The following is a 71,174-nucleotide window of genomic DNA, read 5'->3' as shown; positions in this document are numbered from 1 at the left end:
TACCATACCAGGCCTCTGACGATGATCCTGAAATCTGGCTTGGAGAGGTGAAGCGGTGAGCTGACTTCCCTGAGCCACACTGTTTCCCACTTCTCCTTCCCGCCTTCCTTCTGCACACCTGGTGAGAACATTTTGAGGTTCAGGCCTGGGGCCAAAGGCCCGGGTAGGGAGGGAAAGCCCAGAAATGATAGCGAGACCCCACCTGGGAGGGGGCTGGCAGGAGTCCCCGGTACCTGCAAGGAAGGAGTTAGGGTGAGCCTCAGGTCGGCGTCCTGAACCTGGCTGCACTTCCTAGATTGGGCCAGGAGGGGGCGGCAGCGTCCCTGGCTGCAGGTACCCGAGGCTCTCCGAGTTTCTGGGCAGGATGCGTCTGGGAGCTTCTGAACATGTAAGCCAGGCGTGGATGAGGGCATATGTTTGCAAGTGTGGGAGAGGGTCTGAGCATGCGACTGAGTGCCCTAACTGAGAATATGTGTGTCATGAGTGCATTTATTCATTCAACTCTGTCGCTCATTCACAAGTGTTTATTAAGCGTCCACTCTTCCCCAAGCCCTGCTCAGATGCTTAGGACACAGCAGTGAGCATGACGAATGTGGTCCCTGCCCTCATGAAGCCAGGGCTAGGTAGAGGGAAGACAAAGAAAAAAGCAAGCCAACAAACCAGTGACGTCACAGGGTGGGAAAGATGACCTCAGGTGGGGGTCAGGACTCATTTAGCCCAGGTGGGCGGAGAGCACCTCTCCAAGGAGGTGACACTGAAGCTGAGTCCAGAAGGACTAGAAGGAATCAGACAAGCAAAGATGCGGCAGCTCATTCCAGACGGAGCGAGTGAAGAGGGCAAAAGGTCGATGGCGACACCTGTAGGAGCCTAGGTTTGAAGAGCTTAAATCTTATTCTAAGAAGTCCTCAGACTTTTTAAACAGGGAGTGATGTGATGTTGGTTTACAGTTTAAAAAATTCTCTGGCTGCTGAGTGGAAAATGACTGGGAACTGGGCAGGGTAGACAGTGAGGCGCTTCCTGCAAGGGTCCAGGCAAGAGCTGATGGTGGCTGCACCCCAGTGTGACCATGGAGCTGGGGGACTGATGTGGACCCCCGCACTGTGGAGGCCGCTTGACGGTGGGCGAGAGGAGGAATCAAGGGCACTCCTGGGCTCTCGGCCTGAACGGCTCAGCTTCTAAGTGGGAGCAGCTGTGTTTGAAAGGCCTGTTTCTGCCTGGGGCCTCTCTGTCTGGCTCCCTGGCCTGACCAGCTCAGACCTCCTGGGGCCGAGTCCCCACCCCCCCACCCCCGCCCCCGCCTCCTGTGCTCCGGCCCTGCCCTCCAGGCTTACCCAGGCTTCAGGGACTCAGTTTGCTTGGATCCTGTGCGGGGACCTGTCAGCTCCAGGCAGCTGCCTCTCCTCCGCCCTATGCTTTGTTACCCGCACATTCAATCCTTCCCGGGGTGGTGGGGTAGCAATGGGCTTTGGAGACAGAGAGACAGACTCTCCCGGGACTCTTCCTCTTGGAAGCGAGGCCCCATGGAGAGCCACTCAGGCCACAGCCAGCAGCTACCACCCAGCCCGGCGTGAAGAAGCCTTCGGGAGACTCGAGCCCCAGCCCCCGAGCACCAGGCTAAAGCCAACAGGAGCAGAGATGAGTGGTCTCTGCCGGCCCTGCCAGATTGCACTTTCAGGCACACGAGAAGTGCTGCTGTTTCAGGTTGTGGGGTAGTTTGTCACACAGCAATTGAGGGTGGCTTCATCTCTGGAGGGTCACACAGACAGCGAGCAGAGTTGTGGAAGCCTGGCCTGGGGCCTGTGCCACGTGTACTGCCTGGTCTGTGTCCCCTACGCTGAAGCAGTCCCTAGAGACCCAAGCTGGGCTGGCCACGGAAGGGGTGAGGTGGGGTCTGAAGAAAGCTCGGCGCCCAGAGGCTCAGTGCTTCTAGGTTCATGACCTGAGGGTGTCCACGGAGGGGACTGCCTGCCAGAGCCACCGCCCAGGTGCCACGTGGGCTCCTCCCACCCCAGGGAGTTCAGGGCCTTGACCACTTCACCTCTGGGGACCTTCCCCTCCGCCGCAGTTGCACCCTAGACCTTATATCTCCGGGACCTGGGAGGCATGAGGCCCACAAGCACCATCTCTCTCCACCTCATCTTCCTCCTCTCCCACCAAACTCACTCTGAAACCTACCCACGACCTCCAACCCCTCCACTCTGTCTCTTCAGGCCACAGTCGAGGGGGGCCGCCTGCCGACCCACCACCTGATCCTGGGTCGCACACTGGGCCAGGCTGAGTCTCAGTTTCCTCACCTGTGCAGAGGGGAGGACGATCACCATTTGCTGGTTCTCCTCAGGATTAAGGATGATAGTAACTACACAGTAGCACCTGTGTACTTCTAGGAGGGCCACAGGGAAAGGTCCTGCCTCAGGAAGCTCTCTAAGTGGGAGCAGCTGTGTCAGAGGCCACTTCGCATTTGAAAGGCCTATTTCTGCCTGGGGCCTCTCTGTCTGGCTCCCTGGCCTGTCTGACCAGCTCAGACCTCATGGGGCCAATCCCTCCATCCTCCTCTGCTCCAGCCCTGCTCTCCAGGCTTACCCAGGCTTCAGGGATGGTGGTGTGGTCTGGGCCGGTGACATGGGCCACCACTGGAACCCGTGGCCACCCACGGTGTGTGATGGTGCCTGTTGCCAGGCAACAGGCCTCAGCTCAGACCCTGTGTCCGGGGCTCAGCTGCCCACCAGCTGTCCTGTTATTTCTGGGCTGTGGGGCTGCCAGTGTCCTCCTAGATTTCCCTCCTCCATCAAGCCTGGGAGGGAGGAGGGGGCAGGCTGTGCTCTGAGGACTCCTTAATTTGCCATGCTCCTTGACAGGCAAATCCAGGTGGGGGGCTGGGGAGTCAGGAGTCCCATCATGTTTGGGGCCCAGCGAAGGGAAGGAGCTCACCAAGACACAGAGCAAGTCAGTGGTGGAGTGTGGGCTCTAGAACACAGATCTATCTCCTAAATTCCATCCCCACTGGAGAGATGATGCAGATGGTTCAGAGATGTCAAGTGACCAACCCAAGATCACACAGCAAGAGCAAAGCGAGGATTCCTGCTGCCCCTGTCTGCTCCAAGACATTATTTATGTACCTTGTGGTTTGCAGGTGGGACTGCTAGGCACCTCAGGTGTCTGCAGAAGTGTCTCGGGGCCTCAGAGGGGAGGTGACAGAGAAGCTGACTCACAAGTCGAACTCCTCTCCCACTTTCATCCATTTTATTTGGGTCTCACAGGAACACAGGAAGGCTAAAATTTTTGAAAAACTGCTGACTGATTCAGCACCTTAATCCCATCAATGTGAAAAGCAAGGCTCACAGAGGGGAAGGGGCTTGCCTGAGGAGCACAGCGAGGACCAGGAGCCAGGATTCCTGAGTCCCTAGCCAGGAGCTTCCCAGGGGCAGGGGATGGGAAACGACACGGATGGAATACAGAGAGGCTTTGTATATACCAGGCAGCAGCTAAGACGCTAAGTACTCTCTTTACACCAGCACATGAACATTTTCTTTTACCCCATCACGTTACCTAAGCAGCACCCTGTTCATTTCTTTCCCGTTCGTCTTGGTATTTGGTGTCCTCAGGAATCCTCATGTTATTTATCGAATCACTTGTTCAGTGCCAGCCTCCCCACAACCAGAAGGTGCGCCCTGGGGGGCAGGGACGAGGTCCATCTCCCTGTACAATGCTCGGTTCAGTCCCAGAAATGATGAAGCCAAGTCTTCACAACACCCCAAGCTGGGACATTTGTCATTTGGGGTCACCCAGTATCCATCCTCTCCTTCCTAGCAGAACCCCGATTTCCTTTGCGGGAATTACCTTTCCCACATTGTGTGGAATCCTCGTGATTTGACAAATCACGTAAGATAATTTCTGTAGTTCTCCCCTCCCTCTGCAGAATATAGTAAAAATAATACCAACCAGCATTTATTGAGTGCTCCCTGAATGCCAGGTTCTGTCCTAAGTGGTTTGCACATATCACTTTATTTTATGTTTGCAGTAAACCCAGAACACTGAGGCAGCTCCCAGCGCATTTACACGGGGCCAAAACAGGCTCAAAGATTAATTTGCTTGGACGCAGCAGCCTGGGATTTGAGCTCAGATAGGCTGTCTCCGAAGGTTTCACACTTTCTCATTGCCCTGTGGGTGTCTTTTCCTCAGGCCCTGCTTCTTCCCTGCTTCATGGTACAGCCGAGGTGGGACATGTGACCGTGTATAGGGCCTTTGACTTCTGAGCAGATGATGCAAGGACGAAGGCTTTGGTGGAATGGCCCCTCCCACAGGCAGGGCCCTGACAGTCTGGTAGCTACTATTCTGGTTCCTGCCTGATTCCAAGCCTGGTTTTCCAGGTTTCACTGCAATTCTGTGATCTCCAATAATCTCTCAATAAATTCCCTTTTTACCCAAGTACCAAAGAACCTAACACATACAAGACCAAGAGGTGATATATCAGTTCGCTGCTGTTGTGGAGCAAGACAGTCCCCCCAAATTTAGTGGATTAAAACAAGTATTTATTTCTCACAATCCTGTGGGTCTACTGGAGAGTTCTGATCTGAACCAGCTCCTCAGAGCTAGATGGTCTAGGATGGCCTTCATCACCTGTCTGGCCATTGACGGGTTGGTTGGTCTGGGACCTCAGCTGGGATAGCTGGGCTCTGTCTACTCCAGCAGGCTAGCTCAGGCTCTTCAACGGGTGGCCTCAGAGCCTCAAAGAGCAGCACGTGCTTTGAAACCTCTGCTTGTGTTGCATTTGCAACTGTCCCGTTGGCCATAGCAAGTCACGTGGCCATGCCCGGAGTCAGGGTGAAGGGGAACCACCAAAGAGCACGGACAGAGGGAGGGGCACCGTGTGGCCATTCTTACCATCCACTGCCGGCAGCGATTGTTAGTGGTGATGATCACCATTGTCCAGACAAGGAAACCGAGGCACAGAGAGGGAGAGTAACGCCTAGCAGCCCTGGGTAGAGGCAGAGCAAGGATTTCCCAACCGCCTGGAATCTCTCGCCTCGATCCACTGGTTAAAGCAGAGCCTGATTTTTCTCTCTGATGTGAAACAAGCTGATACGATAATCCTCCTTGCAATAAGGAAAAGCCATAGTGAAACACTTGTTGTGTAAAATTAACGGGCTTCCCTGGTGGCACAGTGATTGAGAGTCCGCCTGCCAATGCAGGGCACATGGGTTCGTGCCCCGGTCCGGGAAGATCCCACATGCCGCGGAGCGGCTGGGCCCGTGAGCCATGGCCGCTAAGCCTGCGCGTCCGGAGCCTGTGTTCTGCAACGGGAGAGGCCACAACAGTGAGAGGCCTGCATACCGCAAAAAAAAAAAAAAAAAAAAAAAATTAGCGAGTCTCATTTCCTGTGTGGAGAGCTGACCTGGGATAACTGTCTTTATGCACAGGAAAATACAAAAAGGACCTGAGAGCGCTTTCCAGGGCCCAGAAAATTCGCCTTCTTTAAAAAATCAATTACCTATTCCCACTTCAGAGAAAACACTTCACACACGCATTTTACATTCTAAGTAGAACCCAGCTCTCCCAGCTGAAACCTACCTGAAAATTCTTTTCAGGGACCGAGTGGTCAGACAGAGGCCCTCAATTATCTCAGCTATTGATGTTTCAGGTGGCGGAACGCAGTGGTCCCCTCAACAATGAACTGCTTTTACCATCCAGAAGAAAACCCCAAATTGTAAAATAAGCCTTGGATTTGGTTTCCCCTCCCCCTGCCTGGTCCGCTGCCCCCTGGGGTTTCCTGCCCCCTTCCCCCTCCCCCTCCCTCTCTGCACACTTACTGGTCTTCTGGCTCTGCATGAGCTCTGGCATCAGACAGACCCAAGTCCAATCCCTGTTCTACCTCTTTCCAATCGTTTGAAATTGGCTAATGACTTAACAGCTCTTGACCTTGGTTTCCTCATCTGTAAAATGGGCACAATAAGAGTAAATCACAGAGTCAGGGACAACAGTGTCCTAACAAGCCATTCCAGGTGGCAGTACCCTGTACAGAGGCAAGGATGAGCGAGCGATGTCTATCAAGCACTTTCTGTGGCCTCAGCCTCCCTCAGTCCTGACTGCAGCCAAGGGTAGGCTTAGGCTCTGGAGCAGGACTGCCTGGGTTCAAACCCCGGCTCTGCCACTTACCAGCTGGCTGACTTTAGGCAAGTCACTTCATTCTTTGTGCCTTGGTTTTCTCATCTGTACAGTGGGAGTGTCTGCCTCATAGAGCAGATGCACAAGGGAGCAAGTAAGCTATTACCTGGCAAGTGCTGAGGGCGACACTCTCCTCGCCCTTGGGGGTGGGAAGAAGAGGGTGGGTGAGGGAGGGCATTGCTTGTACCCTGGGCCTGTGGCTGCTGCAGCACCGGCCTCCCACTCATCCAGCCCCCCACTCGGGGCCTTGGCGCTTGCTTCCTCTCCCAAGCCACCGCCTGTCTCACCCCTCACTCCAGCCAGGCCTCTGCTCAAACAGCACCTCTTCAGGGAACCTGCCCTGCCACCCTGACCCCTCCGTCCCATTGCCCTGATTTCTCTCCTTCCCAGCACTCAACTGCCTGCTGCATACTTGTGTTTGTTTATGTATATCTGTCTCCCTGCACTGGGCTCTAAGTGCCAAGAAGGCAGAAGCGGGCGGGATGCGCTGATGATTCTGGGTCCCCAGCGGCCTGCGTGGGCCTGGCTCAGAGAGACCCCTCCGTGACCGTGACCCTCGCTCCATGACTGTGAGAGGGAGCCCGGCCCCTGACGTGCGTGCATGGTGCTGTAAGGTCAGTCACCAGTACCACTCCCTGGGGGCAGAAGAGGACGCTGAGGCTGGCAGAGCCCCTGCCCTGCCTGGGTCACGCTGTGGGCAGTGGAGGCCTGGGGCCTAGGCTGTGCCTCTCCTGGCAGTTCAGGCCATGAGTCCCAGCACAGGAAAGGTCAGGGAGCAGAAGGCAGAGTCTCAAGTGAGCACCTGCAGCCCAGGTGTGTGTGGGCAGGGGGACAGGCAGCCTCTCAGGGTCCCCACTGCCCGTTCGGGGAAAGGGCCTCGGGCAACAGCGTCCGGGACATACCAGCACCCCAGCTCCTCCCAGGCCCTGGGCATCCGTGCAGCCTCCTTTCAGGGCCAGTGGGCACGGTGAATGGGCTGTGGGGCCTGTCGGGGCGATTAGGGAGCACAAAGCTGAAGGGTTGGCAGCTCAGGATGTGGCTGGGGAAGCTTCTCTGGGCAAACACATAATAAAGGCCCTGCCTGCCCCTCTCACCCTGCCGGGTGCCAGATTATGTAATTTGTTGATGCTGCAGGTGGCACCCACCCAACCCTCTGAGAACTCTGCCTACACCCAGGAGATGGGTCTCACCACCCCTGCCCGCCTAACACACATGTACATGCATGCACATACACACACACCACTGTCCAGAGGGAAGCAGGGACTGGCTTTGGCGTCAGTCACCCCAGAAGTTTCTCTCTCTTTTTTTAAAATGCAATCTGTCTTTTCCTTTCTTTCTTTCTTTTTTGTGGTACGCGGGCCTCTCACTGTTGTGGCCTCTTCCGTTGCGGAGCACAGTCTCCGGACACGCAGGCTCAGTGGCCATGGCTCACGGGCCCAGCCGCTCCACGGCATGTGGGATATTCCCGGACCGGGGCACGGACCCGTGTCCCCTGCATCGGTAGGCGGACTCTCAACCACTGCGCCACCAGGGAAGCCCCCTTCTTTCTTTCTTTTATAAAGCTGTTATTTATTTATTTATTTTTGGCTGCGTTGGGTCTTCATTGCTGTGCACAGACTTTCTCTAGTTGTGGCGAGTGGGGGCTACTCTTCATTGCAGTGCACAGGCTTCTCATTGCGGTGGCTTCTCTTGCTGCAGAGCACGGGCCCTCAAGCGCGCGGGCTTCAGCTGTGGCTTGCGGGCTCTAGAGCACAGGCTCAGTAGTTGTGGTGCACGGGCTTAGTTGCTCCGCGGCATGTGGGATCTTCCCAGACCAGGGTTCGAACCCGTGTCCCCTACATTGTCAGGCGGATTCCCAACCACTGCGCCACCAGGGAAGTCCACTCCAGAAGTCTTTATTGAGCACCTACTATGTCGCAGGCACCCTTCTAGGTGCTGGGAATACAGCAGTGAAGGAACAGACAAGCCGACTGCCCTGGGGAAGTGGCATTCTTGTAGGACAGGAGGGCAAAATACACGACAGATGGATGGCAGGTGACATGGTGAGGTGCGCTCAGGACAAAGACAAGACAAAGCCAGCAAGGAGGAGGATGACAGGAGGGGAGGGAGGGCACTGGGAGCTGGCACAGGGGTGGGGAGGGCATTTCCAGAGAGCAACAAGTACAAAGCCCTGAGAGGGGCACAGCCCTGATGTGTGTCCTCAAAACAGCACAGACGCTGGTGGGGCTGGAGCAGCATGGGTGAGGCCAGGAGGAGAGAAGATGGGCAGGGAGGGGACAGCGGCAGACCCAGGGCCTGTGTGCCACGGTAGGACTTGAGTTGGCACACAGGATTTCTGAGGGTGAGCCGGGCTGAAGGCACACAGTTTCCTATCTACGAGCAGAGCTGGTGGCCTCTCACCACTTGAGGCTGTGGCAGGGGCTGGAGGGGACGTCCGAAGTCCCTGGGCTGCTTCTCCACACCTGCCCCCTCCCCCGAGATTTGCCCACGCTTTATTCTGAGCTCCCCCAGGGGCTCCAGGAGCAAGAGGAACTGGGCAGGAGGGGACAAGCGCCCTGCCCCCAGTGGCCCTGGCCGGACAGGCCAGGCAGGGCTGTGGCTGCTGAGAAGAGAAAGAAGCGCCCGGTACTGCCTGGTGGGCAAAGGTCTGAGTCCTAAGACAGCTTGCCAAGCAACCCCTACCCGTTCTCCTCCAACTTTTAACTCCAACTCCAACTTTGCACCAACAGAAAAGTTAAGAAACATGCAATGAACACCCATATACCCTTCAGCTAGACTCACCAATTGTTAGTATTTGTCACAATGCACTCCCTCTCTCTCTCTCTCTCCCCCTCCCGTCCTTCTCTCTCTTCCTCCTTCCCTTCCTTCTCTCTCTCCCTGGAAGGACAGAGTGAGAGAGAGAGGGAAGGGGGGGGAGAGAGAGAGAGAGAGAGAGAGAGAGAGTATGGAGGTATAAAGGTAGAGCTATCATACTTCAGCACGTACCCATGTATCGCCCAGAAACAAGGGCATTCTTCTCTACAACAAAAACACCAAACACCAAAATAACCAATATGTTTCAAATTGTTACAATACATTGTTGCAATAAAATCAGCATATAGTCTATCATCTTATAGCCCATATTCTGAATTCCCCAAATGTCTTGATAATGTCCTTTATAGCTGTTTTATTTGGACTTTATTTCAATCTCAGAGTCCATTAAGATTAGGAACATCACTTGCTTTAGTGCCTGACCTAGAATGAACCGTGTACACTGCACCACCCACACCACCTATTTTTCCTTTTATGACATCGACAGATTTAAAGAGACAGCCCCGTTGTCATGTTGAATGTCCCTCCATTTGGGCGAATCTGATTGTTTCCTCGTGATTAGATTAGATTTGGGTGGAACATTTTGGGCAATAACACTACAGAGGTGAGGTCGTGTCCTCCCCAGCACATTATATAAGGAGGGAGTCATGCCAGTTTGTCCTGTCATCAGTGATGTTAAATGTGATCATTTGATTAAAGTGGTTCCAGCAGATCTCTCCATTGTAAAGTTAATCTTTCCCTTTGTAAACAATTCATCTGTTTAATGAATGATGATATTTGAGACTGTGTGAGTATACTGTGCAAATTTTCCCCAAATTTTCACACAGTGATTTGAGCAGCTATTGATACCTTGCCTGAATCAATCATTGCATTGGTGGCTGCAATATGGGAATTTTCCTAATTCTATTACCCTTTCTACATTCTTCTGTAAAGAAAATTTTTCTCTCCCTCCCCTCCCTTTTTTTGTAAGATTACCACGCACTTATGGATTCTTTTATTATTATTACTATTCAATGTATTAAAAAGCCATTATCATCATTGTTCATTTTGATGTTCAAATTGTTCCAAGTTTGACCTGTGGGGGTCCCTTCAAGCTGACTCTTATGTCTCCCAACTTTTTAAAATAACAATTTTATTGAGGCATAGTTGACATATTTAAAGTGTGCAATTTAATAATTGTTTATGTGAATACATCCGGGAAACCATGCCCGTATTCAAGATAGTGAACACATCCATCACTCCCAAAAACCTCCTGGTGCGTTCCCATCCTCATTTCATAGTCCTCCCTCCAGCCCTTCACCATCCCCAGGCAACCACTGACCTGCTTTCAGTTACTATTGATTAGTTTGCATTTTCTAGAGCTTTATATATGAGAACTAAAACATTGCCTGCCATTTCAGTAAACAAAAGATGTTGTAGCCATCATGCCATCACATTACAGCTGCCCAGACGGTGAGCCCTGAGGGAACTCAGGATAGAGACAAACGGGGGCTGCCGACTGCCAAGCCCATCTAGCAGTCAGCCACTGCAGCCACCCTCACGTGCACCCTGAGGAAACTCAGGGTGAGAAAACACAGGAGGAATGATTTCAGTGAGCCCAGCCTCTTGCATCTTCCCATACATAGAAAATCACTAAATTCCTTAACTTGAGATGTCTGGTTTTCTTTTATTAACAGTAATCCTTTGATGTTCTGACTACCTGGTCTTTTGCTGTAAAAACTTCTGTATATCTGGCTTAACCCCCTTGCCTCTTTGGAACAGTTTTCTCAGCGTTATCTGAGATGCTGTGTCCTGGGTTTAAGTTCTCAGAAAGTCCGCCGAATAAAACATAACTCTCAACTTTCAGGTTGTGCATTTTTTTTCAGTTGACAGTATATACAGAATCACTTTTTTGTATTTTTTTTTTTTTAATGTCTGGTTGCTTTTTTTTTTTTAATAAATTAATTTTATTTATTTATTTTTGGCTGCGTTGGGTCTTCGTTGTTGCACACAGGCTTTCTCTAGTTGCGGCAAGCGGGAGCTGCTCTTCGTTGCGGTGCGCTGCCTTCTTATTGCTTCTCTCGTTGCGGAGCACGGGCTCTAGTCGCCCGGGCTTCAGTAGTTGTGGCACGTGGGCTCAGCAGTTGTGGCTCACAGGCTCTAGAGCACAGGCTTAGCAGTTGTGGCGCACAGGCTTAGTTTGCTCCGCAGCATGTGGGATCTTCCCGGACCAGGGCTCGAACCCATGATCCCTGCATTGGTAGGCAGATTCTTAACCACTGCGCCACCAGGGAAGTCCCTCTGGTTGCTTTTAAGTCTAGTTCCTTTCACTCAGCATGGTACTTTGAGATTCATCCATGTTATTGTGTGTATTGAGTTCATTCCTTTCTGTTGCTGAGTAGCACTCCATTGTATGGATATATCACAATTTGCTTATCTGTATGTTGATAAGTTGATGAACATTTGGGTTGTTTCCAGTTTGTGACTATTACAAATAAAGCTTCTATGAGCATTCATGTAAGTCTTTGTATGGACATATATATTTTTTCTTTTTTCTTTTTATAAATACATATCAGTACCACTACTCTTTTTTTAAATTTTAATTAATTAATTAATTTATTTATTTATTTATGGCTGCGTTGTGTCCTCTTTGCTGCATGTGGGCTTTCTCTAGCTGCGGCAAGCAGGGGCCACTCTTCTTTGTGGTGCACGGGCTTCTCACTGTGGTGGCTTCTCTTGTTGCAGAGCACGGGCTCTAGGCATGCAGGCTTTAGTAGTTGTTGCTCGCGTGGTCTAGAGTGCAGGCTCAGTAGTTGTGGTACGTGGGCTTCCTTGTTCCGTGGCATGTGGGATCTTCCCAGACCAGGGTTCGAACCCCTGTCCCTTACATTGGCAGGCGGATTCTTAACCACTGAGCCACCAGGAAAGTCCCTATTTATTTTTCTTTTGGGTAAGTGCCTAGGAGTGGAATAGCTTGATCATATGGGAGTCATACGTTTAAGTTTTAAGAAACTATCAAAGTGTTTTCAGTGAGGTGATACCATTTTCCATTCCTTCCAGCAGTGTATAGGAGTTCCCGTTCCTCCACATACCCACCATGATTGCCATGGTCAGTGTTTTTAATTTTAGCCATTACATTAGGTGTGTAGCGATTATCTCATTGGGGTTTAATTTAATTTTTAAATTAATGACAAGTGATCTTGAGCATCTTTTCATGTACTATTTGCCATTTGTTTATTTTCTCTTGTTACATGTCTTTTCAAATCTCTTGCCAAATTTTTATTGGATTGTTTGTTTTCTTATTGTTCAGTTTTGAGAGTTCTTTAAATATTCCAGATACAAGTCTTTTTTATTAAATATATGCTTTGTAAAGTTTTTTTCCCAGTCTGTGTCTTGTCTTCTCATTCTCTTAAGTGACTCTTGAAGTGCAGAAGTTTTATATTTTGATGTAGTTCAATCCGTTCATTTGTTCCTTTATGGACTGTGCTATTGGTGGCGTATTTAAGAGCTACTTGCCTAGCTAACACAAAGATTTTCCTATGTTTTCTTCCAGAAGTTTTATTGTTTCACATTTTACACTTAAGTCTATGATCCATTTCTTTCTTTTTTTTGGCCGCACAGCATGGCATGTGGGATCATAGTTCCTCGACCAGGGATTGCACCCGTGCCCCCTGCAGTGGAAGCGTGGATTCTTAACCGCTGGACCACCAGGGAAGTCCCTCTGTGGTCCACTTTGAGTTAAATTTTGTACACGGTTTGAGGCATAAATTGAATTTAAAAAAAAAGTTTATCCAGTTGTTCCAGTACCATTTGTTAAAAATGCTATTCTTTTTCCATGGAATTGCCTTCATAACTTTGTCAAAAATCAGTTGGCCAAATACGTGTGGGTCTATTTTTGGACTCTATTCTGTTATATTGATATACACGTCTCTCTTTATGCCAATACAATACTGTTCTGATTACTGTAGCTTCATAATAATTCTTGAAATCAGATAATGTTAGCCTTCTAACTTAGTTCTTTTTAAAATCTGTTTTGACCATTTGAGGTCCTTTATATTTCCATATGAACTTTAAAATCAGCTTGTCCGTTTCTACAGAAAATCCTGCTGAGATTTTGATTGGAATTGCATTGAATCTATAAATCAATCTGGGGAAAATTGCCATCTTAATATTGAGTTCTCTGACCCATGAACAAATACAGCTGAGTCTCTTTATTCCCAGTAGCTATTGTCTATACAATCACCATGAACACCGAATTGGTGAATACTGAGCCATCGCTCCTAGGGAAAATACAGGGTTAGTTTCCTGTGAACCTCTAATCACAGTTTTGTCAACTGATCGATAAGTAAACTTGTTTTATGTGTGTTTCTGTTTAAAGGTATCTTTTGTCATATCTACTGTTGATTTATTCACATTGAATTCACAGCCAACAGCATTATAACTCAGGCCTGAACAAAGTTTATCTAACACAGGAGTTTTTGTTAAGGCACCTCCCAGACTCCTTGCACAAAAGAGCACCAGAGAGCACTTCAGCACTATGCTTGGGGGTCATTTTAAAATCACCAACGAAAAGGACAAATGTGAAAAACATAGTGCCAAATAGACTGGGAAAAGGACACTTACTAAGAGTCTGAAACAAGAAGACAGAGAGTCGGGGACCTCCCTGGTGGTGCAGTGGTTAAGAATCTGTCTGCCAATGCAGGGGACACAGGTTCGAGCCCTGGTCCGGGAAGATCCCACATGCCGCGGAGCAACTACGCCTGTGCACCACAACTACTGAGCCTGCACTCTAGAGCCCATGCGCCACAACTACTGAAGCCCGTGCGCCTAGAGCCTGTACTCCGCAACAAGAGAAGCCACCGCAATGAGAAGCCCTCGCACCGCAACGAAGAGTAGCCCCCACTCGCCGCAACTAGAGAAAGCCCGCGCAGCAACGAAGACACAACACAGCCAATAAATAAATAAATAAATTTATTTATTTAAAAAAAAAAAGAAGACAAGAGTGTCACTTTATTGACCTCAGCTGGGAACATGCGCGTTGTGCTGCCCTGGGTAGCCTGTGAATCTGTGGCAGCATTGCCATCACTGACTTGGGGTCGCAAATGAACTCTAGAGAGTAAGTGAATTCGCGAATGCGAGATCTACAAATGAGAATCGACTTTTTATATCTCTCCATTTGTAGGTTCTCTTTAATTTCTCTCAGCAGTGTTTTATAGTTTTCACTGTAAAAGTCTTTCATATGTTTTATCCCTAAGTAGTTCATTTTTTTTGATGATATTGTAAATGGCATTATTTTTTCTAATTCAATTCCCAATTTTTCATTGCTGGCATAGGGAAATACAATTGATTGTTGTATATTGATCTTGTATCCTGGAACCTTGCTAAACTCAATTAATTCTAGTAGCTTTTTTTTAGATTCTATTGGATTTTCTATATAAATGTCATGTGCTAATCAAGAGTTTTACTTCTTTCTAATCTCATGCTTTTTCTTTCTTTAGTTTTACTTCTTGCCTCTTTGCACTGGCTAGAAACTCCAGTATAGTGTTGAATGGTAAGAGTGGACATCCTTTCTTGTTCTGATCTTAGGGGGAAAGCATTCAGTCTTTTACCATTAAGTATGATGTTAGTGGTAGTTTTTTCACAAACGCCCAAGGAAGGACAAACTTGGAAGGGGTTTAGACCTTGTTGGAAAAGGTATAGTTCAGCCGCCAGATAGCAGAGAAATTTGATGATTTAGCCAGGGTGGAGCTGGTCTGGAATTCCTGAGCAAGCAATAGGCAACCCTCCAGTGTATACGTGTGGGTACAGCAGGCCTTTAGCCAGCAGTGTCTCGGGCACTGGGAGAATGGGCATGTGCGGGGCAGGTGGACTGCAGGCTAACCGGACCACACACACAGGTTTGCAGAGGGGACACTACTGGGTCTGTGAGATGCTCCAGGCCACAGGCAACTGCGTGCAGGCCACGAAGGAGCTGCAGTTTCAAGAGGGCTCTGGAAAAGTTATCACTGGGCCAAGGCTGCAAAGTTGCAGACGGATCGCATTCTGTTGCCCATGGCTAGGGTTGGAATCCACCGCAGACCTCCCGCCCTGAGCTGGAAATTGCAGGAAGCCTTTTCCTCCTGCCATGTCCTTCCAGAGTCTTCTACTGAGAGCTTAAATTCATGTTCACTTTAAAGAAGAAATGCGTAAAGGAATTCTGTTGCTAATCATACAGCATACATTGAAGGAGCATTTAGAACTGAGAGGCAATAATTAATACCTGACATAGGTGGGCAGAGCTCACTGTTTTAACCACCCTCCAAAGCTGGCTGGGGAGGGTATGTGAGGGTCTGGAGAAAGGGTGGAGCAGAGAGAAAGTGTCAAAGAAACTGCCCTGGGAAGTGAGTCTGGGGCCCTGAGAGCAGAGAACTGGCTGGCCTCTGAGGTGAAGGCAACTGGCTCAGCTCCGCAGGCATCCACAGCTAACCATCTTTTGTTCCCAGATTACTGTCCATCTGATGACTTGGGAAAACAAAGGACGGCTTTTCTGTGCTGGAATTGGGTGACCTCGTCCCCCAGAGTCCTGTCCACAGGCCTGGCTGCCTGTCCAGAACTATGGGACACAGACATGGACAGGCTGCATCCCACCAGAGACTGGCCCCAAGTCTCTTAGCCCCTTAGATCCATCTTGCCTGGACCAACGTTCTCAGGATATGTCCTCTGTGTGCCCCTCGCCTGACCCCCCACCTCTGCCTAGCTGCCTTCAGGACTGTCAGCTTGTGATGGGGGAATCAGGTCTAGATGTATTTCATCTATGAATCTGCAGCGCCCAGCAGAGTGGGTGCTCAGTGAATGCTCAAGGCGGCAGGAAGAAAGCGAAGTAGGTGTCGAGGAGCTCCGTGAGTCCATTGAAGAGATCACAGTGCTTTTATTCAGTGTTCAAAACACTTTATTGGTATTAGTTCATTGAACTCTCAGAATAATCTTGTGATGGTGTTTATCATCTTCTCCAACTTAGAGGTGAAGACAACGAAGCCCAGAGAGGTTAAATAAGTTGCCAAGGATCACACAGGAAGTGGCAGACCTGGGACTCTAACCAGGCACTGTATTTCAGACCCCACGCTCTTAATTGCCACAAAATACTGCCTCTTCACCCATCTCTTCTCTATCCTCAGCCTTAGAAGAGTGCTGACACATAGAGGCACTCGATACATATGTATTAACTAAACACCCAGCATCGGGTGGTTCCCCCGCTCGCGCCACACAGGTGGCCACTGTCCCAGCTCTGAATAAGGCACCCTGGATCTCTTCTGGCTAATTTGGTTATTTCCTTTCTTTTTGAGCCCAGGTCTGTAGCGCTGTTATTGATAATGGTAGTACCTAACCTTTATTAGAAGGAGCCATAGGCACACTCGCTACTTGCCTACCCAACACCCAGTCTCCCCTCAACCTTAGTGAGAGATCCACTGCCCCCTTGTGTCCCAGCCTCCTTGTGACCCAGTGCTAAGGTCTAGCCAGTGAGAGGTAAGTGGAAGGGTGGTGTGGGACTTCAGCGAAGTCCCCATAAAAGGAGAGGCAAGCTCTCTTCCTCCCTCCCTCCCTCTTTGCTATCACCTGGGATAAGGAGAAAATGCCTGAAACTCCAGCCGGCTTCCTGGACCGGGAGGCAACCTTAAAGGTGGAAGCCACTTGCTGAAGATGTTGGAGCAGGAAGCCAGAAGGAGACCCCTGATGACTCCATGGAATCAGCACCAGAGCCCTGGATTGCTACCTCACACTTCTTGTATGTGAGAGAGGAACTAACTTCCCTTTTGTGTCTCCTGTTTAGGCAGCCATACCGAAGCCTCACAGACACAGGTGCAGTTATTATCTCCATTTTACATATGAGGAAACTGAGTCCTTAAAGAGGTAGAGCCAGTTGGTGTGAACCAGGCAGTCTCACAGCGGGGAGTGTGTGCGGCTCCACTAACTACAGGAGCCTCCCAGCAGAGAGCGGCTGGGCTCTGCCAGCGTGGGAACCAGGAATGCGAGGGCTTTGGCAGTGGCCTTGGTCTGCTGGCTGGGGGAACTGCTCTCTGTGTTCTCACCACATTCGAGTTGTCTGAACCGGGGCCCTACAGCACTTTGGCAGGGGACCCAGACCATGGTTATTAAATTCCTCATATTTTGGTCTGCCCTCAAGGAACCAGTTGACCCAACAGAAGCGATTATTGGAGGCTTTTGCAAGAGGGAAGTGATTCCAGCCCCATGTGAAACATGATGGACGGCTGAAGTCCCCTGACAGGGAATTAGGATCTGAGAGCTGCAAAGATGATCTGTTTAGCATCTCTCAAAGTGGGCCTCAAAGCATTTTCCCAGAACACTAGTGTCAGGAGATGTTAATAGGCATTCAATGTGGAAGAAATGATGATCCAAGAAGCTTGAGAAACAGAACTCACTACAGTACCTCTCATAACCTTTACTGTACATTGGGACGTGGAGGGGAGCTTTCCTTAACAGTATTTGAACTTTGAGCCTCCCACTCTTTTTTTGAGGAGCACCTTAAAGGATGTTTTTCCTCTGTAAAAAGGATTATCAATATCATTTATGGCCAGTTTACTGCCTGTGAGGCACTACGCTATGGAATATACATGCACTATCATTAATACTCAGAAGAATCTACGAAGTGGGGTAATGGTATTATTGCCATCTCACAGGTGAGGAAACAGGCTCAGAGAGTCACAGGTCATGGTCACAGGGCTGTCAGCATAAAGCGGTAATCCCAGCCTCTGTCTGGCCCTGAGCCCACCATCCGACCCAGAGACGAGAGACCTTGCCACAACCCGCGGCTGGTTGGAGGCAGTGCTGGATCTGGATTCAGGCTTCTTGACTCCTGTTCCAATTGTTTTCTCATACTTTTCTGCTTCTAAATTTATGAACATATGTCAGGTGGTGGGTGATGTCCATCTCCCCGCATTGTCCTTCCCTCCCCCACACCCAGAGCTGCGGCCGAAAGACCAGCTAGAGATGAAGCAGAGCCTCTGGGCCTGGTTCTCCCCCATCACCCTACATGACCTCTTATTCACCCCTGTGGACGTGACACATGACCCAGGGCCACATCCCTGAGCTGGACCCATCAGTTCCAGGCCATGCTGTCTACCACAGGCCCAGCCGTAGACTGCTCTGGATGTGTGGTTTTTACATTTTGAAATGGTTGAAGAAAAATAATATTTTGTGATACTGTGGTGCCAGTCATATGAAATCCAAACTCCAGTGTCCACAACTAAAGTCTGATGGGCTCACAGCCACACTCACCTGCTTGCCTACTGTGCGTGGCCCCTCGCGTGGGAAAACGGCAGAGCTGGGCGGCGGCAACAGGGGCCCAGGGTCCGCGAAGCCCCGGGAATTCGAATCTGAGAGCTGAAGTGCTTACTTTTTGGCCCTTGACAGAAAAAGTTGGCGGATCCCTGTTCCAGATGAAAGAAATTAAAGCCCAGTAGTATCATCATCCACATCTGGTGATTCCTTCTCAAGTAGGTGGTTTCATTCCACTTCTCAGGGTTGGCAGGAATGAAATGGACTGTGACTAAACCTCAGGAACGGAGAAGAGTTGCAGGCCAGGCCAAGAGGGTGGAGCGGGCTCAGGAGCCCGGGGCTCATGCGATGGGGCTGCTCCTGCCCTGCAGGCCCCTGAGCAAGTTCCTTCCACGGGGCCATGTTCCTGCAGATGCGATGTGCTCTCATGCATGTACTATGTAAACATGTAGTGAACGCCTCCTATGGGCCATATCGGGCACTGTTTAAGGATGGGGAGATTGTTTACATACGTCCACAGACACGCTTGTGTATGTATTATACACATGTACGTAACATAGAACTTTCTGCTAGTGGTAACTGCCCTAAGGAAAAAGAAAGCACGTTAAAGAGAGAGAGGTGATGATGAGGCGTTCCTTTAAATAAGGGGCCCAGGAGAGCCCTCTCAAGTGCATGAGCAGAGACCTAAATGAAGCAAGGAAGTAATGCCTTCCAGGCGGCAGGAACAGCAAGTGCAAAGGCCCTGAGACGGACATGTCCTGTGTGTGCTTAAAGGACAGCAGTAAGGTTGAGATGGCTAGAGGGTAGAGCCTGAGGGGCGCTGGTAGCAAGAGGGTCTGGGGAGTTAGAGGAGGAAGATGGAGAAGGGCCTATAGGCCAAGGAGAGGGTCTGGGTGATCCCCTAAGTGCAGTGGAGCCTCAGCAGGTTTGGGCCATGACCTGTTCTGATGATTTAAAAGGAAATCTGTGTGGAGGCTGGATTGAGGGGTGGGTCTCAATGCCACAGGCCCTCCTTTGGGTCCTCAGGGGGGATACGATGAGGCAAAGACCTCCTGGGAGGTGGGAAGATGCAGCAACTCTCCAAGTCAAAAGACTAACAAAGGCTGGGGTGCTGTGCCCACTGCAGTCTGTCAGGGCACTGCAGGCTGGGGGCCGCAGCACAGCCTGGAAAGGGCTGGGGGCCCGGGTCAGACAGCAGGTTGGACCAAGCGCAGGTTGGATCAAGCCTCCGGACTCACCTCGTCCAGCACGTTCCCACCACGCTCGCTCCACAGCCTGGGAAATTCCCTCTGTCTCAGGCCGCGCACACCATGGTGCACCTGTCTTCTCTGAGTCCTTCCTCCTCTGGATCTGGAGCTCCTGGCCCGCAGGGCCTACCTGGTTCACAAGCACCGAGTAGGTGGCTGGGAGCAGCTATCTACCCAATGACTGAGCCAGAGGCTGGAGTCGGAGGGACTTGTGGGAGCAGGGTCGGCGGGGACAGGCAGTGAGGGCCCGCCCGGATGTGTGACCTCTCCTTCCATGGGAGAGGAGCTCTCCAGATCCCTCCCTCCAGGGCCTGGGTGACACACTCTCTCCTCGGTAGAGCCTGGCCTTGAGAGACCCCGTGTCACAGTGATGCGTCCCACGTTCCTCATCACCACGCCCAAACCCGGCACACAGTGAGCCCCTCAGAGCCCCTCCATTTCTGATCCCGGCCCTAATTAACCCCACAGTGCCCAAGGCATGGGGAGAGAAGGAAATGCTCTGGAGTACCCACCACGTATGTGGCATGAAAACCTTCAGTCCTGCCAACCATCATATGAAGGGGATATTTACTATTTTGCAGATGAGAAAATCAAGTCAGAAAGGCGATCTGCCTCAAGGTCAAGGAGCCAACAAAACAGCAGAGATAGCGTGCGTCCTCTGAACGCATGTCCAGAACGTTCTCTGCACCCCACGCCTGCGGGAGCACTGACTGGATCTGAATCTAAAGTAGCTATCTACTATTCTCCCTTACCCGCCGTTAGCAGTATAGTGGTGAAGACATCTGTAACACCCACTAGGACGACCACAAAAGACAGTAACAAGTGTGGGCAAGGATGTGGAGAAGGTGAAACCCTAGCACATGGCTGGTGGGAATGTAAAATGGTGCACCCTCTTTGGAAAGCAATGTGGCAGCTTCTCGGAAATTATGCTTCTTTACCATATGATGTAGTCAGTCTACTGCCAAGTATGTATGTGCTGAAGAGCATTAAAAACACAGGTCCACGTAAAAAACTGTACATGAATCTTCATATTAGCATTATTTGTAATAGCCAAAAAAAATGGAAAAAATCCCAATGTCTATCAACTGGTGAGTGGATACATAAAATGTGGTATTTCCATGCAATGGAATACTATTCAGCAATAAGAAGGAACGATGCACTGGTATGTGCTAATGACGTGGATGAGCCTGAAAACTTGATGAAGTGAAAGAGGCCAGACACAAAAGGCCACACACTGTGTGATTCCATTTATATGGAATGTCCAGAACAGGCAAATCCATAGACACAAAAGGCAGATTACTGGTTGCCTACGGCTGGGGGGTGGGAGGAGCGTGCTTGGGAGGGGAGGACTGCAAATAGGCATGGGTTTCTTTTTTGAGGCGATAAAAATGTTCTGGAATTAGACAGTGGTGATGGTTGCACAACTCTGAATATGCTAAAAACCACTGTCGTGTACGCTTCAAAAGGGTGAATTACCTCAGCAGTTATTTAAAAAAAAATGTACTTGTGGGTTGTTCTCCTAGCTCCAGGCTACTGCCCAGGCTAAGCACAGAAGTATCCTTTGCCAGAAGCTTCATCCCCAGCAGCCACTGGACACCAAAGCCCGGGCCTGGAATGCAGCCTGTTCACTTTCAGATTAGGCAGGGAGCCCCGTCTTATCTTCTCCTCTAAACCTACATTCCAAAGTCCTGACTCTGTCCTCCTGCAGCTCTATTATTCCTGGGCTCACCAAGTCTCCTCCGGAAGAGCCCAGGTGGTGGGTCCCACGTCAAACACCAACCCTTTCCAGACGTTTAAGCTTTACTGAGGCAGTGCAGTGCCAGGAGTCAGGGTCTGGAGTTCAGCAGGCTCCGGGAGAATCCCAAACCTGCCTCTTTGGGAAAAGCAACTATGGAACCATTTGTTGAGAGCCTATTAAGTGCTGGGCCCAATACTAGGTTTTTATGAGCCCTCAGCTGCTCTGAAGGTAGTTATCACCCACCACCACTGTACACGGGTACGCGAGGAAAGGGACATGCAGCCAGGCTGAAGCGCCTGTCCCAGCCGGCATGTGGCACGTGGCTTTTCCTGGTGCGCCAAGCACTCAACAGTCTGGATTTCTCTGGGCTTTAGTTTTCTCCTCAGCGAAGGGGCACACACCGCACCTACCACACAGGCCAGCGAAGGTAACAGAAGTGCCCGACTTTTAATAAAAGCCAGTCCTCACTCCGTATGGAATGTGGTTTCTGCTGTCCAGGCGGAGGGAGATAGATGGGCTATGTGCTCTGCCCTGCGCCCCTCCCCCACCCCCCGGCCAATCACTGGTCCCCAGACACGGGTGCTACCCCCTCACCTACAGAGCTGTTTCGTCCAGCTCCTTTGAGAGCCTGCCTCCCAGCTGAGCTTTCCAAAAATGTCCCCTTGCCCTTGCTGCCATGGTTGGGAGACTCATCTCTACATTAAAAATCCCTGAGGGCAGAACTTGCAGAAGCACAGAGCTGGGGCTGGAAGGGCCTTTGGATGTCTGGGGGGCTGGCAATGCTGGCTGGGCCCTGGGCCCCTGGGGAGAGCAGACCAGGCCTGGTGTGGTTTCCTGTCCCAGGTGTGGATGGGGAGGACCACCCAAGGCCACCAGGCGTCTTCTCATCAAGCAGCCGAGTGTCCTCTTCTGCTGCTCACGCAACCAGGACCCAAACAAGCTCCTCCAAACAGGAGGCGACAAAACCACAAAGCACTTCTTTTCAAATCACGTATGGCTTCTTTGACCCCATCAAATAACTTTATTCACACAAACGTCCCTTAATTTACAAAGCCTCAGTCATTCATACACATTAGGGGGATCCACAGTGTTCAAGGAACTTAAATATAATGTATCATACCAACCCAAGTAAACCAAGTACAAAAAATATTCATATATAAAGTTGTTCACACGTAGGTCCTAGATTACCAGCTTCTGTGCAAAAAAAGAAAATAAAGAAAATAGATTTATTAACTAGTCTTTGAAACTAACCTTGTGCCTGGGTTAAACCCTCCCTCACACCCAAGTTGGCCCCACACGAATATGAATCATTGCAGCAACATTCTCTCCTGCTCTGATGGAAAGAGGCGCCTGGTACACAAGACGATTTCTTTAAAATGTCCCTAAATGAACTCCCTTCCTCCTGCGGCCTCTCAGGGAAAAAGACGCGGGGGCCTCCTTCCCATTACCCCCCGTCTAAGGACTCCTGGAGCTGCTGGCAGTGGACTCAGCCCTCGGCTACGGGTGCTGACATCAGCCTGGTCCCCCGCCTCCCAGGGCATCTCTCCAGACAGGAGCCCTGGCCATCTAAGCCTGGCAGGGCAGGATCAGAGACAGTCCGCACTGTCCCGAAGGCTGCGCCTCAGCCACGAGCCAGGGGCCTGGAGAGCGGAGCAGTGTAAGCTCAGCTCTTCTCAGGTTGCCAGGTCCTACGAGACTCCAGCAGCTGGGCCCCCAGACAGGCCCAGGACAGGGAAGGAACAAGAACCTGAGCCCCACTCAGAGGCAGAGCCACCAGTGCCCCCAGGATGGGCAGGGAGGGAGCGGCACATGAGGAGCAAAGGTGGGTGGCGCACTTGGTGGGCAGGGCTGGGAGCCTGGGCGGCGGAGCCGAGTTAGGGGTGGAGGCCCGACTCCTACCTCTCCAAGCTTCCTAAGGCTGAAACCCAGACATCCACCCAAGTAAGATCTGTCTTCTAAAAAAGTGAGCAGCCAACAGCAGGAAAAGAAAGAAGATTCCCACAATGCCCGCTCTTTTCCTTTTCTTAGAAAAAGACTCAAGCAAAAAAAAATTATCTTATTGCTCCAAACACTGGTTTTCTAGGAGACGCCTAAGTTAAGGAGCGAGATCCCGGAGGAAGAGAATGAGGGGCGGGGAATGAGGCTGTGAGGAAGGTGGTGAGTGGTCTTAGCACCGCAGGGTCGGGGGCAGAGGGGGTGCAGGGCCTGTGCCCCGGTCCCCTGCCTTCATTCGCTCTGGGGTCACCACTGGCAGTGCCATAAAGGAGCCAGGCGCCGTCCAGAGAGTCAAATCTCCACCCAGCATGGGGCACGTTTCTCCTCCAGCTGTAAACATGGTATTTCTTAAGTAAACATTTAATACACTCCCTCAGAAAGGCAGCCATGGGGGCACGAACCACATGTGGGTGAGAGGAAAGAATTCCATTCTCTTGTCCCAGTGCCTCTGGGATGAGAGGGTGCTAAGGCCTGCGACCTTAGTCCTGGGGCCCAGGAGGGGGTCAGATGGAGCTGGTCTCCAGGGAAGAGACTGCATCCTCTGGGCTGGAGGTAAGAGGTGGGACGTGCTGGGGAGGAGGTGGCCGAGAGTGCACCTGTCTGCAGCACAGCCCTGTCCTCAGCAGAAGCTGCTAGTGAGCGCCCTGTGGTGGCTGGGGGTCACGTGCCTGGTTGCAGCTCTTAGGAAGGGATGGGGCAAAGACCGGGGCATCCATCCTCCCACGAGGCTATCTGTGGGCGAGGGGTGAGAGTTTGAGTGGCAGATGAACACCAAGAGGGAGAAAGAAGCCTTGTCCTGCCAACTGAGCCAGGCGGCCGGGCGGGGAGGGCAATGGAATAAGGCACTATGATCTGTCTTGCTGATTCCTCTCACTGAGGGGGAATGGAGCTCAGATCCGTAGGGCTGAGGCCCAGATCCTCCCTCCAAAGGCTATCCTTTTCACAGATCCCAGGAGACAAGAATAACTGACTGCTATTTTAAGGGTTGGAAACTCCTAGAACTTGGACAGGACTAACAAATTGGTGGCACTGAGATGATGCTCCCCAGAGCGGCTGCCAGGCCCGAGACCCAGGTAAAAGGCAGGAAGAGATGACAAGGCTGACTCCAGTGGGAAGAGGTGAACAGTGGCTAAGGGAGAGGACGGCTACCTGGGCCTAACCGAGGCTAGTCTGCCGACTGGGCAGAGCCAGCCTTGACTTCGGGCTGACTTCCACCCGGGTGCTGGGTGTCCAAGGTGGATGAAGTGGAGAACAGGGGAGGGAGAAGAGAGACAGGCACTTGGGGCTAACAAGGTAGGCCTCAGGAGCTAGGGAAGGAGGTCCTGCCACCAAGCAAGGACGGGCTGGGAGTCCTGCAAGACAAGGGTACGTGGAGGCTGCCCACCTCACCCGAAAGGTATGGCCACCTGTGACCTACAGCTCCAAGACCTTAGTCAGAGCTAAGAGACCTGGGGAGGGCGGAAGGGAAGGATAAGCAAAAGGTAAATAACCTGTTAGGCTTGAACCCTCACTAGGACTTCAGAGTGTGGGCTGCGGCCAGGGACAGGCGAGGGTGCCGAGTCCGGGGACTGTTTTTCCCACGTGCTCATGGACAGACAGACAGCTGCCCCAGAGGGAAGGCGGGGAGGTGGGGCAGAGAAGGGGTGCACACTGCAGTTAGGGGATGTGCTCTCCCAGCTGCAGCTCAGAGTAGACTCTAGGTTGTCTGAGAAGTCAGAGGGAAGAGACAAGAGACAGGTGATGACAAAGAATTTCGGCTGAGGGAGGGGAGGGAAGGGCCTAGTCACCTCCTGCTGCCCTGCTGGATCCTGCTAAGCACAGCTAGCCATCTGCCCAGGAGGAGGAAGAGGACTTGAGAAAAGGCGGAAAGAATGTGAGCAAACATATTGCTGAGTTTGCAAGTCTGGGCTGATGCTGTGCTGGTCTCTCCTAAACTCCCAGGGCCAAAGGGCTGCGGCTCTGGGGGGAAGCCCTCCTTGGTCACATACCAACTTAAATGCCCTCCAACATCTCCCCTATCCATCCTATGCTGGTTTAGAGAAAACAAACAAAAACAACTAAACACAAAAGAATTCCTTTTCCCTTCCTTGCTTTGCTGTAATGGGGTGAGAAGCCAGGTGAGGGGCAACAGGGACAGCTCTCCTTCTCCTGGCAAGGGGAGAGGACACCCCGCTTCAGAAGCCCAGGAGTAGGGAGGTTGCAAGAGTCGTTGGAGAACGGAAGAAAGGCTACAGACAGACACTGGAGGTGGGGTCACAGGGTCACAGCCAACAAGCCCACAGGCACCTAATGGCCATGGTCCACACCGTCAGCCAGGTCCATCCTTTCCCATCAGACACATTTACACTGAGGGGAGCCCCTAACAGTAAGTCCCTGCAGTGAGGGAGAGGATGCTCGGCACTGTCACCATACGTGACACCACGGGGCCGGCACGCAGGGCACACCCCTCACTGTGAGGAGACGACAGTGGCAGCCGGTTCAGGACACCCTGTTCCTATGGCAATGGTCACAACTGGGTCTTGGGGACTCAGGCGGTGTCTGATGACCTGGACATCTGGTGGGTACATCTGGGAAGACGACGATCCAGGAGGCAGGAGGTGATGGGTGCTGAGCTCACAGGAGTGACAGATGCCCGCCGAAGACCCACCTGTGTCCCAGGCAGAGGTTTGGCACACAGTTTTCTCTGGGAATCATCCTCTAGGAGGAAGATCACTAACAGAAAGGTAGGCTTGTAGAGCTGGGGTGGGCTGGCCGTTCAAACGCCAGGAAGTACGAGATGATCACCCTCTGTCCCTTCCCCCCTCAGAACTCCTGGTTTTAAAGGGCAGTAGAGGGAATGGATTCCCTCTGTAAGTCCTGGTGTGGCCCTGGGCTTCCAACTGCTTAAAGAGGACAAACCCAAAATACAGATCTTCTTTCTCGAGTTCTCCTGGCCAAGCCCTGGTCCTCCCCTTCCAGGTGGTTCTTGGCCTCTGATCATCTCCAAGGCCCAAGGGCCAGCCAGGAGCAGGCCACCAGGGAGTCCAGCAGTTCCTGCACCTGGTGGGGAGGCAGCACAGAAGCCTCCTTCTGGCTTCATGTCCCCCATTCCAGGAGAAATCCCCAAATTCTCCATGGAGGGGCAGGCCTTCTCTGGGGAAGTGAGGTGTTATAAGCAGAACTAAGAGATGGGTAAAAGAAAGGAGACAGGAAAAATAAAGGACAAAAACAAAATAGCTCCCTAACCCCTTATAAAAATTAAAAATGAAATTTATACATATGCTTTGTCCATATTGAGTTTCTTTAAAGAAATTGATGCCTGTCCACAGCATAGCTTCCTGTTCTTCTGAAGTCTTAATCGTTTAAATTTTTTAAAAAAAGGGGGGGGGGGAGGAAGACAAAAAAATAAAAAATAAAAAAATTAAGCAAAACTAAAAGGAGGGGGAAAACCCAAACAAAAGCTTCACATTGCTGGAGATCCAGCTGTTGGGAGATCGCCAACCGGCCAAGCCACCGCCTGTACCCTCTGCCGTCCTCTGTGCGAGACATGATGAGACTGTGGGTCCCGAGGATCAACCTGAAAGACAGAAGGCAGGGAGAGTGGACGTGGGTCAGTGGGCATGGGGCACCTCCAAGCTCCAGAGCCCCCACTAGGTACCAGCACCCAACCCCGATGAACTCCGGAGCCGTGCTGTGCTGGGAGCCGGGGGAGCTGGGTTCTAAGCGCTCTCTATGGAGTGAATCCAGCCTCACTACAACCACCACGCCACGGACATGTTATCCCCCTTTTCAGATAAACTGTGGTGCGGCTTAAGCACCACGCCCCAAGTCACGTCACTGGAGGGGCAGACTCCAGACTCCAGGCACGCTGACCCCCGCTACAAATCCGAGCACGAGCCCCACCCCTCTGTCCTGGCTTCCCCGCACTGCTAGGAGAAAGATGCCCCAGGACCCAAGCGTTCCGTCCCCGCAGCCTTGGCAGCCCGAGTTCCCTCCACCCCTCCCCCTCTGTGACCAATCATGCTGCACTGGAAGTTCACAGCAACCCTCTTACCCCATTTCAGAGACAAGAGAAGTGAGGCTCAGGCCTCTGAGAACCTGCACTAGGCTACCCCCCCAGGTCACAGAGGGGCCAGAGTCCCACAGGCAGGGATAGTGTTGGTCTCTGAGCCGCCCGCTGGGCCCCAGGCTGCAGGGCACTGCCGTGCTTAGGAAGGAGGCTGCAGCCAGAACTGTGGTCCAGTCCACAGTCTCTGCCACTGGACTGTGGGCAAATTTGAGTCCTCTGGTTCTTTGGTCTTGTCACCTGTACCACATCACAGGTTACTACAAGGACCAAATGAACTAATACATGGAAAACTTACAACAGTGCCTGGCTGTACTGTTATTAGCTATTATTTGGGAATGGCCTTGGTGCCAGGCCTCAGAACGAGACCAGCGGCCAGCCTTTCAGGGACCTGTTCTAATGGAGGCCTAGAATACAAGAACCCGCAGAGATTAGCCCTGGGCCAGCCCCCACCCTGCCCAGCCCAACTTTCCCAGTCTGAGCCTGATTAGAGCTAAGTATAGCCCTAATACTGGGCAGGCGGGCCACCCAGGGCAGCAATGCTCCGTGGCGACCCATTGTCTCATCAGAGTTTCCAAGTGCCCACTCTCATCCTGAATGACTTAATCAGACAGTCTTACTCAGTGTGTGTGAAATCCCCCCACTGGCTTCAAGGCTCAGTAAGCTCGCTGCAGCCTGACAGGTATGCCCCCCCAGCCCTGCGTCCTCCCCACCATTGCCTGCCGCCTGTACAGTCATATCACACTGGCCTGTCATCCTCAGGTCCCAGGGAGATGCCTGGCTAGTCCTCACGAGAGGCAGCAGGGTACTGCAATATTGGACAGCTTTACTTCTCCCGGTCAGCCTTCATTTCCTCCTCTGAGAAATGGGGGCTCGTTTTCGAGGTTTGAGTGGAATACCGACTGTGAAGTACCTGGCCCACGGCAGGACCCAACTCCTCGACATCCCATCCTCTCCCAGCCATTTGTCCCCAACCAGAAATTATGAACGTGTCAGGCTTAACAGGCCGCGGTCCTCAGCCAGTGAACCATCCAAACTGCTTCCAGCCGGGCGAAGGTGCCACGGCAAGGACACGCACTCCACTGGAGGAGTGTGACAAAGCCTTCTAGGAAGCAATTTGGCAACGTTTTCAGAGCTTCAAATGGATTGAGACCCTATAATTACACTTCTGGAAATCTAGTCTAACTGATTATCCTAAATACGAAAAGGACTTTATGAATAAAGATGTCCACTGAAGTAGTATTTAAATTGAGGTAATAATCGCAAATCCAAAAATGAGAGATTGAAGCAAATGACCCATCTACTCAATGATACATTACAGAGGAAATGAGAAAGCTGTGTGGCTTTTTTTTTTTTTTTTTTTTTTTTGCGGTATGCGGGCCTCTCACTGTTGCGGCCTCTCACTGTTGCGGCCTCTCCCGTTGCGGAGCACAGGCTCCGGACGCGCAGGCTCAGCAGCCATGGCTCACGGGCCCAGCCGCTCCGCGGCATGTGGGATCTTCCCGGACCGGGGCACGAACCCGTGTCCCCTGCATCAGCAGGCGGACTCTCAACCACTGCGCCACCAGGGAAGCCCTGTGTGGCATTTTGAACAACAGTATGGCAGAAGCATTTCCATGGGTTAAGTGGAAAAAAGCAGGCTATGAAGTTCTGTGACATATGACCATATCTATGTAAAAAATAAAAACCTCCAAGTATAGGAAATCTGGCAAGAAAATACATCAAAATGTTATACTTGTCATCGGTGGATTTTCCTCTTCCTCCACTCTCCCTCTGTATTTTTAATACTGAGTACACATCATATTGTCACACTTCACTTTTTTTTTTTTGCGGTACGTGGGCCTCTCACTGTTGTGGCCTCTCCCGTTGTGGAGCACAGGCTCCGGACGCGCAGGCTTAGCGGCCATGGCTCACGGGCCCAGCCGCTCCGCGGCATGTGGGATCTTCCAGGACCGGGGCACAAACCCGTGTCCCCTGCATCGGCAGGCGGACTCTCAACCACTGTGCCACCAGGGAAGCCCCACACTTCACTTTTTAATGGGAAAAAAAAGTGTATTTAATGAATAAAGAAAGCTGGCAGCCCCATGAGAAAGATCTCTGGAGTAGCGAGGGGTCCCAGAGACCAGACCCAGGCTCTTCTTTGGCCTCTTCCACACACAGTGGACAGTGGAGGATCTTCCACACCTGTCAGACGAGAGGCTAGACTGTGTGATTCCTTCCTCCACTGCACAGGTGAGGGGTGACTCAGGGTCCATGTGTGGAATCAAGTGGGGATGGATGATAAAGGCATTGGAAAAGTATTTGATCCAAGTATTTGATCTCAGGCCCAGCCTTTTATTCTACTGCTTCTGTTTCCCTACCTGTTAATTCCCCTCAACAAACATCCACTGGTGGGTCTTATATGCCAGTTTTGACTTGGAAAAATACAATCATCATGAGCACATCCTGTGACGGTCCAGCAGCCACCTCAAACCTAGCTTTATTCAGCAGGCCTAAGGGCCTTCTCCCTGTTGCTTTCAGTAGATGAAGCAGAGCAACCAGAAGATTGGGGGAGGGAGGGCTTGGGGGAACCTCACCATCTAAGATGCTAAGTGCTTGTGAGAAAGAAGAAAGGCCCGGGAAGTTGTATGGTCATGTGTGATTTGCTAAGATAATCTTTGGAACCAGTTATGACCTGTTTAACACTGCTTTCCTACCTCCCCTGGTTGGACCCAAGCTGAGGACAACCTCAAACGGATGACCATCACAGCAGGAAGGTGACGCACGGCAGCAGAAAAGCGGTGTCGACAGGGAGGCAGAAGTCTCTTTACATAATAAACTAGCAGAACAGACTGTGCCTGCAAAAGGTCACACCAAGCACCCAGCACTGCGAGAGTGCCTGACACCAGCGTCATGACCACTCTAACCCTGGCTCCCCTGCCAGGAAGCAGCTGACATTTCCCACAGGCTCCTCCACACTCCCTCCCTCCAGCTTTGGCACTGGCTCTGGCCCTCCTGGTAGGACGCCTCAGGACAGGTTCGCCTCCTTCTGCCCAGTGGGCAGGGACAAGAGAAATAGGGTTCCTTCTTCCACAGAGAGAACCCCGGCTTTGCATTCCTTTCCCGTCTTCCATTAGAGAAGGTGTACCTTCCCCCAGGGAGCCAATAGCTGCGACCTCCCTGGAAAGGGGGGGTGGGGGGTGGGGGGTGGGTGGGTAGGGTGGGGCTTTCTACAGCCCCAGGTAGGAAGGGCTCAGACCACGTGGCTCTGGGGTAAAGCAGCAGCAGGCCCTCCCAGGCACCTGCTGGAACAATGAATGGTTTAGGTCCCAGCCCAGTGGGCCCTTGCCCTTCGTCCTAGTAGATGCCACACCTCCACTCCGACTGCCTGGGCTATGGCTCGACTGCCTGATTGCCGGCGTCAGTCAGGACTTGCCATGTCCCTTTCAGTTGGAACGCTGACTTCTGAGCACAGAGCCCTCCTAGAGGGCAAAGCCACCCCTCTGAGCACAATGAAAAGCAGTGATGTGGTTAACCTGCAGGTGACGCCTGTAGTGCACTCCCATCTCTCACCTGCCTGACAAGCTCATCCAGCGAGGAGTTAACGAGTGAACAGGCCCAGAGATGGAGCCACTTGCCCCACACCAGAGCAGCAGGACTGGCACTCAGCCCCATCTTCTCCGGCCTCACTGCCCACAGCCTTTCTACTACGAGCCTCCATTTAGTGCTTCCAGAGCCGGCTCTGCCGTGGCTCTAACAGCCTGCATTTGAGATGGTCCCCTGCGGGAAAGGTGTCCAGGAAGGTGCTGGCAAATGCTTCCCTTTCTTATTTCAGCTCTCGGACTAAGTTCCCTCAGTACATCCGAGCTCCTTATTTCTCTATGATGATCGTAACAGCAATCACTTACTCAGCATTGAATATGTGCAGGCATGTTCTACAATGGATAAAGGTAGGACACTTTTCTATGTAACAACCTGGTAAGGCTGTGTAGGAGGGCTGACAGCCTTACCAAGTTGTTACATATAAAAGTGTCCTACCTTTATCCATTGTCTCCCAGTGAGCCATGCCCTGCCGTATCCTGGGCCTGCCACTTGCAGCCATGAGAGCCTGTGTCCTCGTTGTGCTGCGTGGGCTGCAGGTTGGGCTCAGCTGACACACATAGAGCCCACCTCCTCTTGGTGACATTCGTCCACTTTAAGGGAGACTCAGGTTCTGCTTGAAAGCCTGTAGAAGAGGGACCTCACCATCCTGCTGTTCTGTTTGGAAGGGCCCTGGTGCGGGAGCTGGAGTCGCCCTCCCACCCTAACCCCCCATCACAGCGCCCAGGCCTCTTTTGCCTGGGAAGCCCGCATAGCACTCCTGTGCTGCCTTCTGGTTAGGGTGTTTCCTCAATCGAGAAGGAGCCTACAAAGCTCGTCTTGATTCTCAGTACTCCTTGGGTCCTGAGAATCTGAATGTTGAGGATATTCCTCCAGAAAAATTCATGTGACTTACACACACTGAGATGCTTCCTGTGCCTTCAAGGGGATTGCTGTGTGTGCATCCTTGGAGTTAGAAGGACCCTGGGTAAGGACCCCTGGTCCCAAGCCCCTCAGCACGTGACAAAACCAGGTCCCCAGAGAAGAGTGGGGAGAGCTCGATGAGACTGGAAGCCGGCTTTCCTACCTGTACTCTCAACACTGGGCGGGTCAGTGTCTCTTTAAAAAAAAAAAAAAAAAATTTATATGTGTATATATATATATATATATATATATATATATATATATTTATCTTTGGCTGCACTGGGTCTTCGTTGCTGCGCACAGGCTTTCTCTAGTTGTGGCGAGCGGGGGCTACTCTTCATTGTGGTGCACGGGCTTCTCATTGCAGTGGCTTCTCTTGTTGAGGAGCACAGGCTCTAGGCGCATGGGCTTCAGTAGTTGTGGTGCGCAGGCTCAGTAGTTGTGGGCTGTGTCATGGACCCAAGTGTTTTACATCTACTGCCTCATCTCACTCAACCACCCTACTAGGTAGGAGCTGCTGTTGCCCCAGTTCTAGAGATGAGGAAATTAAAGTTCAGAGACAAGATGTGCATGGCTAGTAAGTGGTAGAAAAAAGGGTTGAACCTAGGTCTGACTCACTCCAAAGCTCCTGCTTTTAACATGTAACTTTGTAATGTAAAATCCCTTCCTAGAGAGACAAAAAGAGCTTAAGTGGAGTTTAAAACCCATTTAATCCCTTCACCTATAAACAGATTCCCTCAGAGAAGGCTTCCAGAAGGCTTGGCTGAAGTACCTCTGCATGGGTCTGGGGTCCAGAGCACAAAGGGGGATGCAGTGCCAACCAGGTGGTGAGCAGCCTTCTGGCAAGTTCCTCTGCCAGCCAAGCAGTTGTCCCTTCTGTCCAAGGAGACTGAGGAACCAAACTGCTCCCATTAAGGCCATCAGCAGGTTGGAGAACAGAGGCTGGGGAAAGCTGAGGTGGGAGCAGGCAGCCATGGGGCTGGGGACCCAATGGGCTCCCACGGCCAACTCCCTCCCCATGTCTTCAGCTCGCAGACTGGGAATGGCTGGGTGAACAAAAGATTACCCTTCATTCTAAAAGTATGGCCTTCCTACCTTGGTCAAAATGTCATTTCTTTGATGAAATGACGATGAAAGTATATGGGAGTGGTTTAAAAAACTGTTCTTCCATCTCCTACCCCCACCCCCGGCTTTGAAATTGTACTGTCCTTCAAAATGTGTAAGTTTGGCAACCACAGGATTTAAAAATCTCTGGGAGCCACAGCTAAGCTTTATTTTATTTTAATTTTTTTTTTAAGTTATTTATTTTGGCTGCATTGGGTCTTCATTGCTGTGTGCAGGCTTTCTCTAGTTGTGGCGAGCGGGGGCTACTCTTTGTTGCAGTGCAAGGGCTTTTCATTGCAGTGGCTTCTCTTGTTGTGGAGCACAGGCTCTAGGTGCGTGGGCTTCAGTAGTTGTGGCACGCGGGCTCAGTAGTTGTGGCTCGTGGGCTCTAGAGCGCAGGCTCAGTAGTTGTGGCACATGGGCTTAGTCGCTCCGCGGCATGTGAGATCTTCCTGGATCAGGGCTCGAACCCGTGTCCCCTGCATTGGCAGGCAGATTCTTAACCACTGTGCCACCAGGGAAATCCCACAGCTAAGCTTTAACTCTGCACTTTTACTCCAGTGCAGGCTGTGGTAAACAGTCCTGGGTTCAGATTTGAGCTCTGCCGCTCACTAGCAGTTTACATTATCCAAGCCTCCTTTTCCTTCCTAGCAAATGGGGATGCTGCCAGTTCCGCTCTGGGGTCAGCTGTAAGGAATGAGGATCCCCAGCAGTGGGGCAGTCAGGGAGCTCTACCTTGTTATTAGTTACGTTGATGGTCTTTTTGGTTTCTAGCGGGGTCACACACTCAACTATGTATAAGTTATCCGGAGTCAAAGTTTAATTCAGGAACTTTCTCTCCTGTGTTTTCAAAATGGGAGATTTAAGAATGAGGGCAGTGAAGGTGATGGTGGAGGGGGAAGGGAAGGGTAGCTCTCCACTGCCACACCTTTACCATAATGCCCCAAGGACAGCCAGATGGGAGCAGAAGCATCCTCAGCACCTTTCGACCTGCTCAGGCCTAAAGGTGGATTTTTTTTTTTTTTTGATGTGGACCAGTTTTAAAATCCTTATTGAATTTGTTACAATATCGCTTCAGTTTTATGTTTTGGTTTTTTGGCCGTGAGGCATGTGGGACATTGGAAGGCGAAGTCTTAACCACTGGACCGCCAGGGAGGTCCCCTAAAGGCGGATTTTTTGAAGTCCAGGGACCTAGAAATCAGAAATACCACCTGGCTGTTTGAGAGGACCAATTTTCTGTGGCTTCGCACAGAAGTGTCACAGCTACTGGTTCAAAGGGTGGGCCAGTTCCCCAGGTGACCACTGGTGCTCCTCAGGAGGGCTCCTGCAGGCTTCAGGGTGGCACTCGAGTTTGTGGTCTGTGCTAGGGTAAGCAGGAACGCTGAGCAAGAGTCCTCACAATACTCTTTACTTTATACAGACACATCTATCCATGAACAAGGCTCTCCCCACGGATGAGGAATTTTAGTCTCAGAAGTTACTTAGCAAGTTGCAAAAGGTTAAATGGGTAGTAAATGGTTAACTGGGATTCAAATCTAAAGTCTAGTTTTCTCTATTCCTCTCTGCCTCTCACCTATTTAACAGGAAAGAAAGTCATCTGACTGGCATACTCAAGTCGTGGTTTACTGGGTGGGAAGCCAAGAACTCACCCTTACCTAAGCTCCCCTAACATACAGCCTGGTCTTATCACTGTAGTTAATGATGCCTGTGATAAACTAGACACTATGCAAGGCCTGATATGCAAAGCCTCCTTTGTCCAGGCAAAGGACCATGTAGGAATTATCCCCATTTTACAGATGAGCAAACTGAGGCTCAGGTTATTTATTTTCAGCATATCATGCTGCAGAAGCCCAGAGGCAAGGTAATCTCAGGGTCACAGGGGGCAGGCCTCTCCTTCTAAGCAAGATTAGCTTCAAAATGAGTCATTTTTCATTTGTTTCATACACCAGACAGCTGGCTTTTCATACTCAGATACCAACATACCACCCTGGGGGAATCAGCGGCTCTGGCACTACTGTCTGCCCTAATCTGTCAGAGGGACTGAGGCCAGGGAGCCAAGCTTGGTGCATCATTGCTCTAAGGCTCAGCTGAGCAACAGTGGTGCTCACAGCAGGGCAAAGCCAGGGACGACTGTGCTGTGGGTGGCTCATGGCACAGCATACGAGGTCCTGTCATCAGGGTAAAAGAAAATGAAGTAGACATTATAAATGGGATAATGGTGCCTTCAGTCTCCAGGTTTACAGAAGGGGAATGGCGTTAGGGTAAGGGATGGGAGGTCAGAAAGCACCGAAGCTTACCCAGCAGGAGCTTCACAGCAGATAGGGACAACAACCTGGAAGGCCGTGGTGCTGTGTTTGCGGTCTCTGAGTCCTGACCAGGGGACCAAAACAAGGCAGAAGTGCAGGAGCAGGTCCCCAGTGTGGTGGGAGTACCACTCAAAGAGCACAGGTAGTCTGGTTCTCTGTCAAGGGCTTGGGCTTTGGAATAGGAAGATCTAAGGTTTAAACCCCAGCTCAGCCAATTACTAGCTCTCATCTTTATCAAGTCTGTTTTCTACACCTACAATGTGGAAATGTCTACCTTGCAGCGTGTGAAGCCCAGTGACAGTCTTTGTAACGGTGTCAGTGAGATACGCAGGAGGTACTTAATCAAGCTGCGATGGCAGCCTTAAATCACATCCCCAAAACCAAAAACCTCACAAGTCATTCGCTCAGGCAAAAATTCCAGACAAGATAAATTGGCCTCATGTTAGTCTTCCCTGGAGGAGACAGTGTCCTTCCTGCTTCGGGCCTCAGGAACTGCGAGTCTGGTTGCACGCCCCTTCCCCTTGCCGTCAGCTCGGATGGTGCATGCCTCCTCCAGGAAGCATTCCCAGGGGCCCAGCCTCGGTAGGGACTCTTCTCTGTTCTCTGGTGAGTAGGAACAGGAAGACCACAGACCCCCCACTAACCATGCTGCGCGTCCTCTCACCACCCCCTAACTACAAGCTTCCTGGGGGACAGGGACAACCCTCTGCTCCTCTGAAGACTCTCAGGTTGCCAAGCACAGAAGGAGCTCGAATACTGGGTGACTGATAGGAATTGGGAGTTAGCATATGGCAATAAAAAGTTAATTCACAGGCTTCCCTGGTGGTGCAGTGGTTGAGAGTCCTCCTGCCGATGCAGGGGACGCGGGTTCGTGCCCCGGTCTGGGAAGATCCCACATGCCGCGGAGCGGCTGGGCCCGTGAGCCATGGCCGCTGAGCCTGCGTGTCCGGAGCCTGTGCTCCGCAACGGGAGAGGCCACAACAGTGAGAGGCCCACGTATCGCAAAAAAAAAAAAAAAAAGTTAATTCACAAACTTCACGGAATCATTCATTCAGCAAGACAGGAGTTTAACATAAAAATATGGCTATAAAACCCCTGCCTTTGGTTGAGTTCCTACCAAACATCCCAACAAGCCAGGTGCACAGAGGGATGCCACCCCACCCCAGGAGGTTGGCCGCCTCTCCAGCCCCCACTGGCGCTATTTTTCTCCCGCGCTCCACTGTGTCCCCACCCTACCCTCGAGCCCAGTGGGCGAAATGGGCACACGGGGAGGAAGGGTTTTCCTGACACAACACAGCATATCAGTGACAGAACCAGGAGGCTCCTCCGTGACTCCCCCTGTACCCACTTCCCCACAGGAGGCCGGCCCTCACAGGGGAAGGACACAGCCCGCAGTCTGCAAACAGACTGTTTCATCTGGAGAGGGAGCTTGAAATCCAGCTGCAGCTAGCTGGAGCCGGCCTGGCTTCAGAGAATGTCCCCAGTCTAAGTCAGCCACAGTAAGAGGTTAATGAGAAGGACTGGAAGACCTGGGTTTGGCCTCAACTCTTTGGACTTCTCAGATGTTAAAGAACCACTGTGACCTCCTTCCACGCCCAGCCATCTGCAAAATGGCAGAAATGTCCAACAACTCTCCTTAGCTGACAAGGGGCTCAAGAGGTGGTGGAGTTCATACCTGGCGGTCTCCCATTCTCCACAATGGAAGGACATGGACTATGGAAACAGGCAGTAGGACAGGGCAGCCCCATGAGGAACTAAGCACCTGCCCTTGTGCAGCCAGAGGACTTGTCCTTTGCCTGAGAGGCCACCCCTCCCATCTTTCACATCCTCCTCACCTACTTATACTCGTCCAGAGCAAGTGTCCAGTGAGTTCTCTGAAAGGCACACTGTCATGCAGGCTGTGACAGCACAGACACAACCAGAGGAGTGTACCCCCGCATGGCAGCCTCTTAAGACACACTGGGACTTCCCTGGTGGTGCAGTGGTTAAGAATCTGCCTGCCAATGCAGGGGACACGGGTTCGAGCCCTGGTCCGGGAAGATCCCACGTGCCATGGAGCAACTAACCCTGCGCGCCGCAACTACTGAAGCCCATGCGCCTAGAGCCTGTGCTCCTCAACAAGAGAAGCCACTGCAATGAGAAGCCTGTGCACCACAATGAAGAGTAGTGCCCGCTCACCACAACTAGAGAAAGCCTGTGCGCAGCAACGAAGACCCAGTGCAGCCATACATACATACATAAAAAAATATATATATATATATATATTTTTTTGTTGTTGTTGTTGTTGTTGTTGTTAAAAAGAGACACTGACCCGCCCAGTGTTGAGAGTACGGGTGGGAAAGCCGGCTTCCAGTCTCATCGAGCTCTCCCCACTCTTCTCTGGGGACCTGGTTTTGTCACGTGCTGAGGGGCTTGGGACCAGGGGTCCTTACCCAGGGTCCTTCTAACTCCAAGGATGCACACACAGCAATCCCCTTGAAGGCACAGGAAGCATCTCAGTGTGTGTAAGTCACATGAATTTTTCTGGAGGAATATCCTCAACATTCAGATTCTCAGGACCCAAGGAGTACTGAGAATCAAGACGAGCTTTGTAGGCTCCTTCTCGATTGAGGAAACACCCTAACCAGAAGGCAGCACAGGAGTGCTATGCGGGCTTCCCAGGCAAAAGAGGCCTGGGCGCTGTGATGGGGGGTTAGGGTGGGAGGGCGACTCCAGCTCCCGCACCAGGGCCCTTCCAAACAGAACAGCAGGATGGTGAGGTCCCTCTTCTACAGGCTTTCAAGCAGAACCTGAGTCTCCCTTAAAGTGGACGAATGTCACCAAGAGGAGGTGGGCTCTATGTGTGTCAGTTGAGTCCAACCTGCAGCCCACGCAGCACAACGAGGACACACGCTCTCATGGCTGCAAGCGGCAGGCCCAGGATACGGCAGGGCATGGCTCACTGGGAGACAGGGAGTGGACAGAGCTTAAAGCCAGGATGGCATGTGGATGCAAACACATGGCAGCTTTATCTCTAGAACGTCCCAGGTTCAGTCAGGGCAGCGACTGGTTCTATGCAAACTTCAGCAAGCAGTCACTGCGAAGCTCCTAGATAAGGAGACTCGGTCGTATTTTAGCCGTGGCCGTGGTGTCACCATTGCTGACTTGCTTGATATTGTTTTAAACCTTCCGAATCCCTGAAGTGTGCTGCCCAAAATGCTAGTATTTAAGTCTGCCAAATGCACAAAAAGAAGAATCACTGGGCAAGACCTAAGATTCTGAGATTTGGAGGTCTCTGGGGATCTGCACGCTGAGTCACCATCTACGTCTGAGGATGCAGATCCAATTAAACCCAGTCTTTTTGGCCTTGGGAAGTCACCAGGCTGTCAGGGCCTGGGGGTTGGTGTGTCCCTTAACCAACTCAGTTGGTAAACAGGTATGGGTGGAACTCACTCAAGACAAACTAAGGGGGAACTTTTTGTCTCCAGAAACAGTCCTGGTAATTGGCAGTCAGCTGCGGGGATACCTTAATTCTCTTCCTCAACTTATTAAGTGTGGGGATGAAATGAAGGCTGCCAACAGCCTCAGCTGGCCCCCAAAGAGACTGGGGTTCAGCTGCGGCTGCTGTGATTAGCAGAGAAAGGGCTTAGGGGGAGGCTGGGCTGCTGGGAGAGATCTCCTCCCCTCTTGGGCCCTTAGCCAGGAGGAAGATGTCTAAGGAGTTGTCAGAGCTAAAGGGGAGAGGTGGCTCCTCTATATGGGGACAGGACAATTTGTGGTTGTGAACGGCGTGGCTCAAACAAGGTCATGCCCAGAGCGGTTGGGGCCGAAGGAGACCATATGGACTCTGGTTACAGCAAGCAGTCCAAAGCCCAGTGTGCTGAGGGGAACTCACTGGGGGCACTTGCTAAGGGGTTTGGCGCTCTCTTAGGGAAAAGAAGGGCACTGCAAATTGTTAGTGAGAAGTGAAGCAGAAACGAATGATTAACCTATGAGATCCGGCAAAAATAGAACAAGGGAGCTACACAGAGGCAGCCACCATTTTACTGAACTCCCGCTGTGTGTTAGGAGTTGCACTGGGTACTTTGTTTCTTGTGCATTTTGTCCTTACAACAGCATACAGTGAGCATCACTGTTAAAGGAGCATCATTTAATGGATTAGGAAATGGGGGCCCAGAAAAGTTAGATGACTTGCCCAAGGCACCCTGCTGATAAGAGGCAGAGAGGTGATTCAAACCTAGGTTAATCAGCATATCAGATTCAAAAGCAAAAATGGAAGCACAGGGTCTGTAATCGCCCTGGTCAGTGGTGGCCCTTTCTCCCCTCCTGTGCTCGGGCAGGTGCCAGTGCAGTCTTGCACCTTCTGGAGACCGGCATTGTCAGGTGCAGCATCTTATCTCCCTCCCCTAGGGGGCTTACAGCTCTCCCCTCATTGTGACCAACTTATCTGCCAAAACTCCAGCCTTGTACATCACCGCCACCTTTTCTGTAGGATGAAGTTCACCTTTCTTAGGCCGACAGTCAAGGCTCTTGGCAACTTGGCGCTACTTCACTCTCCAACTTGAGCCTCTGCGTGAACCAAACCAAAGATTTGCTCTTTCCACAAATTCTCAGTGTTCTGCTTTTGCTCACATTGTGTCTCCTGCTTAGAAGACCCTTGTCTGCTCTCCATTCTTCAAGGGCCATCTTAAGTCACATGTCCTACAGGTTGCTGTTACTTACTTCTTCAACAAAAAGCCAGTACTCGGTCCTCTGAGCTCCTGGGAGCACTGAGACAGTACCGTGCTGCAACATCTTTGGAAGCTCGATGGAAAAGAGCACGGACACCCGAGCTTTAGCCTGGAGCTGGCACGCGCTAGCCACGTGGCCAGTGGGGCAAATCACTCTCTGGAGTGGGAGCAGGGCGGACACCGTACCTAGGATGCACGTGAGCATTCAACGAGACAGTAAACGGGAAGAGTATGAACCTGGCAAACAGCCCGGGCTCAGTAAGTTTAGGTAAGAGAAAGTGCTCCCTGGCACCTCCCCACCATGCCTTACAGATGATAAAGGCTCCAGGCTGTAGCAGGCTTGATCCTACACAGAAACAAGTGCATGCAAGATCCCCAGCAAGCTGCAAAAGCTCTCCGCAAAAGCTCTCCTTAAGCATTTGCTAAACAAGGGCAGAAAAGGACTCTCCTGGGTTCCTGAAAGGAGATCTGGTGGAAGGCAGGTGGGGCCATCCTCCACCCCAAGGCCTATACAGAATTCAAACCAAGGCACGGCAGGACAGCTGAAGGACTGACCTTAAGGGAAGGGCCACCCCTCTGCTCCTGGTAGAGACCTTCTCCCTCTACCTCCGTCCCCTGTACTCCTTTCCTTAACCCCAAATAGAAAGTATTTCCCAATTTACAAATTAAAGTGGCTCTCAAAATCAATTTTATAGCCAGCAATCATGGTTCTAATGTTATGTAACTATTAAAAAAAAACAAAACCAGTGAGATGCCAGCGCTAGAAAGCTGCTCTTTGGCAGAACCACCAGCCTGCCCATGTGACAGCACAGGTTTTCAGCTCTAAAAAGCAAAAGTAAATACAAAAACAAAATGCTATGTCCTTGAGACATAATTACAGCAGAATGAATATGCAAATACAGACTCAGAAGAGTAAGATACATCAGTCAACTAATGAGAAGCTGATTACAAAGGGGGTTAGAACAAAACACAGCAAGACTCAGCCATCAAATAAAGGCTGTGAAGGCAACCCTGGGTCTATGGAGGTCACTCCGTGCCCATGAAGGCGCTTTACGTTCAGTGTTTTTTTTGGGGGGGGGGAGGGGGAGCCAAGAACCTGCATATATTCTGAGATACAACTTCTAGCTCTGTTACCAGTATGGCCAACAACTGGTATGAAAGAACGGCAGGACTCAACAGCTGTGGAGTACCTACTGCATACCCAGCACCCCTAGGCTAGTTTTACATGAATTTTTCATTTACTCACAAAAAGCCCATGGGTTAAGTGCTGGCAACCCCACTTTATAAACGAGGACTCCAAGACTCAGAGAGATGCCTAAGGTTTAGATGGACTGAGGCTGGGAGCAATATTTATCTCCATGGCCCACACCAGGCACACAGTAGGTACTTAATACATGCCTGGAAAGAATAAGTGAAGTTTCCCAGTCTGGTTCAAAGCCACGTCTAAGACTCCACTCAGAGACGTAAGCCCAACTCCAACCCCACTGCTTCCCCCTTTCCTATGCCTGCTGCCCCTCAACTTCCCCTTCCTCTAACAGTGACCTCCTGTCCTATCACAGCGGCCTCGCAGGGATCTGTTATGTCTCTGAATGACTCTCCGGAGGGCACCCCTACACGCTCACTGTTATCATGGCTTAGAAGCCCACTTCCCCAGGGCCTGGGAAGCCCAAGGAGAAGTTCAATTGTTTTCCTCCTCCTCCTCCCCCCAGGAGCAGATGGCCACAGGGCCTCACCTCATCCTCAAGACAAATGCACAAGGCAGAAGCTAAGCAAGAATTAGAGGAGTCCCCGTCCTAGAACCACACCCACTGTGGAACTTGAACGCACCGGGGCTGAGGGACGAGGGGAAAGAGGACCACCTTTTATACTCTGGTTTTCTGGACGAGGAAACGACAACCTACAGGGCGTGACCTGTCCAAAGCCCCGTGCTACGTAAGTACAGAAGATAGAGCCCCAATTAGAAGCTGGCAGGCCCTCCTAGTTCTCAGGCCTCGATGCAAGCTTTCTAAGGGTAGAACTGTAGGATGCTAGGCAGATGGTGTCTTTACCCTCTTCTGCCAGGGCAGTTTTCAAACCTGAGCGTGCCATCAGCATCACCTGGAGGTTCCTGTTGAAACACTCACCCCCAGCTTCCAGCTCTGTAGGTCTGAGGTGGCGTCAGAATTATGTTTTTTTTTTTTTTGCGGTACGCGGGCCTCTCACTGTTGTGGCCTCTTCCGTTGCGGAGCACGGGCTCCGGATGCGCAGGCTCAGCGGCCATGGCTCACGGGCCCAGCCTCTCCGTGGCATGTGGGATCTTCCCGGACCGGGTCATGAACCCGTGTCCCCTGCATTGGCAGGAGGACTCTCAACGACTGAGCCACCAGGGAAGCCCAGAAATACGTTATTTTTAAGAAGTTTCCTGGAGATGCTGCCAGTCTGGGGACCATACTTTGAGAACCAACAGTGCTGAAGTTTGTCGTGGTCACCGTGTGTGTGCTGGGGGGGGGGTGCGAGCTGGTGAGGGGGAGCAGGGAGGAATGTGGCAATAGCATGTTGATGTCTTCAAGGTCACAGGATAGACTCTGGATCTGTTAAGTAGAAAACTTCTTACTCCTGACACCCTCAGTTCCTTCCACTGATAAAATGGAAGCAGTCTTTCTAAACTTTACCCAGGGTGTGTAACATGAGTCTGTGGATTCTGAAGATGCACATCTGGGTCTACCTATGTCATCACTATCGTATGACCATCTCAACAAAATTCTAAGAGTAGGTGGGAAACTGGACTTCTGGGGACAGGTGTCCCCCTGCTATAGGACTTCCAAAACACTGGGCTGGAGTGATGTGCTCCCGAAGGCTCTCCATGCTACACCTGGTTGGTGCCCATGCCCCGAGATGCTCAGGGTCGGGGAGGGAGGAGGCTCTCTGGATCACCTCAGTGGTGCCATCTGGATTTCAGTTTAGGCAACTGGCCTAAAATCCCAAGCAATTTTTTTTTGGAAGGTGAAAGTCACCCTGTTCTTTGGTCTCGGGTGTGGTACATTCACACTCATTTCCGCTGTCCCATGAAACCAAGGGCTCCTTCCAAACATTCATCACATCCAAGCCTGCAATCTGGTTACTAACAACAAATGAGTCTTTAGTTGTCACTTCCAGCTCTCCTTATGTCTGGTACAAGGCTGGGCTGGGCTGGAAAGGCCCATGTATTCTGCCAAGATCTGACAGCACTACCCTTTTTTCAATCCATGCCTTAGCTTTGCCCTAGACTGGAACTCTCTGGGAGGACATGCCTTAGACATGTACGAAAAAAGCAGGAAAAAAACAAAAGGGTGCTGTACATGACATTTAAGGGCTTCCTTTTTACAAAAGGATGGAAGTAAACACGGAATGAGTCAATTGGCTCACATCATCTGTGTCTTTCCCACTGGAACAGAGGGTCAATACCAAAATCCAACATGATGTACCAGAGCCCACCTGCCTTCCACTACTGCTCCAGTGCCAGGCCTTGGAATTATAAAAAGCCAAGGTTACCTACCATTCATAAGATTACCTGCCCAGGCCCCACTTCTGGCTCCTTTATGCAGCCTGGGAAAATAGAAGCATTTTCATCTTCTTCATTATGCCCTAAGGTGTGCCTGGGTGGCTCTAATCCACTCCTCCTGAGTCCCTAGACATCACTTCCTTTTACAAAGAAACAAAATACAGAATTCTGACCTGTGTACAATGCAGGCTGAGTTACAGCTTTCCCCTGGCACCTGTAACTGAAAGCGTAATTCCTTTAAAGTTGGGAAATTCACTGCAGTATTTTACGGTATTGATTTATTTTAAACTTCGCCGGCAGTTTTAAGGCCTGCATGCCTCTGAATCCTAGAAATGCTGGAGGAGGTCTCCATTTCCTTTGATTTTGTAAAATCACAGAAGACTCACTAGTAGAAATGAAAAGAGCGGCTGGGAGCTTATATGTTGCTGCCCTAGTTTATCAAGACAGAACCCTGGGCATTCTCTCCAGGTCCTCATCTTGAATGCCCCTCCGACGGGACTTCACTACAACGACAGTCCCCTCTCCCCTTACCAGCTGAGTCCTGTACCCAACAAAGCCTCAGTGTGCCAGGGCGAGTTTCACACAATCCCTGAGATGTGACCTCCTCACTCACCACCTGGAGGTGCCCCTAAACCTATCTTCAAGAACCAGCCCAAGGCACCACCTTCTCCAGGAAGCTTTCCCTCCACTCTCTCCAGGCTTCCTGTATTTCTTCCTGTATTTCTACAACTAAATGTTGTCTTAGGTCCACAGCTAACCTGTGAGCTCCTAGAGGACAGCACTGGGGTCTACACTACCAAGACCACCGCTGGGCAAGCGCCTGTCATACGAGGGCTCCTGCTCACCAAATCTGACTTGGCCTCAGAATCTTTCAACGCAGGGCTGCAGGCAGCCACATCAACAACAGGGACGAATCATGAAAGCCCTCGGCTTTGGCCAAGAGTCAATAAATGAGCTGGAAGATGGGTCAGGGAGAAACCCAGCAACCCTGCCATTTTGCTTTGGATCCTCATCAACCTTAAGTGTCCAGGCTAAGCTCACTCAGAACGGGCTTCTGCCAGGTCCCGGGGAACAGAGACAACACGGTGCCTTTGGGTCACATCAGAGCCCTTCCTTGTCCTGGTGCATAGACTGTCCTGTCAGCACCCCCTCGGTGCCAGTGCTTTCCTGCTGCCCCCAAAGGGGATGCACTTTGGGTCTCCCGCTTTCCAACCTTTTGGGAATTTTAACCTCTGCCTGCTTGTGTGGCTTCTGCCACTGTCGCCCAGCCCTTGGTTATGTGGGTGCCTCACCATCCCAGCCTTGCCTCGCCTGCCCATGTTTGAGGCTGTATCAGTGTGACACAAGAGGAATCAACACACAGGTGATCTCACCTGAAGGAGCAGAAGGTGGCCCTGCTGCGGTGTGCTGTGCCGAGACTGTCAGACTCTGAAAGATGCCCACGGGCAGCACCGACACTAATACCTGGGGGCCTCTCGTGTGGAGATAATAGGAGGGGGAACCCACCTATAAACCCATCAAAAGCTGCTTTCAAAGAAGCTGTAGGAGGCAGGATAGAACAGTGGAATTTCCAGTCAGCTATCAGGTTTCAAATCCTGCCTCTGAAAACTGTGTCAAAATGATTCTCAGCTTCCTCATCTGCACAATGATGGCAGATAACAGAACACTTACGCAGATGATGTGATAATAAGATACTCTATGTAAAAGTACTTAATTCAGGGCTGGAGATAAAAGGGCAGGGCCTCTGCCCTGCACAAGTCAGAGGGCCCCTCAAAACAGGTTTTTAGAACCAGAGCTGTTATTGTTGGAGGGAGTATCTGTGTCCCTAGCGTAAGAGAAAATGGGAGTTGGAAAGACCCCAACCGTCAGGCAGCTTTGCTCACAGCTGGAGGATTACAGGCGCTATTCTGATTTGCCCAAAGGGATGCTGCCTAGGCTGACAGGAGCCAAGGATGCCAGGGAGGAGGAGAATGTGAGCAACAACAGCCCTGGGGCAGGCCTGTCCCCTCATGAATGCTTTGATGTCCTGCAGAGCTTCAAGGGACAGATTATCCTTGTGGGCAACCAGCCCCATTACATAACAGACAGCTCAGTTTCCTTGTGTTGAGACAGCAGGAGTGACAGACAGAGAGGGCAACAGCGGGGGCAAAAGCTGGCGCCCAGGGAGCTACCTGGCCTTACAAATACCAGCCTTCCCCACCTGGGGGATCTCCCAAGAAACACCAGTAGACAGACCCAGAACCAAGGGATGGCCTGCACACCAATGATTCCTAGAACTGCCAGGTCTTCAGTGAACGCTGAGCTTTACATTCCCAGGGAAAAGAGCAGCAAACCCACAACCCTCTGCTCTCACACAGCCCCGTGAAGTCTAGTGAGACAGGGTAGAAGCAAGGCTGGGGCCTCCAGTTATAGACAGGGACTCAAAAGATGCTCAGCAGTTCTAGTTCTGCTTGGATCTAAGAATTAACAGTCACTGGCTGAATACCAACACCCCCGCCCCCAAATCTAACTAAAACTTCCGTTCTTTCCAAGGACCTAATCATCCACTTCAAGGTGAGGCTGGCACTTCCCTCTTCTGCTCCTCCCATCCTCCCTTTGGGCAGTTCAAGGCTCCACCAGACACTAAGAGGGATGAGCCTCTGGGCTCTGAGAATCAGACTTCTGACTTGGGTCTCTTCGGCAGTCACACCCTCTCCGGAAGTCTTCCTCCATCGCTGTCCTTTGGGCTACCTAGGTGTTTGCCAGCACACTCTGAACCTTCTCAGAGTAGAAGAAACAACCTCCCAACTGGAAACCAACTAAGTGCCAGGCTCCTCCGGCCCACCTTACTCAACTCAGAATGCATTTCCGGCCCCATCTAGTGCCGCGCAATATATGTGAGGCTCAACTGTTTGTTGAATTTTGAAAACATTTGAGATTTACAGGCAATTCCATGAGGCAATACACCATACTGGTTACAGCCATGGACTTGGGCCTGGGTTGAAATCTAGGCTTTGACCCTTACTAGCTCTGAGAGTTTCAGGAACTTACTTGAAAAGCAGTAAATGAAATAATGGTCATAAAGCACCCAGCCCAGGGATGTCCATTAATTATCATCATCTCTGGCACTGTTGCCCTCCATCAAAGCCTTAGCCTTCTAGACTCAGGAGGTGAGGCTCCAAGTGGGGGTCTTACATTCTCAGAAGCTAGGTCTCACCCATGGTCTCATCCTGCCCCTTCCCACAGGGAGGGCAGTCCTGTGAGAGAAAGGCCTGTCTTATGTGTTCCTGGGTTAGTTCCGATGGCTGGGTCAGGAAGTCACACTCAGAGATGGGGCCTGGAGACCTCTCTAGTCTTGGGTTCCCAATTTCGCACTTAAAACCTTTTAAAAATTTACCACCACCCGCCCCCCTACCCCAGATTCTGTTTTGAAGACTCTGTTGTTTAAAACAAACCACATTAACTAAACATTTCCCCCCCATTTTTAAGTTTTTAGTCTTACTTTTGATTAACTCGATACCTATAATGTGACACAATTTGGGTATAATTCCAGCCGAAAGGAAGCGAATGACCTGAATTGGCTTCTACAGCTTCAGTGTAAGCATATGTGCTGCTTGCTGCCCGTGAGATGAGCTGAAAAAGCTTTTGAATCTCCAGCAAAGGGGTTCGACTAGGGGTTTAGGAATCCTCACGTTAAAAAACCTCAGATCTCATAAAACAGAAACAAAATCTGAAGCCCAGGTCAAGGGGCCAACTGGATACCCAACATGTTAGCCCAGAGCCACAGCTTTGGACCCTAGGCCAGGGAATAATATATCATTTATTACTTCAACAAGAAATTAGGCCCGATTTCTTTCTGATGCTGGGCAGCTACCAAGATCGCATATGGTACAAAGAACATTCTCTGTGACCCCTTAGGTCACAACAACATCTGATTTCCTTCAGCAGACCTGAGCTGCCCACTCCAAATAAACATCATTCAAGGCCCTGGCTTCAAAAGGCCCTAGGTAACTGAGGTTTGTGTATTAGACAGCAAACTTGGCCATGAATGCAGAGTCCCTTATCCCACAGCAACCTCCCCGGTAACATGTGGGCAGTGGTACCTGGAACATCAGTCTGGCTGGCTTCCTGCTTTGGGTAAGGCTTTTGGATGGATGGTAGGAACCATTAGGGATTATTAAACATCTTCAAAAAGTGACAAGTAAGAGAGAGCTAGGACCCCTCACTGAGTAACCTTTAAAAACAGAGACATTTTTCTGGAACAAGCAATTGGACAGAGTTGCCTTGACTATAGCTTTGTTTCAAAGAAGAAAGCTATTTGGCAATCCTCAGAAACAAGGCAACTAAACACCACCATCTTCAGAGGAACGGAAGACAATGCTTCCACCTCAAGCCCAAGCATGCATCTAAGACTGTGCCGTCCAGCATCTCACTTAGACTGTTTCTACGGGGCACTTTCACAGCCTCTTGCAACTCCCCCAACAACCTCAATCAGATAAGTATGATCTACTCCACTTTATGGATGATGAAACCCAGAGAGGTAAAATAACTTGCCTGAGGTCACAGAACCAGTAAAGCACAGAAGTGGGACTCGATTCTGGACAGTCCACGAGGCAACACTCCTTTCAGAGGAATCTCATGTTTCCAACCCAAAGTGCAATTCCATTCATGGTTGCAAAAAACTGAAACCATTTAGCCCCAATTTAAACATTACTCTGAAATCTACAATCCTAGATTGCTGAGGCGTTCCTTCACCATTCCTTCATCACGCTGTTACTGGGAACGACTGGGTTTCCTTTATGCAGCTAGAGTCTGACCCATGACAAAAAGTTTCATAGGAAAGCTGGCCAGGAATCAGGACACACAAGTTCTGCCCCTTCATTTGGGACCTTGAATAAGTCCCTTCTTTCTAGGTCTCTCCCTACTTCTCAGCTCCCCTTTACAGTAAAATTCCTCAGGAAGAGGCATCAAAATGTGGTTTGTAGCTCAGCAGTACACGAAGCCAAAACTTTTCATAGTTATTTGCCTTTTCCACTTTCATTCTCTCACAAGTGTACTGTGAAGTTTTCCAGAAGTTACATGATGAGTGACATAGCACCAGTCTACAAAGCAAAAGCAAATAAGAATCCAGCTGACTATCAAGGCAGTTGTTAAGATTTGCAAAAATATAAAACAATGCCACTCTACTCACTAAATACGTTTTTGAAAAGTCATTTTTCATAAATTATGTATGTTAATATGTAACTGAATTACTATTCATTTGAAAGGAATGTTTAAAACATTTCTCAGTTTTAATTTCTAATACCAATACCTGTAGATATAACCCAAAACAAAAACTCTGGAATCCTCAATTTCAGGAGTGCAATGGGGCCTTCAGACCAAAAGCTTTGAGAATCGTTGGCCTACTCTCTCACGGTCTCCAATTCCACCCCTTCATTCTCTCTGAAACCCACTCTAGTTAGGGTTCTCCTCATTATGAGCCACCAAAATTGCTCACGAACACTAATGACTTCCCAATCGCTAAATCCAATGGTCAGTGGCCAGTCTCATCTCATCTCACTCAGCCTACCTATAGAACACGCCACGGCTGATTCCTTCCTCCTCCTGAGGTCTTTTCTCCACCTGGCTTCCAGGACACCATGCCCAGGTCTCCTATACCTCTGGCTTCCTTTCCTTCTCTCCAAGTTGTTTTGCTTTGAAATCTTCTCTATGCCCACTTTAGAACCTTGGTCATCTCAAAATTTGTACCTCTAGACCATTCTCTCCTCTGAATTCTAGACTCATACAACAGCCTACTCGACCTCTGTACTTGGTCACCAGTGATTATTTTTCTTTTTCTGCCGAGCTGCATGGTTATGCAGGATCTTAGTTCCCTGACCAGGGATGGAACCAATGCACCCTGCAGTGGAAGTGTGGAGTCCTAACCACTGGACCACCAGGGAAGTCCCTCAACTTCTGTACTTGGATTCTAAACAGGCATTCCAAACTTTCAGATGACCAAGACCTAACTTTCTCCAGTCAAATCTGTTCTTCCCCATCTCATTTGATCCTCTCTATCCTTCCAATGGCTTCCAAGGCCAAGAACTTGTAGTCATCCTTAATTCCTCTCTCTCACATCTTACGTTCAATCTAGCATGAAACCGTGTTGGTTGACTTCAAAATTCACCCAAAATCCAATCATTACCTCCCCTGTTCCACTGTTCAAAGCCACCATTATCTCTCACCTGGGTTATCATAGTAGCCTCCCATCTTGTCCCCTCACTTGCTCCCTTCAGTTTACTTTTAGCACAGCAGGTACAGTGATCCTTTCAAAAGATCAAACATCATACAGCTGAAAACACACCAATGACCAGAAGATTAAAAGCCAAAATCCTCACAGTGGCCTACAAGGGCTATTCTAGTTGACTCCTAATTACCTCTCTAGATTCTTTTCCTATACTCTCCTCCCTGCTCACTCTATCTAGCCTTCAAGCTATTATAATGGCTATTGCCTCTGTCTGGGATGTTTTTCCTCCAGAAATCCTCATGGTTCACTCCCTCTACTCCTTCTAACCTTTGCTCAAAGGTCACTGTCTTAAGACCATCCCTGATCTCTTCCACTTGGAAGTATACCTCCATCCTTCACCTCCCTGCATTCTGATCTCCCTTATCCTGGTCTATATCCCTCCACTAACCCACAGCTAAGTTATGTCTGTCTCCCCAGTAGATGTAAGCTCTACAACTGTAAGAATTTTTGTTGGTTTTGCTCACTAATGTATCTTCTGTGCCTGAAATAGTCCCTGGCAAATAGTTTCTCAATAAATGTGTTGAATGAATATATGGAATTAGCTTCTCCATCTATAAAGCTTGATTGGGAGAGAGGGGAGTTTAGACTCAATAGTTCCTCCCAGCTCAAGCCTCTGATTCTCTAACCAGCCAAATACTCATTTATACCACAACTGATTTGAACCTCTGGCACTACAAGGCTCAGCTCCTGGTCACAAAGACCAGGGCCCTGGACCCGGCCCACAGTTCTAAGTGCCCAGCTAGGACAGGGCAGCATAGGTACCAACTGACCAAGCACTGTCCTCATTAGTTGTCAGAGTCTGGGACACTTGGCCGTAACTATGTTTCTGATCTTTTCTCATCCCAAGGTCACCTATTTCTCCTACCTGAAGCAATCACTGCTATTAAGCTTTAACTTTAACTTTGCCCTGCAACAAAGCACAAATCTGCCGAGCTGTGGATGTCCAAGTGTGGATGTCCAAGTGGGAGCCATGATTTCAATTAGTTATGACAACCCCATAATCCTAACCCAAATTCAGATCCCTCTTCCAATGACAACCTTCTTTCTACCCCAGGGCAAACTTGAATTCTAAGAGGTTTTTTTAAAGTAGAAAAGATGAGATGGAAATGGAAAGTGACAGCATGAAATACAATTAAAATACTGTCTAGCCAACGCTTTTTAGGCTCGAACATGGTACTACCCCAAACCTAGCTTTAAGAACGCTGTTCTCTTACTCACTGGGCAGTAGGACAAACTGGCCTGGCACCTGGAAGATCATGTTTGTGGAATGGAAGAATTAAACCTGGAGTGACTCATTTGAGAAGTAAGTTCACTGAATACTGAAGCATAACCAGGCTCAAATCAGCATTAACCAATACCAACCAGAAATGTGAGGGTGATGAAGGGAAAGAAGGGACTAAGAACCCACCTAGGTAATGGAGGGCTCTGTGCCCCAGGTGCTGAGGCTCCTTCCTCATGACCACTGGGATCTGCTTCCATCCCCTATCACCTCCTCTCAAGCCTTCAGCAAAATCTAAGTCTAGCTTATTTCCAGTTTGCCATCTTGATACTAAGAAAAAAGGGGCTGGGGGGGAGAAGGAACATGAGTTAAGATATACCTGCCCTTAAATTAGTAGGATCGTGGGTAAATGACTTAACCCTTGCAGGGTTGCAAAGGTGAAACAAAATGGTACATGTGAAAATACCTAGCATTCATGGTAAGTATTCAATGTTCTTTTCTTTTCCATTCCCTTTAAGGAAAATGAATCAAACCTGACCAATACGCTAGCCAGCATGTATATCTACTGACATTAATCTCCCAACATCTATTACTTCCTTCTACTTCAATATTGGCCAGTTGCCTTGCCAATTCTGCCCCAAAGATCCAAGCACTCCTCTATCCTCAGTGCTACTACATTTAGGTTCAACAACATCCCTTACTAGCGTGAATCAAATAATTGGTCCAACTGGTCTCCCAATCTCCGGTTCAAATCAGCTTACACATGCTGAAGCTCTTAATGCTACATTGCTCTGCTCTGCTTTGCATATGGCTCCCAAATGCCTACTAAGTCAAGGTCAAATTCCAGGGTCCCATGTTTCACCTTATTTCTAGTCTTATTTCCCTTGCTCACATCTCAGACTCTGGTCCAACTGAACTACCAGTGCTGTTCCTGGTACACACTTTTGGATTATCCACCTCAGCTCTATCCACGCTCCAGCAGGCCACTGTCCTCCCCAACTACCACCTGTCTACTACATCCTTCACTACTCCAAACTGCTGGAGGCTCTCCAATATGCTAGGCTCCCGCTGGCTTCAGGTCCCTTGCAGAGGCTAGGCCTTTTACCTGGGATGCTCCCCTCAGCTTCCAATTCCCTACTCTTGCTTCTGGGCACTATTCCCTGAAAGGTCAATTTCCTTACGTTCGTTGCAAAGCAACTATGATAAATACTGATTTAATGTTTCTCTCCTTGACTAAGCCGCAGAAGTCATGAGGATGGGGTATGTTTTCTGATTTTGCTTACCACTGTTATCCCAGAGCCTAGCACGGTACTTGACAAATGAAAGCCCACAATCAATCTGTTAAATAAGCAAAGATTTCTCTAAAAGAATAGTCACTCACACACTGTTTATAGTATCTAAAATGGAGAAATGGACATGTGCTATCTGAAGTGGGAGAATGGTTACGTTACTGTACCTATAATAGAATGTCAAGTACTGAAGGCCATGCTTTCAAAGTATGACATGGAAAATGCTTGGGTTAGAGCTGAATGGAAGAGCAGGAAACTAAACCTAAAAGAGCATGATCTAAACTATGCAGAATTGGATGTGCGAGTAGGAAGGATACAAATTGGGGACAGTGTTTATATGCTGAAAAAAATGTCCGTACTTCTTTTGCACATTTTCTACAGTAAGCATTTATTGATGAGAAAGTATTTCTAAAAAACTTAAGAGACTCAGCTCAAATGCAATGTCTACTCAAAACTTCCCTAGACTTTCTCATTTGTACTCAAATAACCCCTCAATTTCTTCATTGAGACTTGGGAGGAATCTTTGGTAACCAGCACTTAGTTCTCTTCAACGCTGCATTTGCCCCCAACTCCATACCCCCCGCCTCCCTGGGCTCAGATTGAAGAATCCAGTAGTCCAGGAAGTGTGCATGCAGAACAAAAAGAAGTACACTCACCTAGTTTAAAAACACCCAAGATGCTTTGCCCTGAATTTTAAGCAGCACATGTGACCTGGTCCATTCTGGTTTCAAGTTCAAAGGCATCAGGCCGGTCCTGTGGGTTAGCAGCTAACATATCTTTCAAGAGCTGCTTGATCCCCTCAGACATGGAAGTCCTGCGTTTCTGGGGGATGTGCAACTCCATCTTTGGGTTTTCTAGCAGCGCCTCACCAACAGGGACGATCTCAGTCCCCTGTTTGATATAGGTCCCCAGGAGCTCCTTCTTGGTCTCAGAGTCAATGAAAGTGATTCTTTCTATCATTGCCCAGATGATAATGCCCAGGGCAAAGATGTCAGCCTTGGCTGTGTAGTGTCCCTCCCAGACTTCAGGGGCCATGTAGAAGTCTGAGCCACAGGCTGAGGACAGCCAGTATTTATTCACATTCACATTTTTGTTGTCTTGATTGCCCTCTTTACCTCGGGGGGCCAGCCCAGCACAGACCTTGCTTAGTCCAAAGTCTGCCACCTTGAGGATGGGGGTGCCAGACCGCTCTGTGATGAGGATGTTGTCTGGCTTTAGGTCCCTGTGCACGATGTGGTTTTTGTGCAGGAAGGCAATGGCGCTCGTGAGCTGTAGCATGAAGCTCTTGTTGGTGGCTGGGTCCGGCCTCCGGGACAGGACATACTGATTCAGGTCTCCACCTTCACAGAACTCCATGACAAACCAGAGATAGCAGGGCTCCTCAGCATAACCCAGGATCCTTTCTCCTAAATCAAGGGAAGACCAGAAAGAGCCCAAGTGAGATGGACACAGTCACACCACTTGTAGACTAAAGGGCTGTAGCATATTAGAGTAGGAGTGACAGTGATGATGATCGCTCCAATCCAAGAGGACCAGCATAACTGGCACGGAGCCAACTCTGCACAATAAGGCCCATCTCTACTCATACAGGGTGAGTCAAGTGATAACAAGATAAGGGAACCCTGGTTTACTGATGATTAGCCAGGAGGCAACTTAGTTCACCTTTCCCAGTTTCCACTTTTGCTTCTTCACCTGTAAATGGCCATGTGTAACACAGAGTACCAACACTGGCACCTGACGTTCAATTTAATATTTACTACCACCCTAGGAGGTAGGAAGAAATAGCCCCATCTAATAAAATGAAGAACCTGAGGCTCACAGCGACTTAAGAGTTAACAGACTCAAATCCATGACTGCAGCGCCACTGTGTTTCATTATACTGTCTCCAAACAGCCAGCACCATACCACCCACGTCTCCCAGGGCTGCTGCTGAGACGAGGGAAAATATGTGAGAAGACCGTCAAATGTCTGTTACTCCATGCTAAGCCAAAGACCTTCCCTCCCTTCCTTCCTTCCTGCCTAGTGTAGGGATTCTTGCCGATGCAACTAGAATGGCACTACAAGTTTATTTCAGACACACTCCAACTCAGTGTTTTCTGGTAGCCCACCACATGCCTAGCACAAGTTAGGTAAGTGACAGGCCCATCTCTATGAAGTTTAGTTTGAAGGAGATAACGGATGTTTAAAACAGCAAGCATCATTAGCTGTGCATCTGCATCAAGGTCAAGTTTTACGAACAGTGAACGGTGGGTAGGAGTCACCAGATCTAAAGAAGTCCGAAGGGGCAGGACTTGAGTGACCCCTAAGAGACAGGCAGTAAATCAGCAGGGAGAAGCCAGAAGGAAACTCTAGGCTGAGATGGGATGGATAACGAGGCACAGGAATAAACGGACCAGAGAGGTGTACATAGGAAGTCTGAAGTGGATGTAAGATGTCATCAAGTTATGTGGAAACTTGAAACTCCAGCTCTGCCTTCCTCAGAAAGTCTTTCCTTTTGAACCACAGAAACTCCAGGAAAGCTGCTGACTGGCATCTCCAAACAAATCCCAATACACTTTATAAAGCAATTAACGGTACACTGAAGCCTTAGCATGAAGTTATTTGGTGACTGCAAGAGCCCAAAAAGCTTGAGCCTAAGTAGGCAGGTGTCTCATCTTGCTGATGAGGCTGGGTCAGCCCCAGGTGGTCACATGGATCATTCGTGACTGAGCCAGACCCTGAGGAAAAGTCCTCTGATCCCCCGTACAGTGTCTCCATTCTACCAAAAATGAAGGCTGCAACCCCGCACACAGCCTCTGCCAGAGGGTTTCTTTCACTAGTCATTTACTTTATTACAAAGAGAATGGGTGATCCAGATGAGATGTTGCTAAGCCCCGAAATTACCAAGGAACATAGCCTACAAAAAGCCAGTGGTCTGGAAGTTCTAGGTTGATCCAAGAAGATGACTAGACGGACAAGGCAAAAGCTTTAGGTTTTTCTGTTTTGTTTTGTTTTGTTTTGTTTTTTTTGTGGTACGCGGGCCTCTCACTGTTGTGGCCTCTCCCGTTGCGGAGCACAGGCTCCGGACGCACAGGGCCAGAGGCCATGGCTCACGGGCCCAGCCGCTCCGCGGCACGCGTGATCCTCCTGGACCGGGGCACGAACCCGTGTCCCCTGAGTCGGCAGGCGGACTCTCAACCACTGTGCCACCAGGGAAGCCCAGCTTTAGGTTTTTGACCACGATCTGACAGACCACATTTCCCCTGTAATTATATAATTTGTTTATACTGCTCACAATCAAAAGTCATACAGGTAGAACTAGTTTAGGGCAGATTTTTTTTTTTAAATCAGTTGTTTCCCATCTCATAATCCTCTTTCTAGGTCATCTGCTCCAGTAGGCTGAGGTTCTATCTAAAAGGACCCCAGGGACTTCCCTGGTGGCACAGTGGTTAAGAATCTGCTTGCCAATTCAGGGGACACGGGTTCAAGTCCTGGTCCAGGAAGATCCCACAGGCCACTGAGCAACTAAGACCTTGAGCCAGAACTACTGAAGCCCGCTGTGCCTAGAGCCCATGCTCCGCAACAAGAGAAGCCACCACCATAAGAAGCCCATGCACTGCAACGAAGAGTAGCCCCCGCTCACTGCAACTAGAGAAAGCCCGCATGCAGCAACAAAGACGCAACGCAGCCAAAAATAAATTAAAAATAAATAAATAAATAAAAGACTGCAAAATGAAGTGGTGATCTGAGCCCTGATCAATCAACCTAGACTCCCGAGTAAAGACCCATAAAAAGGAGAGCAAGAAATGTTTGGGGGTGGTAGAGCCAGAAAGGAAACTATTAAAAAGGCATCAAATTCCTTCTGCAAAGGCCACATCAGAAAACAGTGAAACTTCTGGTGGGGAAATAAAGGGTGGGGAATGATGATTATTTTATACACAAAGTTGGTAACTATGGCAATTGAAATAAAAAGACAACAACTCTGTAAAACAGACTACATATAAGTCCAGGTTATGAGAATCCAGGGAAAGAAAAAAAAAAGGTAAAAAAGTGCCCTCAGTCAGTGAGTGAGTGGGTAGATGAGACCTGGGATCGAGGGACTTGCTCTGGGGAATGAGCTAAGGTCAGGAGACGCCAAAGAAGGGGGCTGTTTGTAGAGATGACAGAACTGGACAGGAAGCAGACAAAGCATCAGTGAGCATGACAGAATGGAAAGTGGGGGACGTAGCTACTTGTCCCAGAGACAAAAAGCACTTTGCACAGGGTAGGACCTTGGGCTTATTTCATGAGAAGCTGCAGTATGTGTTTTCATGAAGGAATCCCAACTGCCCACAAAAAACATAAGAGGCATGTAAGAATTCCAGCCCTTTCCTTCAGGCAGATTGTCTACTGGGCCTCTCAGCTACCTCTCATCACAGCCAGATGGAAGGAGGGAATGCGGCACTCAACGCACTGGGTGCATTTCTGTTGAGAAGCAAGTAGTAGAAGAGCACACAGTAACAGAAGAGTAATAGAAGACCAGAAGACAGGAGTCTAGCTTGAGACCCCAATTCTGCCCCCGGTTTACTGGGTGGTTTCGAGACTGAGTATGATGGGAAGATAGCTAGAACCTGGGGCAAGTCCCTGAACCTCTGAGACTCAGTCTTCTCATCCATCAAATGAGAATGACACTTACACCACATACTCCTGAGTTACATCACAGTCGGCAGAGTATAAGGTACTTTGGGGGAATCACATCCTTTACCATCTCCTACATCATCATTCCCACCAGACCCCAGCCAAGTCCTAGCAAGTCACGGATTTCAATACTCTCAATGCTGGAGGCCAGAGAATACAGCTTTCACACGTTAGGCAAAAGATGAAACTGAGATCAGAAAATGAAAATGGATGATGATATCACATTTCTCAGGCTGTAATAGCTAAAATCCATATTCTAGCCAGAGCAGGCCACTTTTATTTGGGGTGACCTCTCTACGTAAAAGGTGACCCCTCTCCCCACATCTGTGCAGGTGCATCTGAATGTGTACCTTAGGACCCAGCCTGAAAGCTAACCTACTCGACATGTGCCTGATTTCCCAGGTAACTTTCCTCTTCTGACCTGCCAAAGCCCAAGTCTCATTTACCAGGGTGACTGCGCACTGGGGAAGGGAAAATGGTCAAACTTCCAGGGATTATCGAACACTGGTTCTAAGCTGACACAAATTCCTGGAGACTCAAAACGTCACCATGGTCCAGTCAGGGTAGGGGGCCAATAGAGGTCAGGTGACCAGTGGAGTTTCAGCTCAGGTCTGTTTCACAGCGACCCCAGTGGGTCACTGAAGCCACCCTGTGGTTACTTCCCCAGTTTTGGGATGTAAAACTGGAACAAACAGATGCAGACACTAGTAGAATCCTCCCATGAAATTCAGTTTTTTGAACTGATAGAAGCAAACAAAATTTACTTAAGTTTTATAATTCCCTTGTTTGGTATAAATCTGACAGTTCTGTAAGACTAAAAAGGGCTGAAAATTTAGCTGCCCAGAGCTGTAGAAAAGAGAGTGTTATTTGAAGGTGATAAGGATTTGTGGCAAATCAACCTTTGAGAGCCCACTGGGTTCCAGGAACTATTTATCACAGCCGTGAGTGGTTGGTAAGGTGCGATCCTGCACAGCCACATCCCTCCACCAGAATGTGCTAACTCCCAGGTTACAGGGGGCAAAGAAATGCACTTTGATCAGCGGCAGGCCTACCTTCAGGGGCGTTTTATTACCTTTCCCAAGTCCAGTAGCCAGAAGACCACAAAATAAACTCTGTATTTCAAAACATATCCTACGCCACAGTTCAAAGGGAAACAATTAAAAAAAAAAAATCAAGCAAGGGACTTCCCTGGTGGTCCAGTGGCTAAGACTTGGTGCTCCCAATGCAGGAGCGATCCCTGGGTTCGATCCCTGGTCAGGGAACTAGGTCCCACATGCTGTAACTAAAAGATCCCACACTCGGCTATCAAGATCCCAAGTGCTGCAACTAAGTCCCGGCGCTGCCAAATAAATAAATTTTAAAAAATAAAGTTAAAAAAAATCAAGCAGGTGCCTCGCATCTCATTACTCATGGGCATAAGCAGTGGCTGAAGTCTCCCAACAAAATGGGCTGTATTCAGAAACTTGAGGTCAGGAGGCTCAGCATGACGGTAAGTCAGTATGAGCTGTGGAAAGGCAGGCACTTCCTGGAAAGGGATACAAAATACTCAGAATTTTATAAGCCTATTTCCAAGCATCCTCCAGAAATTCGACTTTTTTTTTATATTGAAATATAGTTGATTTACAATGTTGTGCCGATCTCTGCTGTACAGCAAAGTGACTCAGTTATACATGTACATGTTCTTTTCCATTATGGTTTGCCACAGGATAGTGAACACAGCTCCCTGTGCTGTACAGCAGAACCTTGTTGTTTATCCCTCCCCTATATAATGGCTGGCATCTGCTATGCTCTAGTATAAGTACACAGTTATGCTAGAGCATGCACTGCTTGGCAGACCCCAAACATGCGATGAGCAAAAGCCTCTGCCCTTATGAAGGCTTCCAGCCATTGGAAGCAGAATGACTGCAGCTACGAGAATAAGGAAGAGGAGGCAGCTCTGCCTGAGGGGTAGGGAAGGGTGGTTAGGACGAGAGAAGGGCAGGCTGAGAGTAAGCAGCTCATGCACTGTGTTTCCTGGGGTGAAGAGAGTGAGCACACGGCACAGGGGGGTGTAAGCGTGCAGCGAGGGACCCACGTAACCTGGGGTAATCACAAAAGAGATGTGGTAGGAGATGGGGAGAAATGAGGCTGGAGGTGAAGCTGGAGTCTGCTCATAATGGTATCTGGCAGACTACAAGAATGTGAACTCTAAGAAATGGGAAGTGACTAAAAGTTCTTTAAGTATTTTAGAAAGATAAGCTGCTTATTGAAACTAATAAGTCACCAATGTAAAGTTAGATGTACCGTTTAGGTTAAGACATCCAAGCTGTTGACAACACTCTGGTTTGCCACTGACTGAGTTCTGATTTCAGAGATGTTAACATGTGGAAGAACACGTCTGAGAATCGACGAAACAGGTTCCCTCTGGAGGCAAGAAGAGTTAGAAGTGGAAGACAGACTAGAGGCCAAGAGATGCATCAGGAGGTCCTGAAAGCTGAAGAAGTGAGGGCTGGCCAGGGAGGAGGCAGGAAGGGGATGGGAGAAAGGTCTTGGAGGTTTAGAATCAACAGAACTGAGCAACTCGTCACTTCAAATGTGATGGAAGGAAGGAAGAAGCCAATTCTCTCTTCTTACTCCCAACTTGCATCTACGTACATGACCCTTTCACAAGTGAGGAAACTGAGGCTCAAAAGATTAAGTAACTTGCCTTCGGTCTCACTACAGTCTCACAGAGGCAGACCCCAGAGTCTCCACAGCCTGGATTCCTAACCCTGATGCTTTACTGCTGCCTCTCACTGCCTGCAGCAGAAGTTAACACCTGGATGTTCCACTTCCCACTGTGACAGTTCCTCCTTAAGTACTCTTATGGACGCCCCCAAGGAGTTCAATGTTCCTTAAGTCTCCAGTATTGATAGGCCAACCACATAACTCACTGATTCATTTTTCACAGAGGATTAATTATGATTTTGATAAGCATGCTGAGATAAACAATTCAGCAATATTTATCACAAGTCTTCAAAATGCTCAACACGACATAAAAATCCCACTCCAGGAATTTATTCTAAAAGAAGAGTACCAAAAAGGCAAAACAAAAACAAAAACCTACCACTACCAGCAACAAAAGGGCACACCAAGCACTAAAGACACACAGAACTGGTATTCCACACAGCACAGTACAAGTAAGGAGTTAGAACAACTGTCCACGAGTAATTAATGGTTAATAATGGCATTGCCACTTAGTTGAATGCTTAAAGGGCCATGTTTTACTTCAACAAAATTTACTTAAAAAGCCAAAAGAGAAGATCACATAACACATCATAAGCATGTTTAATGTGAAGTGAGACATAAGATATAAAATTTGGAAGTTATGTTTAAGAAAATATTATAAAGGAATCCAGAAATGAGGTTTGAATTTGTTATGACCATAGCTATCCCTGCTGATTAAATAAAAATTTTAATATACAACTTTTAACTAAAGAAGTGGTTCAGAAGATCAGTCCTGAGAAGATGCTGAAGATGAGGACCATTCAGCACATTCTCCCAAAATGAGCACATAGACCAAGCCCTCCTCCCAGCCTCAATGACCTTGAGCTGTGTCACTATAAAGAGGCTGGGTCCAGTGTCAACACCACAGGGTGTGTTCAATTCAAAGTACTTCATTAATCAAATGTCTTTGTGCACTACGGAACACACCCGCTCAGGGTGGCTGCCAGGGCAAGATGCAGTGTCCTGTAGAGGCCAAGAGGCCAGTTAGGAACTCTCAGGCCCAGGGGGAAAGGAGAAGGAGCCAGCCAGGCCTGGGGTCAAAACCACCCACTCCCACACTTTCATGGCTAATGTGACCCTGGGCAAACTGCTAAAAAAGACCCCATGAATATTTCATTTTCCATAAATTGGGAAGAGACACTTACCTCAATGGGCTGTTGGGAGGCTTAATTGTGACATACGAAGCCTCTTGCAAGGTGCCTGGACACCAGAGCAGACAACTACTGGGTGTTAATCATGTTAAAAATTGCAAAGACATCTGGATATAAACCTAGAGCCTGACCTTTCACCACTGTGGGAATGGACAAGTTACTTGACTTAATGGATCTTGATTTTCTTGTGTGTAAAACCAGGTTACAAAAACTCCAACCTAAAGTGGAGAGGATTAAATGAGAGGATGAACCATAAAAATCTAAGGTTAGCTATTAGGACTTGGAACATTGCAAGGCTCTTGTTAAAAATGCAGATTCCACTGGCCAGGCAGACTGGGGAGTAGGGCAGTCCTGGTTGTTTCTCTCTCCATGTGCAATGGTCCTTGCCACATGCCTAGCCTTACTGCGTGCCAGGCTCACTTCTGGTTTACCCTTTTACAACTCCTCCTTCCCTCCTCTAAACTTAGTCCACATTCCTGCCAGCTGTCCCCCCTAAAGCACCTCTCACGGGCTGCAGTGAAGTATCATTGGTTGTGCTGTGCCCACCTCCTCCCTTAGACTGGGCACCACAGCGGAACGAGACCATGTCTCTGGGCTCCCGCAATGCACCTCACACACATTGAGTAGGTGATCAATAACTGGGTGAAATGAATCAAGATGAGAACTGTTAGCTGGAGAGGCTTAAAACAGAGAAATATCAGAGAACATTCTAGTATAGGGCATGAAGAATGTTTAGATTAAGACAACTATGTAAGCATCCAGAATTTGTGAGTTACTGAGGAGGGCCCGTGGCTAAATACCACCAAAAGCCAAGTTCGAGCTGAAAATAAACTGATGTTCTATTGGGAAGCTAAGCTCTCTTTGAGAGTGTACTTACACTGTAAAAAGCCCTACCCAATACAATGCCAATTAATCAAAGCTCTCAAGTAAGTGTTGCTTCTATCTCCTGGGGCTGGTATCTAAAACCCCCAATGCACACAGAAGGAAAGCAGTCTGTCAGTAGCAAGAGAAAAGGAAAGTCTGTGTGGTTGTCCCAAGACAATCGAGAGCAGAACAGAAAGGAGGCAGAGGGTCCCTGGCAGCTGAGACCTAGCGGAGGCACCAGTAGAAATCAGCAGTGCCACAAGTACTGGTTAACACATAATTGAAAATAGATAGTAGCCATTAGCTTCTGAGTAAAATATGATTACACCCATTTAACAACAAGAAAAACAGGAGAGCCCAGAACTTAAGCCACCTGTCCCAAGAGTGCAGCGCAGCTGTGAAGGAAAGCGGACTCAATCCAGAATGCCGGGGCTTGGAGCCTGGCTTGGTTCTGCTTAGCTGCTATACATCGGGCAATGCCACTAACCTCAGCGCCTCAAGTTGTCTCACTCGTAAAATAGGGATAATTATAGTATTGACTTCAAAAGGTGGTTACGAAGACTGAAACAGTTAAGAGGCATAAAGCCTTTAGAACAGCTCTTGGCACACAGCAATCAGTGAGTTTTAGCTTTTATTAACAGGGTGAAACTGGGACTAAGACCTTCCGACTCCCAGTCAATACCAATGTTCTACTGTATCCCATTCATTTCCCGGGACCCTAAATGCTGCCTTTATATCTAGGTCAGGGTAGCCGAAGACTACCATTCAGCTCCCTGCCTTTACCCAGGGATCTCTAAACTCTGAGACCCCAAAGCTGCAGTAGAGAATTCAGAGGTGCTTTCCAGCATCCTGGGAAGGGGGCACCCAGCTCTGAGCCCAAGATTTCCCTGGGCTCTCAATGGGCTGAGAGGAGTTTGCAGGCCAACAACCCATCCACTAAGACACTGGCTCCCCCTCAGCTTCCTGAGGTCTACCTCCTTCCTTGCTTCCCCAGGCCTCTATGCTCCCAGAGGGAACCTCTACTGTTTTCTGGGACACCCACCACTCATGACCTTGCACGACTGTCATGGCCAAGCCTTCTGCATGCCTCGTGGAGGAAACTCTGCATAGCTTCTTCTAGTGCAGTGTATGGCTCACAGTCACACCGTGCATCGGCGTGCAGACAAGACTGCCTCGCAAGGGCCAAGATTCCCACCCATGTGAAAGCCCCTCCAGGTATCTTGAGTACAGCAAACGTCAAATAATTGGTCAAGCGGAACATGTCACGTTTTACCAAGTTGGGATAAGCTAGGTTCCTGGCTTTTCCAAACTTCTAATTATTCAGTTTTATGAGCCTTGACAGTTTGTTGTGGATTTTTTTTTTTTTTTGTCTTTATTTGCTGCTATTTGTATAAGGATCAGTGTGCACTTTGTAGAGAGCATCAGAATTTCTGAGTTTGACAATGAGCTCTGGCATGCCTGCTGTCTAAGTGGCAGTAATCTTGAATTCAGTTTTAGGTGCAATCAGGACAGGGTCCTTTGGCAATGGAAACAAGGGGATAAAAGCAAACTGTTAACCCTTTTTTAATTAAAAGTTCTTAAAAGTTAAACAAAGCCACCAACCCATCAACCAAATAATTTACAGGATTGTTAATCTGGTTTAAAAAAGCCTGGGAGACTGGTTTGAATACTACCACTAACTCATCTGGGGCAAGTCCTGTCTCTTTTCTGGGCTTCAATTTCCTTCCCTGTGAAATAGAAGGCCAGATCAGACATCTAAGATGGCTCACTATTGACTGTCTGAAACTTCTGTTCTCTATATAATGCTCTGGGTAGGACTTTTTGGTCTTTGTTCAGAGAGAAAGGAAAGACATAAGACACAGAAGTCTATCTAAGTGGAGAAGATGAAGAACTGCATTAAGAAGTCCCCTTACCCCTTTTTTGATATTGGTTTATTCATACATAATTTTTTAAAACTAGAGAAATGCCTTCTAGTGGAGTTGATACTTGGAGAGGGGGGAGGAGAAAGGAGACAGACAACCATTCTCTATTTGTTCTCTATTTGGCCAAACTGTGAAATAAATAGCAGTCTCTTCTCTACCTATTCATGTGTTCCTAGGCCCCCTTCTTTCAAAGCCCACCTTCTCTGCTAACTTCTGGCTAACTCCTGATTCTCATTCTTGTTAATATGTACAACACAGAACAAAGCCATTAATGAGCCAACTTGCCTTTTCTTCCATGACCTTGATTAGCATTTGAGTCTTCTACGTGTCCTCAAACTTCAAATTAATTCCTTTGGGACAAAGAGTTTTTTTTTTTCCTCTGCAAATACCACCATAGGGACCTCAGTAAAAGTTTGTGGATTTGGTTCATTGAGACTTTAAGGCAGATTAACACTTTTCAGTCTATTCAAAATTATCCTAAATTGCAGGAGTCGGGGCAAGAGGTGACCGCATCTGTTTACAGACAGAGCTGAACCAGATTACTTGCAAACTAGAAGGAATCTGCCCCGGCGGCATATCAGGACTGCTAAATTTTGGAAGCTGAAGTCAGGAAAACTTAACCTGGAGTAATTTGGATATTTGTTCTCCACTTTAATACTGATAGCAAAAAGCTTAACGCCTGTTAACTGCTTGTTAACTTTACACTTGACACATAAATCTGAATATCAGTTTATAAGCAGAGGCAACATGCATCGTCTTTACTGCTCTCTCCCTAAGCCCAGAATACTAACTGACCCATAGTAGAGGCTCATATATTTAAGACTCCAAATAACTAAAAGGGACATATTAAGTATGTGGGCTAAAGCAAAATACTTCGTTTCTTTTAGGCCTCAGTTTTAGTTCACAAAGGGAGGAAGAAAATACCAGTGTTTCTGTCAACTTGGCGCTGCCTACAGTACAGGAAACAGAATGTGTTCCATGGTCAAGTTTGGGAAACTTGAACAGGAACATTGTGAATTTCGAAGGGGATGACAGTGGAAGAAGATTCAAAACGTAACCTGAACTTACTGAAGCAGCAAATTTCTCCTCATCTGGAGCACTTGTTGACATTCCCAGGCTGCACAGCAACCCTATGACAGAGGAACCCTCACCCTATTAGTAAAGGAATGCTCCCCACAGGTTTGAAACAACTTGTCCCATGCAGTCAGCTGAGACAAACTATGACTAAAAGTGAGTCTAACCCCAAAGCCTGTGTTATGCTGCCACTGTTTACTGCGGAGTTTTGACAAATTCTACAAGTGAGGAAAGTTTGAACAGTATACGTAGGGACACAAAACAAAGACTTCCAACCCAGGTTGAAGTTTCAAAACTGGTATCAATGAGCTGAGGATAGAAGAGGATCCTTTGGAAAAGCAAACTCCTACATCCCAAGGCAGTCATGTAAGTTGGAAGTCCAGACCATTCATTAACCACAGAAAAGACAGTCTGAGAGTGAAGTGAAGAGCCTGTAGAATACAGGTAAGCTGAAAGAATCTCCTGGAAAAGTCTTTTCAAAACAAATATATTTACCCTGGAGAGAGGGTGGGCTTTTCAGGATGGATGGGGCAGGGATGGGCATAAAAAGTAGAAGCCTATTTTGAAAAAGGACCCTGGGTAATATTGAGCATGTCCTCAATCCGCTGTCAAACAACTGACCTGAAACAGGACCAGGAGTTCTCTTGGGATGGGCCTGGAGGATAGTCAGGCAAAAGCTCCAAACAAAACGCCCTATCCAACCCCACCCCAAATCCTACCTGCTCTTACTAAGGTCAGACCTAGATCATCCTTTGGGGAGGGAGGAAACCATTACACCTTTTAAAAGGATTGAGGCCTTGAATCAAGACAGATCTAAGTTCACATCGCTTAAGCTATGAAAAATTGTAAACAAACCAGGAGTACAACCATACCTCCCTTACAAGCTGATTAACCTTCATCAACTTAGGTTCGTTCACCTCTAAACCTTAGTTTCTCCACTTATAGAAAGAGAAGAGGATTTACTTTTCAAGTTATACCTCAAGTCACTCTGTAAGAGATCTAGGGCAGAGCTGGGTCTCAGATTAGCAACTTCTCCCCTGAGGAAGTCTCCTCAGGCCTTCCTAGTCCACTGGCTCTCTCTTCTATGAACAGACCCTTGGCTACTTGTAGTTTGAACAAGGCACGTGAGCACTCAGGATGCACACACTCCCTAACTGCAGTTAAAACCCCGAAACCAGGACTAGCCCTCCCAGGACTGCAAAATCCCCTTGCTTCACTGAGCCCCATCGTCCCTATAAATAAAACCACTTGGAAGCCAGCCTCAGAGGGTGGCTGTAAAAGGGAAGAAAAAGATGTTAGGTGTGTTGTGTGACAGCTCTCGACCCACCTGTGGAGTTATTATTCTGCAGGCCCCTAGAGGACCTAGGCTGAAAACTGCCGGTTTGCTTGACTGCCCTGGGATGAAGGGCTGGTGGGGGGTGGGGGGTGGGGGTCTCAGAGGAAAAGGAAGACCAGGAAACAAGAGTTAGCCGGGTGGAGCCGGAGGGTGTCAGGATTTTTGGAACCAGACAGGGAGCGGGTGTGGGTGGGTCCAGCAAAGTTTTTTTGTTTGCTTTGGGAGGGAAACAGAAGAGGCCCTAGAGTGTGAGGGGGCTCGGCAGTTCTTCCACCGACTCTGAACCCAACGCCCTCCACTCCCAAGTCCGACCTTAAAAGTGCTACACGTTTCATAGTAATGGTTCACACTTATGGAGCACTTCCTACGACAATGGTTAGCACTTAATGAGCCCTTGTTATTAAAATACCAGCTAACATTAGTGCCGGGGACTAATCATGGATCCGGAGAGGAGAGGGCGGCCCGAATATCTGCCCCGGAAAGGAGGGTGTGTCGGGTCCAGGGCGACAGAACCGGGACCAGGGTCTAGGGGTCAGTTTGGGGCGAGCCCAGCAGATTCGTGGGTCCAGGCCATGCATGGCCAGGGCGGCCCTCGGCATTCCTACCTTTGAGCGAGGTTTCCACCAGGCGCAGGTAAAGCTGTGAGCTCTTGTTGCCGTGGCTCATGCGCTGGGCTAGCCCGTTGCGCTGCAGGACGCACTCCTCAAACTGCACGACGTTTTGGTGGCGCCGCTTGAGGCTGGTCAGGGCCCAGAATTCGGCTAGCGCCAGCTCCACGTTCTCGGGGGCGTCGCAGCGGATCTTCTTGACCGCCACCCGGGCCCCGCTGCGCCCGGCCACTGCCTCGTACACCACGCCGTAGCTGCCGCGCCCGATCTCCGCCAAAAGGCTGTAGCGCGGCCGCGCCGACCCGCCGCCGCCCTCCGGCCGCCGCCGCGCCAGGTAGGCCTCGCCCGGGGCCTCGGCCGCCACCGGATCCATGGCCTGGGCCACAGCCGCCGGCCTCAGCTTTGCGCTGAGCGCCCGCGGCACTGGGCTTCGCCTTTTCCGCTCGGGGCTTTGTGTACCTCTGCGGGCGCCGTCCTCCTCCCCCGTTTCCATGGCTGCGGGCGGCGGGGGGAGCAGCAACGGCGCTGCCCGGGACCCCCCTGCCTCATCCCTCCGTCCGGCCCCGGGACGCGGAGGAGCGGGACCCTGGATTGTGACCTGCGGGCGAAGGAATCGGTTAAACGACCAGGCCAAGGCCGGGAGGCAAGCAGCGCAGGCCTCAGGGCGTCCCACCACCTCCTCCTCCGGCCGCCACGGCCCCTTTAAGACGGAAGGCACGGCTGCTGACTGAACGGGGGAGGGGAGGGGAAAGCGGGAAAGACGAAACCACGGGGCACTGGCTCAGAGGGGGAGCCGGAAAGAAAAGCAGAAACTCCCCGCCTTTTCAGTTAACTTATTGTATAGCAATACGAGAAACAAGGACTCGCAGCTTTCGTGACTTACGAAAATCGCCCTTAAGAAGAAATTCGGACTGTGGAGATCTTTTTTCCGCTTGGCTCCCTCTGGGATGCCCCTCCCCGCGTCCCGCCCTGTGTTCTCCCGGGTGTAAACAGTCCATTGAATTAAGCCGGAGCGGAGCCCAGCGGACCGACCCAAGTCCCGCCGGGCTGCGGGTGTAAGGGGTTGGCTTGAAAGTCCGGAGTCCCTGAGCGCGCCCAACCGGGGGCCCAACTGCCCTCCCCAGACGCCCGAGGCGGCGGGCGTAGTTCCAGTTTGGGTGCTAGCTTTCACTCCGCGGACCGCGCCCTTACCTGGCCTGCGCCCTTCCACTTCCGGGCAGCGCGTTTCCCCTCTAAGGCCCCCAGCTGGGGGTGGTCCGCTCCGGGCCAGGGCTGCTTCGGGTACCTAGCCGGGCGAGAGACCGTGGCCCGGGTCGGGCGTGCGACAGAGCCTGTTGCTGTACGGGTGACGGCAGCGGTGCTCTCGAGGGACAACTGGGCGTCAGGGCTCCCGCGGCTCTCCACGTGTTCGCGCCAGCTGAGCCCTTTACGTAACCTTTTTATATAAGCCGCACGTCCCGCCCGCACTCGGGCCAGCGGGGGCTCCTGGTGGCCCATCCCCCGGGAGGCCAGCCGAGTACTGCGCCGCCGGGGTCTTGCCAAGGTCGGCCGACCAGTAGCAGCCGGGTGAGCCCACGCGGGGCCGGGGCCCAATCACAGGCGAGAACACCCAACCAACAAAAAACTGGCGCCAAATTCCCGCGATCGGGCAGCGGCCTCCGGTCTCCGCAGCCGCCTGCGCACCGCAACCTCCTCTCTTCCTTGCCTGCGCTGCATGAAGAGGAGCTGTACCCAGTAGGCCCTAATAAATACTGATTGGTTGATTGGATTGGTCGGTTTAATTGATTCATAGGTCTTGCCTGGGAACCGCCCGCACTGGGATGGAATCCACGCCCAGTCTCCTATTAAGTCCCTTGATCCTGGGCAAAACATTGCCCCACTTGGAGCCTCAGTTTCCCCTTCTGAAAAATGGGTAGACTCGGCCTTGCCTCCCAGGGTTGATAGCCCCAAATAAAAAATATATATATTATATAAAATATTAATATATAAATAAATATTAATATATAAATATTTAGATTTTGATATAAATCTGAAGTGGCTAATTGGGTGCAGGGCTGAGAGTGCTGAATGTAAGCTCCATTTAGACATGAATCTTTAAATATTTTGTTACTGCTTTGTACCTCAGTGCCGAGTAGGTGCTCCATATTTGTAAACTGAATCTACAGATATTGAGTGCCTGTAATGTGCTAGGCACCGTTTTTGTTCTAAATTGTTGGGGAAAGAGCGGCGAACAAGACAGTCTCTACCTTAGTTGAGGTTCTGTGCCTCGTCAAATCATATGGGTGACTTTGTGCACATAACACTTTCTTAAGTGTCTCTTGTCCTCATCTGTAATATGGGAAGAACAGTAGTTGAAGGATTCACTGAGGTTAGACAGTTAAAGCGCTTAGAATAGGACAGGGCCTTGCACACATTAAATGTTAGATATTATTAAATAAATACATAGGATCATTTTTGACAATGTAAGTGTAATAGAGGAAAAGAATGAGCTAAAGAGTGCCTGGGGGTTGGGAACAGGCCACTTTGTTAGTGTGGTCACTAAAAACTTAACTTCTTTTGGATAAAATTTCAAATTTACATATAAATTACAAGAATAGTAAAGAATCTCATATTTTTAACCATAATAATAATTTGTTATATTTTACTACATTTGCATTATCATATTCTCTCTTGTGTATTTGTTTGTGTATGTATTATATATAATATGTTTTTGTATTTTCTTTTCCCCCAAAACCACTTTACACTAAATTTCAGACATCATTCCCTTTCATTCCTAAATATTTTTGTGTGTTCTTCCTAAGAACATGGATATTCTCTTGCAAAATCTCAGTACAATTATCAAAATCAAGAATTTTGACAATAATGCAATTCTTTAATATGCCTTCCATATTTAAATTTTGCTAATTGTCCCAATAATATAGCTATTTCCTACGATCCAGTCAGGATCATTTTGCATTTAGTTGTCATGACTCCAGAGTTTCCTTTACTCTAGAAAGGCAGTTAATTATTCAGCTTTTCTTTGTCCTTTATGACCTTAACTTTTTTTTTTTTTTTTTTTTTTTTTGCGGTACACGGGCGTCTCACTGTTGTGGCCTCTCCCGTTGCGGAGCACAGCCTCCGGACGCACAGGCTCAGCGGCCATGGCTCACGGGCCTAGCCGCTCCACGGCATGTGGGATCTCCCCGGACCGGGGCACGAACCTGTGTCCCCTGCATCGGCAGGCGGACTCTAAACCACTGCGCCACCAGGGAAGCCCTGACCTTAACATTTTTGAAGAGTACTGGTGAGTTATTTTGTAGATGTCCCTAAGTTTAGATTTGTCTGGTATTTTCTCATGATTAGAATTAGGTTATGCATTTTTGGTAGGAATGGCACTGAAAGGAGTTGTGTCCTCAGTGTACCACATCAGGAGGCACATGGCATATTTTTATTCCTATACTGATGATGTTCACTTTGATCATTTGGTTAAGGTGGTGTCTGCCAAGGTACTACACTGAAAAGTTACTATTTTTCCCTTTGTAATTATTAAGTGTCTTGTGGGAAGATATTTTGAGACTACCCTGTTCTTCATCAGACTCTCACCCACTGGTTTTAGCATTCATTTATGGTTCTTGCCTGAGTCAGTTACTCCCATGGTTACAAAATGCTGATTGAAAGGCCTCTGTATTAGTTTGCTAGGGCTGCCATAACAAAATACCACTGACTGGGTGGCTTAACGGAATTTATTTTCTCACAATTGTGGAGGCTAGAAGTCCAAGATCAGAGTGTTGGCAGGTTTGGTTTCTCCTGAGACCTCTGTCCTTAGTTTGTAGACGGCTGCCTTCTGGCTGTGTCCTCATAAGACATTTTCTCTGTGGGGATATCTTTTCCTCTTCTTATAAGGACACAGTCGTATTGGATTAGGGCCTACCCTAACTGGCTCATTTAACTTAATCACCCCTTTAAAGACTTTATCCCCAAATGTATTATTGATACATTCTAAGGTACTGGGGGTTGTGAATTCCACATATGATTTTGGCAATGGTGGGAAGGGGGGAATTAAGTCTATACCAGTCTATAACAACTAAATCTATAACAGTGACACAAGCTGAGACCTCAAGCCAGCCATGCTAAAACTAGTGGAAAGGCATTTCAGGCAGAGGGAGTAAGTACAGAAGCTGTCAGGAACATGACTGATGTCAAATTTAAGCCAATGGGTGAGAATGTGAAATGGTACAACCACTTTGGAGAAAAAAGGTTTGGCGGTTTCTTATAAAGTTAAATATATATCTACCCTATAGCCCAGTAATTGCATGCCTAGGTATTTACCCAAGATAAATAAAAACCTGTGTTCACTAATACACTTGCATAAGGATGTTTATAGTGGCTTTTTCTATAAGTCCCAAACTGGAAAACACTCCAATGTTCATCAATAAATGAAGGGATAACCAAATTGTGGTATTTTTGTACCAAGAAATGCTGTTCAGTGGGGGGAAAAAAAAAGGAATGAAGTATTGATACAACATGGATGAATCAAAATAATTATGCTAAGTGAAAGAAGTCAGGAACAAAAGGGTATATACTTGATGATTCTATATACAATTCTTGAAAATGCAAACGAATTTATGGTGACAGAAAGCAGATTAGTAGTTGGGGTGGGGGAGAGGGGATGGAATACAAAGGGACTTGAGAAAC

The 71,174-nt window shown here is 49.4% G+C and overlaps 1 protein-coding gene across 2 annotated transcripts; it reads right to left on the bottom strand.

Annotated features, from left to right (window-relative positions):
* Positions 1-22,222: 22,222 nt before the first annotated feature.
* Positions 22,223-68,436, bottom strand: STK35 (serine/threonine kinase 35). Of its 2 annotated transcripts, none has more exons than XM_079944487.1 (4): positions 67,692-68,436; positions 66,498-67,098; positions 52,801-53,550; positions 22,223-26,761 (listed from the first exon to the last, which is right to left on the bottom strand). In XM_079944487.1, the coding sequence occupies exons 1-3, from the start codon at positions 67,995-67,997 to the stop codon at positions 52,838-52,840; spliced, it is 1,620 nt and encodes a 539-aa protein (XP_079800613.1). In that variant the 5' UTR covers positions 67,998-68,436; the 3' UTR covers positions 22,223-26,761; positions 52,801-52,837. The 2 variants fall into 2 exon arrangements, with proteins under 2 accessions (XP_079800613.1, XP_079800614.1); XM_079944488.1 differs by lacking the exon at positions 22,223-26,761 and adding an exon at positions 49,447-49,655.
* Between the last annotated feature and the right edge of the window lie 2,738 nt (positions 68,437-71,174).

Source organism: Stenella coeruleoalba (assembly GCF_951394435.1).
Source record: "Stenella coeruleoalba genome assembly, chromosome: 15".
Classification (NCBI taxonomy): Eukaryota; Metazoa; Chordata; class Mammalia; order Artiodactyla; family Delphinidae; genus Stenella; species Stenella coeruleoalba.
This window is presented reverse-complemented; position numbering and strand designations above follow the sequence as displayed.

Excerpts from the sequence above, each read along its gene's own strand:
- STK35 (XM_079944487.1), bottom strand. The coding sequence starts at position 67,997 with ATGGGCCACCAGGAGCCCCCGCTGGCCCGAGTGCGGGCGGGACGTGCG. Across the intron at positions 67,099-67,691 it reads AGTGGAAGGGCGCAGGCCAG|GTCACAATCCAGGGTCCCGC; the intron begins GTAAGGGCGCGG and ends CTTCGCCCGCAG. Across the intron at positions 53,551-66,497 it reads GGTGGAAACCTCGCTCAAAG|GAGAAAGGATCCTGGGTTAT; the intron begins GTAGGAATGCCG and ends CCCTTGATTTAG.